The 72,089-nt window shown below is 38.6% G+C and overlaps 1 protein-coding gene across 2 annotated transcripts; it reads right to left on the bottom strand.

The window, feature by feature from the left end:
• Window positions 1–15,627: 15,627 nt before the first annotated feature.
• Window positions 15,628–53,503, bottom strand: LOC576285 (transient receptor potential cation channel subfamily A member 1 homolog). 2 transcript variants are annotated; one of them, XM_030997022.1, is made up of 25 exons: window positions 53,381–53,503; window positions 50,664–50,931; window positions 50,153–50,330; window positions 47,737–47,813; window positions 46,939–47,109; window positions 46,022–46,243; window positions 45,606–45,699; window positions 44,991–45,237; window positions 42,533–42,728; window positions 41,758–41,855; window positions 40,778–40,927; window positions 39,671–39,785; window positions 34,250–34,395; window positions 33,622–33,737; window positions 32,984–33,130; window positions 32,179–32,288; window positions 31,196–31,297; window positions 30,393–30,713; window positions 29,106–29,258; window positions 22,615–22,723; window positions 21,718–21,809; window positions 20,523–20,735; window positions 19,927–19,995; window positions 19,445–19,630; window positions 15,628–17,989 (listed from the first exon to the last, which is right to left on the bottom strand). In XM_030997022.1, exons 2-25 carry the CDS (start codon window positions 50,910–50,912, stop codon window positions 17,846–17,848), a joined length of 3,705 nt encoding a protein of 1,234 aa, XP_030852882.1. In that variant the 5' UTR covers window positions 50,913–50,931; window positions 53,381–53,503; the 3' UTR covers window positions 15,628–17,845. The 2 variants fall into 2 exon arrangements, with proteins under 2 accessions (XP_030852882.1, XP_030852883.1); XM_030997023.1 differs by having other exon boundaries at window positions 50,664–50,920; window positions 53,381–53,490.
• Window positions 53,504–72,089: the final 18,586 nt, after the last annotated feature.

Below are 72,089 nucleotides of genomic sequence, written 5' to 3' on the forward strand. Positions count from 1 at the left end.
AAGTATACATAAATGTTCAGATATATAAAAAATGCAAAGTAAGACAAAATTAACAAACACTAATATTAAGTGAAAAAATAGCGACCAAAATCGAATGTCCATAAACACAGAACAACTAAATACATGCAGATATAAAAACAAAATAAAAACATGTAGGGGGGGGGGGGAACCAGCAAAGGCCAGGAGCCTATCGAGGCTAATCGCCAGTACAATAATATATATTTTTGATATTTTATATATAAAAAATATAAAAAACCACAACAATATGACAGTAATAAAAGCGACGTACAGTACATGACAAAAGAAAATCAAGTTGGCAAATTAAACAGGCAAACAAAGTGATAACTTGTTTGAATGGATCCAGTTTATAACAGAATTCGTGGTTTATTGTATTCAAAATAATTTGGGGATTTTTATTTCAAAGGAAAATGTTCTATTCATCAGCAAAAAAAAAGGAAGGAAAGATTTTCAGAACTATTCTGGAAGTCGTTGATATAAAGAAAAAAACTAACAACGGGCCAAGTAAATTCCTCTTGATAGGAGATGTTTTATCATCTGCGACGGATAACCCAATGATCAATATTCTTGCCCCTAATTATATAAACAGATTAATTTCTTACAGACCAATCTTTTATCCTATGAGGTATGCGGCAAATATAGAGCACTCTCTGTGTTCTAATACATGAGGGATTAGTGTAATTCTTAATATCAAGTTAATGATCTTTATCAGACTGCCTATCGTCTCTAAACATGTGTACATAAATTGGGAACAATCCAAGAGTCTGATATTTCACTTTAACCCTCTGTGGTGTTTGTTGCTTCCAATAAATGTACATGCCTAAAATAATTGTATATTCAAGATGTGATCGAAAGTCCACTCCTAGTTTCTAATTTTAATCTACATTTTATTATTGTTTTGTTTTGTTACGTATTCTAATATTTAGTTTTTGTTTAATTTGTATCTTGTTTTAGATTGTATTGACATGTTATCATGTAATACAGGTCTCTCTTGCAAAGCAGTTTTTATATACTGAAGAGACCACCCTGTATATGAAACACATAATACATAAACGAATGAACGGATACAGATATATTTATATATTTCTAGATGTAATAGACATTAGTATCCACTGTCAATATTCCATGATAGCTATTCAGATCTTTACTTGACCTTTAGTACCTATACATGACATGAAAGTACGAAATAAACATCACGAGTGAATTCTACTCCCTTCAGAAGCTGAGAATACACCTATGGAACATTGGGCTCAAAGTTTTATGCAATTTATGAAAATTGCCAAGCATTGCCCGAATATAAAAAATGCTAGCTAACGACATGAGATCACGAATCATCACCATGATTCTCATCAACAACATCAAATCTTCAACGGAAAGACTTTTTTTAGGTTCATTAAATGCAAAGTCCACTATCCTATCGGGGATCTTTTGGGCAAACGCTGCGAACAAGATGATGTTTTACACGTTACCAGAGCCCAAATGCCTTATCCTTGCCCAGGTATAGCCTTAAACAACCTAAGACATGCTAATGTGGGTATATTTCACCTTCTCATCTGTAATGATAATAATAATAATCAGGGGTGTCGATTTGTATCCGTGGTTGGGGGGGGGGGGGGGGATGATAGATGCCAAGATATTTTCGGCAATCGATCAAAGCAACCAAGAGGTAAAAGCGTGTGGCAGGTTGCACCCCCTCCCTTTCAAGTTATTAACTTTTTCAAGTCACCCTAAAAAAAGATAACATTTCAGAGAATATAAGAGTGGTAATAAAATTAATAACATGCTAAATTTTAGTCCTGACTCTTACCTGCAGTGTAGGCCACGAAATTTAGACATTACCCCCCCAAAAAAAATCCAATGGTGAGGGATATCAACTTGTGAAAGTAATATGTTACCAGTGGGCAAATGCATTAATAAGCGACCAGGAAAGGTTCATGTAGACAGAAAATTCTTTATTTCCTGGTGATAGAAACATACATTTTATGAATATTGATGTCTCCAAACAACATTCATTGTGAAAAACCCATTCCAATATTCTGTGTAAGGAGATCTCAAAAAAACATTGTTCTCATTAGTAAACGAAAAACATATTGCTCTTGGTTCTTCATTGGACTCTCTTCTTTCTTTAATTAAACCAACTGAATCCTCTCTGCGCGAAAATCAATTCAATGAAACAGAATATCACTGATGCAAAATTTGGTTCTCAAAATGACAGAATATTTCCATTCCTGATCTCATACAAACTGTTCGTTTCTTAAAAACATAAAATGAAATTTACGTTCCAACTACCAAACAACAAATTTCTATTATCTCCTTCTTCACCCAGATATACTTATCATACCAGATACGCTCTAAAATATAAGCACAATATTCCCCTAAGGCCCTGACCAGAGCACTATTTTTTTCTTCAAAAACTATAACCAGTCTTTAATAGAAGGTGAATTATTATTGGAAGGGTGTTATAAACAAAACTTCAAACTTAATAACATTCTAACCTTCAAAAACACCTTAACTATCTTATGCCTGTAACGTTTGAATACAATACATAGGCCTACATCAGCTTTTCAATAAAACAAAAATAAGTTGTGACATAATAATCTTTCTCCAAAATATCGAACTGGAGTATTCTTTTGTATCGCTTGTTTATGTACATACAAGGAGCTTATTTTCAAGAGGCACTAGATCCATGCGTGTAACTTAAGAAAGAACTCTTTGTTTACCCGATTTTGTTCAGGTGTCAATTGAATATTGTTATTAAAAGATGCATGTGTTCATACTTTCCCTCGTAATTTAGGTTAATAATTTTGTTCAAGGTAATTAGAGGAAAATGTATATCATTATCTCCATTTGCTATCAAAAGATTTTGCTCCTTTCGGAAAATAGCTCTTCAAATGTTTTACATTTGGAGATATAAATAAAAAAAAAGAAATGGATGAAATCAATAAAATAAAATAGATACCGAGTATGAATCAGGGAACAAACTGAAAGTTTCGTCTCCTACATGCTGCCATTTGGACAAAACCGTCTTTCTCTTGTCTTTCTTCCTTTTCTCTTCCCCCTTCCTTTTTTCTTCTGCCCGTTTCTTCCCCTTTTTTCTTTTCCCCAGGTAGCAAGCCCATATGGGGCCCAAATGGGGATGCTCTGGGTCACTTGTGCCATCTGGGCTAAATGGACCCCATATATGTATCCCATATGGGGCCAATATTTAGTAACCCATATGGGATCTATCTGAGCCAGCCCTTATGGGTCCCAGATGGGATTAAGCTGGACATACCCATTTGGGCCCTATTTGGTATGGGTCCCATCTGGGTCCCATCTGTCTGATATGGGTTTACCCATATGGGTCCCATTTGCTTCTTGGGTACAGATGCCTTAAGGGCCCCAGATGGTTTTTCATATGGGGCCCATGTTTCAGATAATATGGGACCCATGTGGGTCCCACATGGGCTTCCTACCTGGGTTTTTATCCTCCCTGTCTCTCATTATCTCTCTCTCTCCCACTCTCTACTTCTTTTTTTGTACTTTTGCGCTTCGCGCTTAACAATTAGCTCGTTGCATTTAACGCTGCGGCTTTGCATTTGGCGCACTGCATTTCTATGATGCTGTTGATTGAATAAATTGAATCATCAATTCCTGATGAAGCCGCATGAGCGAGAATTCAATTTGTTGTTGTCTCATATACGGATGTCTCATTTACTTCGTCTTCTATTTTTACATGTATTATGAAAATGAGATAGCAAAATGTGTATATTGATGGTCATCTTGCGAGTATTGACCATTAACAACTCTCATCGGGCTCTCATAATTTTTTTGGTGAAATATTGGGGGGGGGGGGGATGATTGTACAGGCCACCCCCACCCCCACCTGAAATATTGGGCGTCTGCATCGACACCCATGATAATAATAATAATAATAGGCATTTCTATAGCGCCGCCTATCCAGAAATTCTACTCTGAGGCGCACTAATTTTCACTAATTCTCACCATACTACTTACACTTAGTCAAATTGTTTTTGATGTTTACTAAGGATTAGGGTTTCTGCAATCCAATTCAATTCAATTCAATTCAATTTTATTTCATTCATTTTAAAAAGACAACATTTCATATAACAACCAGCTATATAACATAAAATACACATTAAGAACATATTTGACATTTGGACATAAAATAAACTAAATAGGTTGCAACCTAAAAGGAAAAAAATAATCCTTATATAAAGGTTGACCCTCTTTTATAATAAAAAAATATGAAATATATCCGTTACTAAACATTATACTATACACAAATCAAGACAACAAACATACATACAACAAACAAATAAAAAATATATACATGGATTGTAAGTAACTATATTCCAAAGGGCTTATTATAATGGCTATTGCTTGGATCCACACAATTTAGAGGTCACGAGTCAAATATGAAATATTATACTCACCGTTTGCCTAGAGCCTGCCAAATGCGAAATGAATCTTGGAATGAGGCGCCGAGTCCTCTCCTCAGAAATAGTAATTCACTTATAGAGCTAAAATGATTCACACATAATCTTACACAATTCAAATAAAAGTAACAGGCAACAAGTAACATAAGAGGTCTCTTCTAGAACATGTTTTAAATACGTTTATCTCTTTCGCAGGATAAGAGGAGAGTTTGTCTCTGGGTCATGACAGACACCAAAACATGCAGTGTGTCAACAAAAATGATCTAGAAATCAATCTAATGCAGATTCCTTTTGCACAAATCTGCTTCGCTCCATCATATTTGTATGTGGAAGCGACGGGCAACCCGTATGAAATGAAAGAATGGGCTGCGTGTGGCGACATGGTCTAAAAGTGTAACATGGTGCTATACGCTCCTGAAAAGTTAGTCGATGCGTGTGAACGGACGCACAGTGCGTTGAAATTGCATAAATCTGACTGTACGTTGTTCTATTCGCTCGAGCCAGCTACCTGCTATGTTTTATGAATGGAAGAAATAAATAATATCGGAAAAGGAAACTAAGGTATACAGAAACGGATGAAAATATTTAAAAGAAATAAATAAATTGAAAGATAAAAAAAATATGAAGAATGAAAGGAAAACGATATAAAAATGGAAATGAGCAGGATTCCATATTATTTCTTTTTCTTGTATCTACCTCACGTTTTTCTATACCATTTTCTTTGTTTCTTTCCTTTCTCTTTTTCCTCTTCTATTTTTTCCCCCTCTTATTTTCTCTCTAATTTTACAACTTCTCTTCGGTTTCTTTCTTTATAGTAAAAGAGGGGGCTGTGGTGATTTTCAAATTTAAATTTTCTAAATTATTTCCCGTTTGTTTCTTTTTTGTGTATTTGTGTGTTTATATTGTGTTTATTGCTGTCTTTTGTGATATCTTTAACTATTGTATACTCAGTACTACAAACTATTATATTCTGGGGAACTTTTTCAAAACAAGGCAACCATTTCATTTGAAGTTATCGTATTTAAAGCGACTAAAAGCAACCTTTTCTTTAATTTCCTCCAAAGCTCACTCGTTACGCTCGCTCGCAGTTATTGTTGATGTAATTATGTTACTCATTTGAGATATTTCAGTATGGTATTGTTGGTGCCCCCATTTAAGAAAACGCTTAGCTCCTCCCCCCCCCCACACACTCCCTGAATATATTGATTAATATATAAATTCGGCGAAACATGCTGAAGCTAGCTAATTAGTTCTAGCGACTAAGTTCTCCGGAGGATTGTAAACTATAAACTCCTTAAGATGTCTAGCTTCCTCTTAAGGCTTATATTACTTTAGCTTTAAAACAACGTTTATGGACTAAAATCGACCGATTTGATATTCACGTCTGGAAATTATATATCAGAACTGCATATTCTGAGATTTTCATGGTCGAAGCCATCATGGAATGGCCTTATAACTAGAGCTAACCAACCAAACAAAAGAATGCATGTCTGTCGCTCAGTGAGTCGGTGGGCATTGTGATGCAATTAATAAAGTGGCCTGGGACGGCCCTGGGTATCTTCCTCAGCAAGTGGAAATTTTAGTCTGCTGATCCCAGACAGAAAATAAACTACTATACGTGATGTTTGGGGGGGGGGAGGGGAGAGGGAGGGGGAGGGGGAGGGGGAGGGAACTCTAATATATATCAAATGCCAGTGCATCTTAATATTCTTCCCACAATTCAATCATTTAAATCTACTACACTACATAATCTAGAAAATTTCAAATCTTTTGTTGCAAATGTAATTATGTTTACGTCCCTACGACATTCTTTTCAAAATGGAAATTCCTGCAAGACTCATTATTACATCATGTAGGAGGGAGGTTCTCTATGTTAAATTAAAAACAAAATCATCTCCCGACATTTGACGATTCTACAAGTAACCTTGCTCGCAGCCTAACGAATTTTTCGTCTCCAAAGAAAAAAACATTGTTTCGTGGAACTGAGTGTGCATGTGGTGTTTTTTATTCTCCTTCTTACTTAGACCCCGTTCTCACTCACTTTGAAAGTGGTCTTAGTTAGACCGCTCCAGAGGAACGGGTCTTGGGGAACGGTTTGCGAGCGTTCACACTCCGAGCAGTTTTTTATGGCTCAAACCGCTCCACGAGTCAAAGTGGTCTTGTTGCTATGGCAGCTCAGGTCAGCAGGTCAATTTTTTCGCGCGCGGAATACAAACCGTATGTACCGTACTACATGTTTCGCACGGAACGTCACTAGCTCACTTCCGGTCAAAGTACGCTTCCGTTCACATTGCACGTTATTAATAAGACCCGTTCCTCAAGGAGCGGTCCAGAAGTCCACTTCCTGGACCACTTTGACCCCGTTCTCATTCACTTCGTTGGAGCGGTCTAACTAAGACCCGTTCCTCAGGAGCGGTTCTTAGGTGAGTGAGAACGGTCAAAGTGGTCCAGGAAGTGGACTTCTGGAGGTGGTCTTGAGGAACGGGTCTTATTAAGAGCGGTTTAGACCGCTCTAACGTGCAATGTGAACGGAAGCGTACTTTGAGCGGAAGTGAGCTAGTGACATTCCGTGCGAAACATGTAGTACGGTACGTACGGTTTGTATTCCGCGCGCGAAAAAATTGACCTGCTGAACTGAGCTGCCATAGCAACAAGACCACTTTGACTCGTGGAGCGGTTTGAGCCATAAAAAACTGCTCGGAGTGTGAACGCTCGCAAACCGTTCCTCAAGACCCGTTCCTCTGGAGCGGTCTAAGTAAGACCACTTTCAAAGTGAGTGAGAACGGGGTCTTTGACCGTTCTCACTCACCTAAGAACTGCTCCTGAGGAACGGGTCTTAGTTAGACCGCTCCAACGAAGTGAATGAGAACGGGGTCTTAGTTTATATCATGCGAACGATATGGGTTTACACAAAGAGAGAGAGAGAGAGAGAGAGAGAGAGAGAGAGAAAGAGAGAGAGAGAGAGAGAGAGAGAGAGAGAAAGAGAGCAAGAGAGAAAAGGGAGAAAAGAGTGACTTTGCCTGGAAACCACACAAATCTATATCCGATCCCTATTAGTCATAACATGATTTACGGACCGGCACACTCTTTATATCACGTCGCATTATCGTAGGTGAATAAGATATTTCATACGGATGTGCTTGTAACAAGGGTAACCGGTAACAGAAGAAAGAAAAATACATTTGAAAGAAACATTCTGAAAGGAAACGTACCTTGGTTGAAATCTTTTGTAATGATGTTCACGCTGTTAGTTTTACATAAAAAATCATCCTATGATCACTGATTGTAACCGTGGGAGCGTGGTTGGAAAACTATTTGACGTGTAAGCATGTCCAAATTTGGGTATTACTTCGTTCTGCTTTGATACAAACATTCCTCGATACAATAATAAACATTGTTCGAGAAAACTCAGACAGACATATGACGGAAGTGGAAAATGGAAACAATATTTCTGTTTATGACACTTTACTTAATAGTCAGGTCCAGATTTCAGGTTTGTATGTATGTATATGTATATGTATATATATATGTATCATAATGTAATTTAGGAAATATGTGAAAAATCCTAAAATGTAAATACCGAACTACAGAGTGAGTCAGAAAAAATGTTCCACTTTTTAAAAGTTGTATTGTTTGAAAATGAATATTTAATCATAGGTTTCATGATATTTCTTGATAAAGTTATCCTCCCAGTAAATTTAGGTATAATTTTCATTTGAATCTCTGCATGCATGACTGAACATCAGACAATCTTTACAAGACTGCCAGTTCTAATTTGCGCAAAGTTACTGGGCGAGTAATAAAACAGTGCATTGAACAAAGACAGTCAGACAAACAGACACAGGCACACAGAAAAATGTTGTTAATTATTATTATTATTATTATTATGTTTAAGTGGCATCACCCTGACAATCTTTCCCTTTAGTACATATTCACTACCACCATCCTCATTGTCATCATCTTAATCTTCATCATTATCATCATTATCATCATCATCATCATCATGAAGCACAACATCCGCCAATACGCACCAAGAGGACAGCGACCACTCAACTTTTCGTACGAGAAGAAGAATTCCCGACAAAAAGTAACAGTTTGGGTGAGCCTTGTCGGGAATGGAACGCTCATTTGTGGGCGAGTGCATGTGCGTGTGCGTGTGTTTGCACATGTGTGTATGCGTGGGTGCGTGTGTGTGTGTGTGTTTGTCTGTCTGGCTGTCTTTGATCAAAACACTGTTTTATTCCTCACCCAGCAACTTGGCGCGAGTAAGATCTGGCAGTCTTCTATAGATTGTTTGATGTTCAGTGATGCATGCAGAGATTCAAATGAAAATGGTACCTAAATGTACTGGGAGGATAACTCTATCACGACATATCATGAAACCCATTATTAAATATTCATACTTCAAACAAAACAACTTTTAAAAGGTGGGACATTTTTTCTGACTCACTCTGTACATTGATGCATTTAGCTATTGTATGCTCTACTTGAACCTAAGAGGGCTTGTAATCGTTAAGCTGATGTTGAATACATTGAGGAAAACAGAATTATACAGAATTTTTTTATTTGCAGTGCTTAACAATGGTAAAAGAATATCAGAACTATACAAAGTACATTTAGGCATATATATCATGTGTAAGGTGAAAAACACACGGGTTCGTCTTTCAATACTTCAGTTGTTGACAATTCATATTATCACATTAGATTCCTCGGTCCCCGGTACAAAATATTACAGATATATGTACTTTTATCAATTTTTATGAAATTCATTTATTCTCTGGCATACTCTAATATCAGTTCAGTTCAGTTCAGTTTATTGAATTCCATCTTTAAAAACAATTTTACAAAGTAAAAACATGCAATTTCATGTCACCGACGGAAACCCAGTACATGAAATACAACATTGTAGGATGCAAAAGTCAGAAGATAGCAAAGGGGAAATGTGAGGGAAAGAAAGAAAGAAAGAGAGAGAGAGAGAGAGAGAGAAGATAACAAACTGGATAAAAACATTCAGTGATAGTCTTGCGCAATTAAAAAACTTTTGAGATTACGTTTAAAACTGTTGTAAAATGAGATTGAAGTTTTATTAGTTGGAGGCAAGTTCCAAATTTCAGGTGCATGATGTCTGCAAAAATATGATGCAAAATTTGATGCAAACGACATTTAAGCTATGTAACATATTCATTCCCTAACATATAGGACGATTGTTTTACTGATAAACGATGATGTTACGAATTTGGTAAAGGTTGGTGTAGAAAACAAGAAAATTTGTTTATTTTGAAACACCAAATTATTACAAAATCACTAGATATTGCTTTGTATTACAAATATGTTCGAGAATTGCCCGCCTCCCCCCAAATAGGCTTAGTTTTCTGAAGTCTGCGTACCCGAAGAATTAAGGGAGTCGTGATCGATATAATTCAAGAAAAACGTTATAAAATTATATGGATATTATGATGCCTCTCTACTCTACTACTCTATCAGGATGTCTTTTTTTCATGAACTATGCTTTTAAATTATTATCCCAAATAACACCTGCCGACGAATATCGCAAGGTCTATTTGTTTTTAAAAACATCTTTCAATCACACTTCGGCCTGTTTTTGCCATAAATTGAATTGTTTATGACACTACAGTATACATAATGTCAAGTACAAAATATCAGAAATATTGATATTACGTGGGTCTCATTACTACGACTCTTCATTCTGTTAAAACGTGTTCTCTGACTTAACTATTCAACAAATTTCTTTCTTCGAATGACAACAGAATCCCCTTCTCAACCAAACACACTGACTTGGGGCATTTTTCATTCCATATTTGAATATTTCAAAAATGTCAAAATGATTTGAACACATTTCAATGAGAAAGGAACAATAAACCTTTCCTTGAACGATAAACCAAAATGAACCTACCTCTTGTTTAATAGGGAATGGCTAGTTGGTCTAGTGTTCATGTCCATGTTACCTGTTAGCCTACAAACTGACTTTTATCGGACCCAGGATTGAAACTTGAGTCTGTCCTTCATGTAAATCATCATATCTCATTGATATACGTCTATATAAAAACATATAAAAACACGCAAGCACACACAAACACCCGCAAGCGCACGCAAATACACGCACGCGCGCACACTCAAACACACGCACGCTTACGTAGATGAATAAAACAATTACCGTGTTTACACAGTGATCCGCCTCGAGGGTTGAAGCCGCGAGGTGTGTTGAACCCGGCAATGTTATATCATGTAAACGGGATCCCAGTGCCGGGTCCAACACGCATCGCGGCTTCAACCTGGCTTCAACCCTCGAGGCGGATCACTGTGTAAACACGGTAATTATTCAGTGCGTATACAAAAAAAAAAGTATAATTATATTTATAACCTGTGTAACCATCAATTATATTTCATTTTAAAGAGTAAGTTATTTAAATAATAAATCTGCTGCCACGGATGACAGAGTAGCAGTCTATCGAAAAAGTGTTGTAAAAAATCTCCTGTACCAATTTAGTGATGCAATGAATTTGGGTCAAAAGCCTTTTAATACCCATTGTTATTTAGTCCGAAAACAATTGTTAACATTTTCGCATTGATTTTGTGCCTAAGAATAGAAAAGGTAATAACGTCAACTCAGACTCGAGCTAAGGCTTATTAACCAGCGAAATTAATGATATTCGTTTTGCTTTCATGACACAATCTTGGCTTCTCTCGCATCGTTTGTTTAAAGGGACTTGGTAACATTGTTAAGTTGAGAGAAATGGTGCTAAGGTAGTGACTTCAATGCTAGATGTACAGTTAAAAATGATCTGAAAGTTTGAGTGGAAACTGACCATTATTAATGGAAAAATGATCCGATCGATTTCCTTAATTCTCCCAGCTATTTGATTACAATTTAAGTACATTTTAGGTGAATGTAAATCGTCACAAAGCAATGAATTGGCTCTGTAAACAATTCCAGACATTTCAGTGTTGAAAGATTTTTAAAAGCCTTATTTTCATGGAAAAACGGTTGGGAAAAATTCAAAAAAGTTTGGGAGAATTTACTGTTTAATCAGTGTTAGAGAGTGTTGCACAATAACGCCTTCAGAGAAAACCATGAATATATTTGTGGTTTGAGAATTTTTTCAGGACTTTTTGCCTGTTTTAGGTTTAGTACACTAGAAGGAATAAAATATGTAACATTTCACACACAAATTACACATTTTTTCATCAACCTTCAACAATGTTACTGAGTCACGTCTTGGCAAATTGGACAAAGATTACTTGTATAGATGGACCACTGGCGTACTGATGGGGGGGGGGGGGGGGGGGCTTGGGGGCAGTCGAACCCAAAAAAAGAAAATCAAACGTGGTTTATTTCTAATTCGATTCCAGCGACATACAAAATGGTGCTGAAATGACATGATTTTCCAGGTTTTTTTCCCTCACTTTTGCCCATTATGCCATTATGCCGATTATATTCATCCCATACAAATCATGTTCAGATTGCTAAATAAGTTATTGTAATGCTCGCCCATTTCAAACTTTGTTGGACAAGGATATTGAATTTGCCTTAGGTTGGTTTTGAAAGTCGTTTGAGTGATTTTGTCACGTGTTATTTTAATCTTTGTTTTGTTCTTGTTTTGTTTCAAAAAGTATTCTAATATTTGGCTATTGTTTAATTTGTATATTGTTTTACTCGACTTTTATCTGAGCTTATCTTTATGCGTTTACGCAAGAAAGCCATTCACAAACATTTAACAAACGTATCTGTAAGACATTTAATCAAGGCATTTCTTCTAAAAAAAAATGAGCATGTATATCATTACATTAACAATAATATATCGACTAAAATAATGATCTGTTTTGATGTTATATATTCTTGTATGTAGAAGCGAAGCGTGTCTCCAGGAATTTACGGGGCACGGATGGGAGAGGGTGAAATTGCCTCCCTCTTTGCGTTTCTTTCTTTCTTTCTTTCTTCTTTTCTATCGTTTCTACAATTCCATTAGTGGGGAGGGGGCGGAGCACGTGCCCCTATGCGCCAAAGAGGCTACGCCATTCCTTGTTTGATTCACTAAGGTTATAACGGAAAGCAAAACATGGACTTTCGCTGTAAGCCGCTACATCAAAGCATAACAGGAACAGAAAAATTATAAACATGCTTCAAATTTAGTAGAACGAAAAGAATTTAAACGGTTTAAATAAACAAATATTGATAAACACTTGTACATCAATTTATCAGAAAAGATGTGCTAGTGACGAGCCATATACGCAAAGAAAACAGAAATTACATTGAAATAATTGCCAATAGTCATTTATTAATATCTCTCACCTCAATCCACCCAACAGTTAGTACATGCTTTTGTTACTTCGCACCTTGATAATTGCAATTCATTACTCTTTCGACTACCAGCCAACCAAATTAACCGATTGCAAAAAGTTCAGAATGCTGCTGCTCGCCTTGTAACTAACTCTAGAAGATTATCACATATCACTCCTATCTTGAAATCTCTGCACTGGCTCCCTGTTCAACAGCGTGTGATCTATAAAGTTCTACTCTTAATCTATCGTGCACTAAATGATCTAGCTCCTGAATATATTTCATCCCTTCTATCGCCCCACTCCGCAGGTCGTTCTGGTTTACGTTCATCACATAATATTAGGCTTAAAGAAATACGTACTAAAAGAAATTGGGGGGGGGGGTAAAGTATTTGCATCAGCAGCTCCTTTGTGGAATAAGTTACCTTTCTCTATTCAAACAGCCAACACTCTTTCTACTTTCAAAACTGGGCTTAAAACTCACCTGATGCTCAATGCATATGTTTAAATGTCAATGTTCTTTTTATACAATGCATACAAAACAAACAATCACACTGTGCCGCATTGTATGTACCTTGGCACCATAAAGTTGTGTTATCTAATGGAAGTTAACATTTAATATTTCTTTAATCTTAAGTATGTTGAATATTAATTTGAATTATTTGTATGCGCCTTGAGCATATCTAGAGATGGATATGTTGCGCTTTATAAATATTGTTATTATTATTATTATTACATACAGAGATACACATTCATATCAAATAATCGCCTATGACATGTGGGTAGGCCTTAAATTTTTTTTTTTCACTGAAATATTGTAATTTCAATTAATCGTAGCTACTGTGCGAGTGATTACATCTACGAGAGTGCTGCTTAAACATGGTATAGTGATTCAATAAGAAAACATCTTTGTACTTCAAACTTATTAAACATAATTATACCTCATCATTTAGGGATTTCCCGTGTAACTGGGATCCACGCACACTTATCCGAGTGCACGGGGGTACTGGTGCGTCGACTAGGCTTCTCATTAGTCACCTTTATGTATATTGAGAGTGTATTGAAATTAGCAATATCTCTTTACGGAAATAACATTGGAAGCTCATATTATGCATAGAGAATCTCGGCATGGAACCATTGATACAGAGAACAAAATATTTTCTGGATTATTCCGCTTTAACTTTATATGGGCACAACATTGTTGTTACTGAATCTTTTTTCACATGAAAGAGAAAGTTGAGTCCCGGTATTTATGAAATATAATTTGTGGGCTTTCTCATTTTTTTTTATGTCAGTTTGGAAAAAATATCATAGAAGAAAATAGAAATGCTCCAAGCATTGCCTTTCGTATGCTTTCATGTTCAAAATATCACGAGAAATAGATTAAAGGTAAAGACCAGTTATGGTCATGCGATTGCATTGTGAAAGAAACGTTGTGGAATCGATCAGAAAAGGTTGATCATCTAGCATCTAGCATCTGCAAGGTTCTGGAATCATCAAAATGATAAGAAATTTGGCCCATTCTTCGTAAAGTTACAAGCACTATACACAGAAAGATGTATATGGGACTATATCTCTCACAGTCCATGAGAGAAACAAATTTACCAAATATATGAATTAGTAGGCGGTTTCCCAGCAATTTTTTTATCATCATATAGTCAAAACATATTCTTTCACATGATTGGTAATGAGAGCTTCCATTTCATTTTTTGAAATTGGGGCGTTTCCAATACTGGTCTTTACCTTTAAATGTTCGGCCCAAACTGTTATGCCACATGTACGTGTAGTGCCATGTACACATTCTTGCGTGCGGTGTATGTGTTTCCAGCAAAATTTAGCAAATTTCTTCCGATTCTTATCATTCTAAAACTTTTGTTTGCATTTATTAATTTTATTTCTCAAGACTCCAATTCTAGTTCGTACATAGCAAGGTACATAGCAAACGTGGTTTATTTCCAATTCGATTCCAGCGACATACAAAATGGTGGTGAAATGACATGATTTTCCAGGTTTGTTTCTCTCACTTTTGCCCATTATGCCATTATGCCGATTGTATTCATCCCATAGAAATCATGTTCAGATTGCTAAATAAGTTATTGCAATGTTCGCCCATTTCAAACGTTGGTGGACAAGGATATTGAATTTGCCTTAGGTTGGTTTTCAAAGTCGTTTTTGAGTGATTTTGTCACGTGTTATTTTAATCTTTGTTTTGTTCTTGTTTTGTTTCAAAAAGTATTCTAATATTTGGCTATTGTTTAATTTGTATATTGTTTTACTCGACTTTTATTTGAGCTTATCTTTATGCGTTTACGCAAGAAAGCCATTCACCAACATTTAACAAACGTATCTGTAAGACATTTAATCAAGGCATTTCTTCTAAAAAAAATGAGCATGTATATCATTACATTAACAATAATATATCGAATAAAATAATGATCTGTTATGATGTTGTATATTCTTGTATGTAGAAGCGAAGCGTGTCTCCAGGCATTTACGGGGCACGGATGGGAGAGGGTGAAATTGCCTCCCTCTTTGCGTTTTTTTTCTTTCTTCTTTTCTATCGTTTCTACAATTCCATTAGTGGGGAGGGGACGGAGCATGTGCCCCTATGCGCCAAAGAGGCTACGCCATTCCTTGTTTGATTCACTAAGGTTATAACGGAAAGCAAAACATGGACTTTCGCTGTAAGCCGCTACATGAAGGCATAACAGGAACAGAAAAATTATAAACATGCTTCACATTTAGTAGAACGAACAAGAATTTAAATGGTTTAAATAAAACAAATATTGATAAACACTTGTACATTAATTTATCAGAAAAGATGTGCTAGTGACGGGCCATATACGCAAAGAAAACAGAAATTACATTGAAATAATTGCCAATAGTCATTTATTAATATCTCTCACCTCAATCCACCCAACAGTTAGTACATGCTTTTGTTACTTCGCACCTTGATAATTGCAATTCATTACTCTTTCGACTACCAGCCAACCAAATTAACCGATTGCAAAAAGTTCAGAATGCTGCTGCTCGCCATGTAACTAACTCTAGAAGATCATCACATAATCACTCCTATCTTGAAATCTCTGCACTGGCTCCCTGTTCAACAGCGTGTGATCTATAAAATTCTACTCTTAACCTATCGTGCACTAAATGATCTAGCTCCTGAATATATTTCATCCCTTCTATCGCCCCACTCCGCAGGTAGTTCTGGTTTACGTTCATCACATATTATTAGGCTTAAAGAAATACGTACTAAAAGAAATTTGGGGGGGGGGGGTAAAGTATTTGCATCAGCAGCTCCTTCTTTGTGGAATAAGTTACCTTTCTCTCTTCAAACGGCCAACACTCCTTCTACTTTCAAAACTGGCTTAAAACTCACCTGATGCTCAATGCATATTGTTAAATTTCAATATTCTTTTCATACAATGCATGCAAAACAAAAAAAGTCACACTGTGCCGCATTGTATGTACCTTGGCACCATAAAGTTGTGTTATCTAATGGAAGTTAACATTTAATATTTCTTTAATCTTAAGTATGTTGAATATTAATTTGAATTATTTGTATGCGCCTTGAGCATATCTAGAGATGGATATGTTGCGCTTCATAAATATTGTTATTATTATTATTATTACATACAGAGATACACATTCATATCAAATAATCGCCTATGACATGTGGGTAGGCCTTAATTTTTTTTTCTTTCACTGAAATATTGTAATTTCAATTCATCGTAGCTACTGTGCGAGTGATTACATCTACGAGAGTGCTGCTTAAACATGGTATAGTGATTTAATAAGAAAACATCTTTGTACTTCAAACTTATCATACATAATTATACCTCATCATTTAGGGATTTCCCGTGTAACTGGGATCCACGCACACCTATCCGAGTGCACGGGGGTACTGGTGCGTCGACTATAGGCTTCTCATTAGTCACCTTTATGTATATTGAGAGTGTATTGAAATTAGCAATATCTCTTTACGGAAATAACATTGGAAGCTCATATTATGCATAGAGAATCTCGGCATGGAATAATTGATACAGAGAACAAAATATTCTCTGGATTAGTCCGCTTTAACTTTATATGGGCACAACATTGTTGTTACTGAATCTTTTTTCACATGAAAGAGAAAGTTGAGTCCCGGTATTTATGAAATATAATTTGTGGGCTTTCTCATTATTTTTTTATGTCAGTTTGGAAATATGACGAGAAATAGATTAAAGGTTCGGCCCAAATTGTTATGCCACATGTGCGTGTAGTGCCATGTACACATTCTTGCGTGCGGTGTATGTGTTTCCAGCAAAATTTAGCAAATTTCTTCCGATTCTTATCATTCTAAAACTTTTGTTTGCATTTATTGATTTTATTTCTCAAGACTCCAATTCTAGTTCGTACATAGCATGAAAACAAAACATTTTCCATAGTCCTAGTTTATACAAAACTGCAACATAATTATAACTAATGTCTTTATCATTTGATAGACAAACATAAATACAACATGATTCATTGTTCATTATTTCACAATGTATAGGACCAAAATATATCACAATTACATAATAGGCAAATATTAACGCACTACACAGTTATTTCAACGCAAAAACTAGGACAATCATTCCTTTTTTCTTCTTCAGAATGAGACATATAACATATTATTATACAGAATTGAAATTATGAGTTTTACTTTAATTAATACACTATCTACCCAAAACCCCTCTCCCTTCACTTAACGGGGTACATCGATTCTTATGTACTGCATATTCAAATTGTACGCACTCTTTTTAAACAAGGTTATTCTTGACAACCTTAAATGTTGTTCGAAGCATAGCAACATATAATGTATGCAGACTGGATTCCAAGTATTGTAGTTCCTTCATTAATATCAGGGTAATGGAATTGGTCGTCACTAGGTCCCAAGGATAGAAACATCAATGATCAGTAAACCGGTCTATTGCTTCAGGACAGTTACTTTCAAAATGCAATCGAATGATCAGAACTCATCTGTTATCTTTAAACTGTATCTGAGCACAATAATTCTTGCTTTTTATCTTTTTGTGAGATAAAACCATTCAGTTCTTGGATACTGGTCACTGCTTCATGCTGAGCTGGGTCTTGATATCGATGACATTCTCTGACAGTCCCATCAACTTTCTGCTGATGTCATTCATTTCCTCTGCCATGTCCTCTATCATCATTTCAGTTGTCTTGATGAACTCAACACTCTCATCTTCCTGGAAACGAAAGATTCGGACAATGTTAAGTCACGAGATCGGACGCTCAATAGCCCGACAGCCCACGTAACCGACAATGTCGGTCTTGTAAGCCCTTTGACAACGTTTTTTAATAGTTTCACTAGACTGACGGCACAAGAGACTGACAGCCCTGTCACGGAATGACTCTTTTTTTGTTCTAAAAGTTATGTTTAAGACTTGTGACGAGACTAGAAGAAATAGTTCGGAGAAGAAGGGGAAGACGAGAGTTGTTATCTACGTAATGGCAGTTCGCCAACAGCGACGACAGTCGCTAACAGTTTAGCAGTTTGCTTGCAGTTCCAGCATTTCTATGTTGAGATGGGAACTCTTTAGATAATCCTTAAGGTATGTTTATTCATTGATTTATATATTTTATAATAGAGTGCTGTAAAATGCCACTGAAAGTAGTTGCAAGTTGTAGAGATTACAGTCGCACTATGGAAGCGATGGCCTATATGAATGTGTGTAGTGACGTGAAACGAATCGCGAACATGGATTCGTTGAAAGTTTGATTGATAGTTTAGGCGGTCTGTTTTGAAGACCTTTTCCTTTGTGAAAGATAAAGTAGTTTAAAATTGATGGTTGTCAGGAAGATGATATGTGAATTTAACTTAGTTATGAGCATGAGTATAGACTTCGAATAAGTTAAGACCAAACTATGTTGACTTGCGTATGTACGTGTGAAGGTATCTTAGTTACGACAACCTCTTCACGCACGATTTAATGTGCGGATGAATATCATTTTAGAGATAACGTGATAAGTTCATGATAGTCTCGTTTTAGCGCTTGAGAAAGTTTCTTGTTTATGTTATTGATTATTCTGTTGTCTATGGTTATGCATTTATGCTTCTTTAAAGATTCGTGGTTTATCGAAAGTTGGCATATTATTATAACTATAAAATTTAGATTTACTGACACAAGAATGGAACTTGAGTATATGTGGAAATTGGATTCCCAAGTGTTAAACGTATTGCAAGAACATGTATTTAGTGTTTTCATTTGTTGTATTTTGCAGGAATTATCCCACACAGTTGTTGAATTTCTCTTCACTTTCCAATGATGATCCACGACAGCGTCACAATAAAGGAACCAACATGAGTTAAACGGATGTCTCCTTTGTTTCATCATTGAATTGCAACAACGTGTTTAAAGCTAGAACTCACATAAATCCTTTGAGTCCGTGTTCCATCACAAGCCCCCTAGACCAATAGCCTTTTAGCCATGTTGAGAGGGATCACTATTGTGTTGGTCTCGCGGGTCTAGGTCTAGTGGACCTTTCAAGAGTATCTCCTTTTAATCCAATTTATTATTATAAGCATGCATTTATTTGTTTTGTCGGTCTCATCGAATGTTGGTCTACTGGAGTGACCCCAACAGAAGAATTTAAAATCAAGAAGAAAAGGGAAAACAAACAAACAAAGTGTCAGAATTTACCGTCCTCTCGAGTTCCTCAAGAAAGACGACCAACTGATCATGAGTTTCCCTGTAGCCAGTCAATTTGTAGAGGAGCTTGGACCAAGGCGAGATCCTGGTCCAGACCGGTATTACCTGGGACTTGATAATGCTGCTCTTCCACAAAAACATGAACCTGTTGTCTTGAAGGTCTAGGATCGCCTCAGCCTACAAGTATGGGTCATTGAAGTAGAAATGATGAAGAGAAAGGTTGAGTTCTGGAAAAGGTAAAACTTTTTTTCTTTCTTTTGACATGTTTGATGTCAGTTTGGACAAAAATGTAAGAGTAGAAATGTTACATGAAAAGGATCTATCTTAAATTTCCTCAGATAAAAAAGATTAGTGATATATATGTCAAAACTGCGGACCACATTTTGATACCACACGAGTGTCCCTTTTACTCATATTTGAGCAGTGTACATTATTATGTGAGTGATTTTCAGCAAGCAGATTGGTCGACTTACCTCCAGAGTACGTTTATACATCTTCGCCTTCGTCTGAATTACTTCGATATCGTAAACTGCTAAACCGGTCTGTAATATAAAGATTCGTAATTTAGTACGGACAATACAAACACATTAAAAACGATCACAAAGACTTTCAAGAAATAGACTCATAGGTCTGAATTCACAAAGGAGGTTTAGATTTAACCGATGGTTTAAACCAGGCGCGGATCCAGGATTTCTTAGGGGAGGGGGCCCGACTTTTTGTTTTCTTTTGCTCCCGAAAATTTGAAAATCGCGCCGGCCGAAAAGTCGCTCAGTTGGGGGGGGGGGGGGGGGGGGGAGAGGAGAGGTAGTGAGTACATTTTTGTTTTGGCCCTTGGGTTATGTAAATGAAGGTTGAAACCATGGGTTAAATGTAAACCTCCTTTGTGAATTCGGGCCAAAGGCAATGTCAATGTCTATCAAATTATTTACGCATCAGTTTGAGTTTGAGTGACAACCAATAAATATTTTAAAAAAAACAGACGGCCGTAACAAAGGTTGTGGTTTAACTTTGAGGTACATTTATGAGAAGTCAAACATGAAAGAGAGAGTACTTTATCACGAAGACTTACCAAGAGATTCATGATGAGGATGGGCATGAAGATGATGAAGATGACAAATATGATATGCGTGGAGATCGGAAAGAAGACCATACTTGTGAAGTCTTCAGATGGAACCGGCTTGTATAGGTAGTCAAGGTTGTGGAAAACGCCACTATATTCGATCTCTCCAGTCATCATTGCTAGGGTTTTGCCTAAGGAGTCCGCCAGGGTGTGGAAAGGTACCTATATAAAATATATCAAGAATTATCATCATCGTTTAGCTTCCATTTTTCCTTGCTGTAGGTTGGACTTTTCATTTGCCTTATAGCCTAGTGACCCTCCTCCGGTATTCAGCATCCGCCTGGGTGAGGTCAAAATGATCACTGTCGTCAAATTTTCAAGAATACTGAATTATATTTCCTTTGTCAATTTATAGATTTATTATAAGTAGTCATATACGACGAGAAGGATCAGAGAGAGGAAGCTGCCCTGCGGGACTCCATACGATACTGATAGCACGCTAATATTATTAAAACTGACAGGTACAAAATCTATGAAAAGGGAATACATATACCCACACAACCAGATAAACAATTGTTTTAGTATGAAAGGCTGTAAGTGATGTATATTTATAGTTTCACTCTAAAACGATTGACACTTTTAAAACTTAAACTGTATTTTTTTGTATTACTCTCATTGTATCATATCCGGACACATACCCCCTGGACATCCATCCCTTGGACATCCACCCCCGGATAACCACCCAAGTCCACTACCCCCTAGACAACTACCCCTAGGGCAACCACCCCTAGGGCAACCACCCTCTAGGACGATTACCCCCCGGCACAACTACCCCCCGACTACTACCGCCAGACAACTACCCCCTAGGACAACTACCCCCGGACAAAAACACCCTAGACAATGCCCCCCTAGGACAACTACCCCCGGACAACTAACCCCTAGGATAGTTGTCCGGAGGTAGTTGTCCTAGAGGTTGGTTGTCGTAGGAGTAGTTGTCTGAGGGGTAGTTGTCCGGGTGATAGTTGTACGGGGGTAATTGTCCTAAGGGGTAGTTGTCCTAGGGGGTAGTTGTCTGGCGGTAGTAGTCGGGGGGTAGTTGTGCCGGGGGGTAATCGTCCTAGAGGGTGAATGCCCTAGGGGGTGGATGTCCAGGGGTAGGTGTCCTAGAACCCTCATTGTATATTTAAAGATAATGTCGGAATACCTGATTTGAGAGTAAAATGCAGAAGACAACTGCAAAAGACAAAATGAATATGCCGGCAACCAAGATGAAGTTTAGAAGAGTAGATAGTACTTCTGTGGAAGAGAAATGATATACCACGAAAATATGTGTTCAGTAACTCGGTCAGGGCGATCGCTGAGGTTATTCGCAGGCCACGGAGCCGAGACTGGAATGGCATTTTTATTTTTTTATTCTGATAGAATGAATAATAAACGACTGCGGGAATTTTTAATGACCCCCCCCCCCCCCCCACCACAACCATTAAGAGTGCACCATGATACATCCTCATATAATTACTTGATGTATATCGATTCCGATTTTTGTAATGGGTCAAAATAACCATTTCCCAAATACTGGGTTGTTACAAAGGAGCCGTTGTGACACGAAGATCCCTTTTGTATTGTTTGTGGAACCTCTATTGATATTTTTTGGACACAATTAATAAAGAACCGTTTTCTTCCAAGAGTGTACGTGCTTTGGGAAAGGCTACAGCCTACAAGACCTAAGTTTTCTATCTTCCTTTTCGAACGAATTCTTTTATTTATCAGTCTTAGGAGCTGTAGGTCGCGCACGCCGTATGTTTCTTGGATCTCGTGGAATTGTCTTCTTTTCTATATTTTGTTAAGGTATTTTCTGTGTTTGTCCGTCTCCTTAAACTCGTAGCACACAGCCTAGCAATTGGTTGAACGATTGAATTTTGCGATTGATTGCACACAGTGATCAAAACAATCCATCGTACGATCAATTGCTAAGCTTTGTTTTACGAGACCGGCAACTGGGGTGACCCCAAAGGGTGTGAGCAAAAATTAGAAGTGGTCGCCCTTCCCTGTGGATCCTTTACATGTATTGGTGACTGGTAGTGATATATTTTGTATTTACCTAAGAACATGAGGACGTATATTCCGAGGAATGGGATGGTCTGGAGAGAGAGGATAAAGTTGAACCATGCCAGGAACACTGCAAATGCACCCAGTTGCCATTGCCATTCCTAAAAATAAACAGAAACCACAAGTTGTGTCCATTTATAGGAAAATGAAACCCAACATCACTATTTCAATCAAAATGACAGCTCCCATGTGAAAATGGCTATCAAGGAAACTGAAAACTTCGGAGAGATTGCTTTCCTTGCTATTTAATCAAACAGGGGTAATTTCAAGAATTTTTTTAACTGGCGGACAGATTCTAATAAGATGATCAGCTCATGTTTGTTGGGTTTCACTCTTCTCGAATATATATATACTGACAAGGTTGAGTTCTGGGTAAACAAATATTTTTGAGCTCTCTCATTCGTTTTATGTTAGTTTGTAAGAATAAGTAAAAGATTTGCCCCTGAAAAGGTGTACTCCAGAAGTGCCCCCATATTCGAAATATGTCGAAAATAAGCTTTGAATAAGGTTTGAACCAAATATTCATACCACTTGTGTGTGTAGTCCCAGGCGCGGATCCAGGGGGGGGGGGCGAGCGGGCCTTGGCCCCCCCCCCCCCCCACCCGCAAAAAAAAAAGAGAGAAAAAAGGAAAAGGGAAAGGGAAAGAGAAGGGAAAGAAAGAAGAGAAGGGAAAGAAAGAAGAGGAAGAAAGAAAGAAGAGGAAGAAAAAAAGAAAAGGGGGAAGAAGGAGATAGGGGGGCCGAAAGGGCCTTGCCTCCTAGGCTGTTAACCCCCCCCCCCCCCCCCAAATCAAAAAAATAAGAGAGAAGGAAGGAAAGGGAAAGAAATGACATAATTTCCGAGATTTTTCCTCACTTTTTAGTAAATACGTTTGTATGTGTTTGTTGGAGAATGACAAATTACTAAATTTACAGCCAGGCAAGAAATATGATTCTTGAGATTCCTACATGTCAGGCCCGAGGTGGGGCGGGGATTGGGAGCCTCGAGCTCCTTCCCCCCCCCCCCCCCCACTTTTTTGAAAAAGTATATTAAAGAGAAATAAAATAGAATGAGAGCAAGGAAGAAAAAATAGTTAACTGCCAGTGTTAAAAATGAATGAGGCATCTAAATATGCTCATCTGACCGTGATTAAATGCCTAAAACCCCTAAGCACCCGGGGGCTCTGCCCCTGGATTCCACCTAGGACCCTACGGCGGGCCCTTAGATGCTCATGTGACGGTAATTTAATGCCTAAAACCCCTGATTTTTTGGGGCTCCGCCCCCTGGAACCCACGCCAAATAGTGACCTGCCAGTGTCATAAAATATTAAGGTATACAAAAAAATGCTCATCTGACCTTAAAGGTAATACAAAGTTTTGGGAAATTTTGAAAATTGGGTGGATAGTGAATCTTTACAATTTTGATATATTTGGATGCCCCTGTGGATGTATTATAAGCACTAAACAAATTAGCCCCTAAAACACTTCTGTTTTCGAGAAAAATTGAATATAAAAATTTACCGGTGCTCCCGGTAAATTTTGATAAATTTCAAATAGCGCCTATGACCGTACAATGATAGCTGCGACCATGAAAATCTCAGAATATGTAGTTGGGATATATAATTTCCAAACGGGAATAGCTAATCGGTTTATTTTAGTCAAGAAACATTGTTTCATAGCTAAATTAATATCTTGACCTTGAGAGGGAGCTATACAACATAAAGAGTTTATTATTTATAATATCGTAACTTTAGACTCGATTTCAACCGCGTCAACGATCAATGTATATTGTAGGAACGCATATGCTTCCAATATGTTAATTTGAACCAAATTCATGACCCAATACTAAAACTTTGTAATACCTTTAATTAAAGGCCTTAAACCCCTGAGCTTGCGGGGTCGGACAAGGTATCAAAATGTGTTTATCTGACCGCAGGCGCGTAGCCAGGGGGGGGGGGGGGGGGGCGGTCCCCCCAAATCGGAAGAGGACGTAGGAAGAAAAAGGAGCAGACAAAGAACACCTTTGAAAAAAGGATTAAGATAGAGAACGGTACAACGCATCATCTTCTTTCTCTAATAATTTAATGAAACGTAAAAGCTTCGCTCAGGAGGGGAGAGGGGGGGGGGGGGGAAACTGAATTCAGACGAGGATTAAGAGTCGAGAACTGTACAGCCAATCGTCTTCTTTCTCTCATAATATTATGAAACTTAAAAGCTTCCCCGCTTCGCTCAGGAAGGGGGGGGGGACCTGAATTTGGACGAGGATTAAGAGTCGAGAACTGTACAACGAATCGTCTTCTTTCGAATGATTTAATGAAACGTAAAAGCTTCCGCGCTTCGCGCGAGGGGGGGGGGGGGAGGGGATCTGAATTCAGACGAGGATTAAGAGTCGAGAGCTCTCCAAAGAATCGTAATAATTTAATAAATCGTAACATTTTCTTGTGAAACGTCAAAGCTTCCGCGCAAAGCGCGGAAGGGGGGGGGGGACCTGAATTCAGACGAGGATTCAGAGGCGAGAAATGTTATACGAATCTTTAATGATTTAATGTTACCTTCCGCGCTTCGCGCGGGATGTAGGGGGAACTAAATTCCGACGAGGATTATTTTCGAGAACGTTATAACGAATCGTCTTCTTTCTCTAATGATTTAATGAATCGTAAAAGCTTCCACGCTTCGCGCGGAGGGGGGATACTGATTTCAGACGAGGATAAGTGTCGAAAACGGTACAACGAATCGTCTTCTTTCTCTAATGATTAAAGGAAACTTAAAAAGCTTCCGCGCGAAGCGCGGGAGGGGGGAACCTGAATTCAGACGAGGATTAAGAGTCGAGAACTCTCCAAAGAATCGTAATAACTTAATAAATCGTAAAAATTTTCTGCGCTTCGCGCGGGAGGGGAAAAACTAAATTCAGACGAGAATTATTTTTGAGAAGGGTACAACGAATCGTCTTCTTTCTCTAATAATTTAATGAAACGTCAAAACTTCCGCGTTCGCGGAGGAGGGAGGGAGAAACTCCCACCCCCCTCCGCATTACGTCACTGTTGGTCACCATGGGTGGTATTCTCATAAGTTAAGCCGGGACTAAGTCCAGACTAAACAAGAATTTTAGTTCACACTTCTATGGAATGCTAGGTTTCATCTTCCTCCTTCAATATTCATGACAAGGATAATCTACGAAAGATTTTGTTGAAATTCAGTTCATACTCATATTATCTTTTTCTTCCCATTTCATTGCAAAATTAATTTTTTGGACGCTTTTCATTGAAGGATTAAAATAATCTGTTCAGGGTAAATTAGTTCACAACAGGCACTCCATAAAAGTGTGAACTAACTAAGCACGCGCTAACTTAGTACGCGCTACCGGAATACCACCCCATTACGTACCAATATTTGGCTCGCATAATTTGAAATTTGGGCCCCCCCCCCCACCCACCCACCCTAAGAAATCCTGGATCCGCGCTTGTGTAGTCCCATACACACTTCTGTGGGCAGTGCGCTCAACTTCCAGCAAGATTGAGTCAATTCCGTACCATTCAAAGATGATTAAAACAGATCGCACAGTACACGGATTCATATTGTACAACATAATCAACAATGCCCAATGGCTCTCAGACAGTTCTATTCCTACACAATATAGGCCTAATTATTTGACCGGTGCTCAACTTAATCTTTAAATTGAACGTTCGCACTGATTATATCTGATATTAATTTGGTTTTGATGAGAGAAAACATGAGGAAAGTGAACCAATCACCTAAATAAAAATAATGTGTGTGCAGCTGGAAGGTATAAACCAACCACAAAGAATTCATGCAGCCTTTTATGGACTAACCATAGACATAATTGCATGGACTAACCGATGAGGAGAACAGATGAAATAAAGAATGGAATAAATGCTGCGCACAGGAAACCCAAGGGTTTCCATGATTTGGCCCCTATTTTATGCAAGCGTTATTTTAATTCTGGGGCGGTATTCTGAACCCTGTGTTATCTCTAATATTGTTGTATCTTTGAAGATAAGATAAAGTTGGTATTCTGAACATTGTTGTAACTTTTGTGTTATCTTTTGTTGTATCTTTTCTCTCATCTTATTGGCCGCGCCTGCGCTCATACTTTGGTGCGCTTGTAATTGTGCGTATTATTAATAAAGTGGCATTTAATTCTCATTTGCATATGCGCACGGGAGATAATATGTCGAGATAATTGGTATTCTGAAAGTTGTTGTATCTTTTATCTTATCTTATCTTGCATAGTATTTACAACAATATTTACAACAGGTAGGGGGTTGTTGTATCTTTCGTGGTGATATAATGGCGGCAATATTTTTTGCCCAGAACCAACTTCGTGCCAATAGACGAGTTAGAAGAAGATTGTGTGTTGACCGGAAACATCAGATGAGAACTTTCTAAGATATTACATGCTAGGATAGAACTATTTTCATGCTCTCATCTTAACCAATATAGTGAAAGCGTGATTTGTCTTCATGATCCACAATCAACAGCGCATAATGATGACGCGCGTAATAAGTGCTCAAATAACTAATTACGCCCAAGATTAGTATGCGCTAGGCGCATCTTCAGATATGGCATAAAGTATTCCTATTGGTTGATCTACTTATCATGCTTATATAAAATAGATTTTGATCGGTAGGGTCCATACAAATGGGCGTGTCATCAATGGTCAAAGATAAGATAGAGGCGGTCCTTCAAGAGATAACACCGTCCTTGTTTTCACGAAGTGACGGTAGTGAGGAAAATCGTCACGCAAAGTGAATGCAATTTTTTTTCACTACCGTCACTTCGTGAAAACCACAGGGATAAAACAATGTTCAGAATACCAACTTACAACAATATTAGCGCTGTGTTATCTCTGGAAGATACAACAAAAGATAACACAAAACTTACAACAATGTTCAGAATACCACCCCTGGACCCTATATTGACTTTTGTTATTCGCCTACTATAAGCGTTAAGCCGAGTGATGGCGCGATTCTTAGTGACTGCGCGATCCCACAGAACTCTGTGCGCGATCCCCACAAACCGCCGGCTGTTTGTGGGGATCGCGCAGTCACTAAAGGCCCGGTCACACAGCCTTTCGCGTCTGTATCGCGGGTAAAATTTCGCGATTTTGTTTTGCCCGCGTTTGCCCGTGGTGGAAAAATGTGCAAAATTGGCTTACCCGCGGTTTACCCGTGGTATGCCCGCGGAACAGACGTCGGCGACTGTTCCGCGTCCTTATCGCGGGTGAAGCGCGGCGGTACCGCGGCCTACCACGCTTACACGCGGTACACACGCTAATGCACGTGATAACAACACGGTACAGACGCGGAACAAACGTGCTATGACCGTGCTCCACCCGCGATTACCCGCTAAAATTTCGCGTCCAATTCCGCGTGTAACCACGTCTTAACCGCGGCCGTAGCACGTCCTAGCACGTTCGTTCCGCGTCTGTACCGCGTCTTTACCGCGTGTGTACCACGTGTACCGCCCGCGATTACCCGCGGTCTAAATTTTTGGGCAGCCCAAAACTTTTTCGCGCGGCCAACCGCGTGTGAATTTCTTACCGCGTGTAACGACGGGTAAAGTACGGCTGTATCGCGTCTTTATCGCGACCTCAAAGCGTCCAACAGCGTCTGCTTCACGGGCAGAAATTTTTGGCCGTGATTCGGCCGCGATACGCCCGTGGAGGGCTGTGTGACCGGGCCTTAAGGATCGCGCTATCACTCGGCTTTACGTTTATAGTCGGCGAATAACAAAAATCAATATATGGTCCAGAACTAGACTATGCAAGCGTGTACGGATGCATGGAGTACTAGAAGTCTATTCCATAGACATTTTAATTAGGTCTACTCACACGATTGAGGGTGTCTTTAAAGGTACTATGTCCCATTTGCAGCCAACCTTAACACTCATGTCACGTATGTCCTATCTGTGAAATTTAAACGTTCGCATCGTCCTATAATTCAAATTATGCAAGGAAACCCGTTTACTTTCGAGACTTCGCTGTCAGGCACTATCGAGTGACTGACTGACTTCTTTTTTTTTCATTTGGTAATAGCATACATAAAATGAGCTGTAATGGTATATGAGCATTTGTCTACATCAATAACACACTTCTTGTAATGGCCAAAATTAAACTGATTGAACCTTCGCGCAGCACAAAGCGTACGACCATTTGGTACAAGGGTCTGAATTGATTTGATTGTAATCACTAAAGTCGATTTGACAACTAATGCATGTTATTTTTTCCACTAAAAGACAATTTCAAGCCATTTCGTTTTGAGGGAAGGACCAAATTAGTACTATCTTTCAAATGACGTTGGAATTTAACCTTTCTATTTTGTTGGTTTGCAAATTGGACATAGTAGGAAAATCTCTTTACAGAAGTGCTATTTGCGGGAGCTCATATTTTTAATATAGTGTTACGCCATGGAACTTCTAACAAACGAAGCTAAACATTGTTTGGTGATTGGTTCACTTTCATATCAATATAGAGAATATACTCACGGCCTTTAGTGTGACGTCATGATACTTTTGATCACTAAATCCGGGGAGGATGAAGAGAATAGTTGATACCTGAATGCCAATCTCACGCAAGATACTAAGAAGACCCCGGATAGAGCTTAGTGTTGAGAGTCTGTACACCCACACGCGATAAAGCTGATCAAGAGAAAGTAAACAAGGATAACAAACCCTGAAATAAATTTTTCACCTGCAAAATTTATACAAAATCATATTTGATAGTGGTTTTCGTAGAGTTTCTGTACATCTATATATACGCTTTTTCAGAGATAAATATTCTATGAAACATGATTAAAGAACCATTTCCCCCTACAAAAATCCTACAAACACTCATGATTAGCTTTATTTTTTAAAAACTGTTATTGAAAAAGGATATCAAACTTGAAGCAAGTATTTGTTTAAACAAAATAAAAACAGAACATTAAAATCACAAAGAATATGAAGTAATGATCATTTCAGAGTCAAATATTACTTTCTTTGAGATCAAACTAATGGCTTGCCTCATGACCGAGGTACATCGCCAACCGACCTCAAAGAAATCCGACAGATTATTCGGTATTCTGTGTATAATTCTTCCCCAAAACGAAATGGTTGAACTCCCCCTCAATTTTTGTTCATGTGTGTTATTATTATTGGTGTGCACGCTGCCGCCCCATATCTGATGGAGCTAGAGGCGATCGCGCAAGGACCGAAACATGGAGCAGTTTTTCGTTGTGAAAAGCGTGAATCCTCTGAAATCTGGTGATTCCAAAAGATCAGCAACTATTTTAACCTCGACCAGTAAATCAATATTGAGAAGAAGAGGAAGACCAAAGATAATGTGGAAGGATGGTAAAGACTAAAAAAAGAATGTAAATAAGGTTGCTCTAAATGATGAGGAGGAAATATTGTGCATAACGGGAAGAAACGAGGAGAATGTCAACACGGGATGAAAGTCAGTAACCCCTATGTAACGTGTAAGTTTGTCAGAGGGAAAATGCCGACTTAAATAAATGATAATGATAAAATAGCAAAGAGTATATGAATATCATGGGAACCAATTTGATAGAAATTTGTATTTAAAAAAAGCCCCCGTCAGTACTAAAAGAACCCCCGTGAGAAGACTCTCGGGGCTCTTTTGTTGTTGGAAGAGCCCCAGTGGACAAAAAATTAATTTGAGCCCTGACAGGGACGAAAAAGGAACAATGGTCCTACGCGCGTTCTCACTTATCTGTAGGCCTATATTAAAAATTTAAAAAAATAGCAGTTTGCGGCAGCCTTGTCTTTTCTTACAAATAGCATGAAGTAGATGACAGTCAGGGTGAGGATGATCCAGGTGCCAACTTTCCCAAAGAGGAACAAAGCGATCGGATCCAAGTTGTCCTGCCACTTGGTGTGACCATCGGCCAACCAGGTGTAGTTGCTGCCGTCCCCAGCGGCCTGGACGTAGAAGGGTGGAGGGATGAAGAGACTGTGGCCCGTGACGAGGATTAGGAGGGTGGGGATGATGAAGAAATTGACCCAGTATATCAGGCGAGTGGCTTTCTGTTTGTGTCTTAAGAGCAAGCGCACTACAGGGTGATTCAACAATTCCTTACTCTCGTCCGTTTTGATCTGGAATAACATGTAAATAGAGTTTTAGCCAACAGCATCCATGTAAGAATACAAAAAGTACTGGGTGGTTAAACAAAATCCTTAGGCTCTTGTCTGATTTGATCTGGAATGACAAACATGTGAATTGATCAAGCCAACAACAGTGCGTAAATACAACAAAAATTTAAAAATGAGAGTACAGGTTCATTGCAGGCGAGTGGCTTTCCGTCTGAACATCAAGCGGACGACAGACCAGGATGATTCAACAATGCCTTACTCTGTCCGTTCTGATCTACAGTGGAAACTCGTTACATTGGACCATGAAATTACCTTGTTATACATGTATCAGGTATCCTGTTATATGAGAGCTCTTCAAAACGAATTTCTACTGTATCACACATCAATACTTGGTAACGGATGGGACACCAAATTGACCAAAATACCTCCGACTTGCCCATTTATCAAACCACAACAAAATCACATTTAAGTCCAAATTATGATACCATGAGTCGTAAAGGATGGTAAAGTGCGCGGTATACGGCGTCTGTCACGTTGATCCTTGCACTATCTTTCAGCGTTCCATCGTCTTGGAAATTGGTGGACCCCTATGAGAATAGCAATACAAGCATGGAATTAAAGTAAACTCCGGATGTTCGTAATTCTGCAGTTTTATCATACTCCAAAAATCATAATTCAGAAACTACAATAGGGTTTTGTTTCGTAGTTATTATACCCGTTTCATTTTTGACCCTTCCGAATATCGAAGCTTGCGGGTTTATGGACCTTAGGATCAATGAAAAGTTTGATCCATGAACTTTCGGCATTATGACTCTTCGGATAACTACAAGTAACCTCGAAATCAGAAAACGACAACATTGAAGTCATAACGCCGATTACGTATTATTTCAAAAATTGCATAAGATGATTACTTCTTTTTTTTAGACATAGATATTCAACCACACCTTGTAGAAGAAGATTGGCATACAAAAGGTTTAAGAAAAAGCTACAGTTATTGTACCACTATTTTTGTTTTAGTCGTTTTCACGAACACAATAATTTGATAGAGGGTTCCTGGTAAATTCTCAAAATGTATCATTTGATTAATTTCGGTGATATTTAGGAACGTAAACGTTGTGGTCTAGTGGATAATTCACCTGACTGTGAACCACAGGGTACGGGGTTCGAATCTCTGTCACGGCACCAACGTCCTTTGCCAAGAAATTAATCTACATTTGCCACACTTGACCCAGGTGAAGTAAAGGGGTACATGGCAGGAATAAATTCCTTTAAATGCTCAAGTGCCATAATGGCAGACATGCTTAAAGCCGGGGTAATAATAATGAAGCGCTAGGAGTGCAGTTTTACAGACATGAGAGCTATACAAGAACCCACTTTATCATTATTATCATTATTATTATTATTATTATTGCCATTTTTATTATCATCAAAAAGACAACTCACTAAAATATCTGTGAGATATGCTTACCTGTGTACCTATGCCACTACTCGTGTCGTCTGGGCCACCTTGGCTAAATGTATGTAATATCATCTCATACCCACTCGTTGCCATGGTATCTAGTGACATCCGGCCCCGAGCTGAAATATGAAGAGAAAGGTTGAGTTCCGTTATTAAATCCAAGAGTACATTACAATGTGAACCAAAACGGAAAGGGAATGCAGTCGAAGATTATAAAAAAGCACAAACCAAAGTGTGTAATTGACATGATAAAAAAAAGAGTATGCGGAGAAACAGATTGTAATATGATTATTGTACGCAGAAGATTATAACATCATAATATTAAAATATCTCATTACATCATAAAATTATATACACCTAAGAATTTGTAATCCACGTTCCATTTGGTAGGCCTCCCCCCCCCCACCCCACCCCCCCTCCTTTCCCCCCAATGTTTGTTAGCGACTCGGTAATTGATTGGTAGGGGTAGATCTTTTAGCATTTGTCATGTTTATATTAATGTCTCATTGGGGTTGATTACATGACAGTCTATTCGGTTTTTATGTTTGTTTGTTTTGTGTGTGTGTGTGGTGGGGGGGGGGGAGGGGCATAGACAGTCGTTTTCAAATCCCTTGCACCTTCTGCACGGTGTGAACATCCCAATAGTTTATATCCCCCAAGAGCTTTTATCGATATCTTTTACAATGTAACATTACTATGTTGCCAATGCGATTATTTTATTTTCATGAAATAAACTCGCGCCACTTTATGAATACTAAATAGCACATTGGCCTGAATTATGAAATTATGATATTATAATATTATCTATCATTACTATTCCAGAGCGAATCATCCTCCATCCAAGGTGAAAACCAGTCCTCCAGGAGCTCATAGTCGACCTTGATCTTACAAGTATCCTTGGAATCAGTACTGGTGTCACTCAGCCTCGTTATGCATTTGTCCAGGACAAACTTACCAACGCCTGAAAGGATAGAAAAGGGTCTGTTAAAATGCTGGCGGTGGTGGTGGCGGTGATGATGATTATAATGATGATGGTAATATCAGTAATAATAATTACAATTATAAAAATAATAATAATGATGATATTAATAGTTATAACAATAATACGTATTTTATATAGCGCATTAAGTGGATTCTCTAAAATGCTTTACAATGTTATGATTATCTCACCATCTTTACTCCTTTGGAGTATCTCTACCTTTTTGTACCGTTCATAGATATAGGGCAATGGCAATAGGAGTCACCCTTGCTTTCGGCTATCCTCACATATACCGATTTATATCCTGGATAGGGAGTGGCATTGTAGATTAATGTCTTATGAAAGGACGTTGGTGCCCCAGCTGAGACTCGAACCGTGAACAATGTGACTCACAGTTCGGTCATGTATCTACTAGACCTCGACACCACTACTACTCGACTACTACTTTACTACTCTACAATAAATTGATATACCTGGCATTGTCTCGATGAGTTTTCTCATAGGGGTGGTTCTGGTGTCTCCTTCTATTGTTGAATGAGTCAGAAGTTTGCGCCAATCTTCCTGGGATAACAACTTCACAGCTACCCTCCTATTGAAATACAATGTGAAAAGTTAGACAAACTGATTTGAGCTAGGCCTACATCATTCGTTTCATACTACGACGACTACTACTACTACTACTTATTGTACTACTACTACTACTACTACTACTACTATTACTACTACTACCACTACTGCAATGTACTACTATTGCAATTTACTACTACTACTACTACTTCTACTACTACTACTACTTGTACTACTACTTCTACTACTACTACTACTACTACTACTACTACTACTACTACTACTACTACTTCTTCAACTACTACTTCTACTACTACTACTACCACTACTGCAATGTACTACTATTGCAATTAACTACTACCACTACTACAACAGCTACTATTACTACTACTAATACTTCTACTACTTCTACTACTATTCTCTACTGTAATACTCAATTAACCTCTGACATAATAATAACGCACGTTTCAATAAGATGTCAGCGAAACGAGACAATTGGATTCTCCGTGAAACAATGCCGAGATAAAAACCTACTCGTGACCGTTGTTGATGGCGTGGTCGAGGCAATTCAAACCTTTGTCATCGTCGTCGAAGAACTTGATCTCATCTTGACTCTGTTTGAGAAGCAGGTCGACGTTGAACGGGTCTCCTCTTTGACACGCATACATAAGTGGAGTCACCTGGAACGATGGCAACATTATTAATAATATGATAATAATAATTATGGTAAACACAGCAACAAGTCAAAACAAAAACAACAAAAATAAGAATGATAATAATAATAATAATAATAATAATGACGACGATGATGATGATGATGATGATGACGATAATAATGATTTGGGTATACTACCCCGAATAAAGCTAGTGACTTCAGTGCTCACAGCATCAACAAATTTGCTTTTACCGGAACCCATTTAACACCTGGGTGGAGAGTGGCAAACATGACTTTGAACTTGAGCGGGCCTATACAAGTATCCTTTTGTATCTTAAGACGACAAACACGATCGGAGAAATCAACTAATGGTAATTTTAATACCCTTTTGTAGTGGTTCTCAAACTCTTTCTTTGACGGTCAAGCAGTGATTTCTATGAAAGCTGTAAGGCCCGAAAAACACTTGTACACTGTAGATGATGAGGTTTGTTTTTGGTTTATATCTGATCCAAATAGAATTGTTACAGTTAAAAAAAAAACAGAGCCGCTAGTGCTTCCACTCGTGTAGAGTTATCTGAAAAAGTACACCCAATTTCCTGGAATTTGAAGAAATTTTCTTTAAACTTTCAAAATGCCTTTTACGTGGATTTTTTATTAAAATGAATCGCTATGACGTTTGAATATATATATATATATATATATATATATATATATATATATATATATATATATATATGTATATATATATGTTTATATATTAATCATTGAGTGGGCTTACTTCGCTTTCTAATGGATCCATACAACATGGCAGAGCTTGAGGGGCCTGGCATAGCCTCTGCCGATGGTTAGGGGCGGAGCTGCAGGATGCTCTCGAGTTTATTTGACTTTCAAGAGAGAAATTGTCTTTAAGAGAGAAAAAGAGGTTTTTTCTAAAATAAAATGAAAGTGCTCTTGAAAGTCAAATAGCTCTTTCATTTCATTCTAGAAATAACCTCTCTTTCTCTCTTAAAGACAATTTTAGGTGATGGAATGTTCAATCTAAGGACTTTTTGTACTCTTTGAAAGGAGCACACAATGCGGGCAGTGCAATTTAAATTTCAAGGGAAAGATCAGAGTTTTTATCGCTCTTGAAAGTAAAATTGCCCTTTCATTTCATTTACGAAGTACACTCTAATCCATCCCTTGATATTTAAATTGCATTGCCCCTATTGTGTGTTCTTTTTAAGAGCACAAAAAACCCTCAGATTAGGCAGCAAGTAGCAGAACATGCCCTTAATACTAGACACAACATTCAATAGTATGATGCCCACATCATTGAGTTTGAAAGGCACTTCTGGTCAAGAAAGGTAGAAGAAGCATCTGCATAAAAAGGATGAATCCTTCACTGAACAGGGATTCTTGCTATACATTATTACCTTTCTTCGCTCCAGTGATCTCGAGGCAGCAGACAGCAAGAAATTGTGCGATTAATAAAAGGTCCACGGGAGTGGTTGTTAGAAGCTTTAAAGCTCATCAGTACTAGTGTAAAGGAGGGATTAGACCATCCTGAAAAGTCACTGGTCAGATGGTTATCTCATCAACTCAGCTCTCAAATAACATAAGAAAAAGAGGATCATGGGGGACCAATGGTCACCGATTAGGTATTTTTTGTTATATAGAGGGCGCAAGTAGCTACAAGTAGTGCACTGGGCCTTTAACTGTCTCACACTCTCTCTAATTTTATACAACAAAAGGTTGTCTTTGGAACCACTTCTATCTTTACGGATGGGCTGCAGGGGGAGAGCCTTTGCCGGGAGTCTTGGGGCGAAGCCCCAGGGAAGTTCTTGAATTTTTTTAAAATTAGGAAATTCAAAATAGTCGTCACGATCAATACAAATTGTAATTTCCTCCTTAAAAGTCACTAAGAAAAAACATCTCTTTCTCTCTTAAAACAATTTTCTAGAACTTTTGTTTTTGTATTATTGTACTCAGGCGCGCCGGAAGCAGTTTGGGATGGGGGGGGGGGCAAATATTCCAGGGGGCTAACATTCCAGGGGGCTCACCTTCCAGGGGCAGTGACGTAATGAAAACAAAAGTTCGGAAGGGGGGGGGGGCAGAAGAAAAATCTGCATCACCACCAGTCTTACACGTTACATGCAGGTCCCGCGGAACGTTTTTCAAAGTGGAGTATTATCGATAAGGTAGAGCGTAAATTGGCGTGGGTTCCAGGGCATGAGCCTCGGTAGGGGGGGGGGGTCAAGGGGCTGAGCCCCCGGAAGCTCAGGGGTTTTCGGTATTTAATTACGGTTAGATGAGCATCCAGGGGCCCTCTTTAAGGCCATAGACGTGTTCCAAGGGGGGGGGGGAGCCCCAGAAGCTCAGAGATTTTAATATTTAACTACGGTCAGATGAGCATCCAGGGGCTGCCTTAGGGCCCTTGGTTGGGTCCAGGGGGCAGAGCGCCCGGAAGCTCAGGGGTTTTAAGTATTTAATTACGGTCAGATGAGCATCCAGGGGCCCGCTTTAGGGCCCTTGGTGGGGTCCAGGGGACAGAGTCCCCGGAAGCTCAGGGGTTTTAGGTATTTAATTACGGTCAGATGAGCATCCAGGGGCCCGCCTTAGGGCCCTTGGTGGGGTCCAGGGGACAGAGCCCCCGGAAGCTCAGGGGTTTTAGGTATTTTATGACGGTCAGATGAGCATCCAGGGGCCCGCCTTAGAGCCCTTGGTGGGGTCCAAGGGGCAGAGCCCCTGGAAGCCCTAGGGTTTTAGGTATTTAATTACGATCAGATGAGCATCTAGGGGACCGCCTTAGGTCCCTTGGTGGGGTCCGGGGGAGAAGCCCCCGTAAGCTCTGGGGGTTTAAGCATTTAATTACAGTCAGATGAGCATTTTTTATACCTTATTTGTGACATTGGCAGGTCACTTATTTTTGTCTCTGTCTTTCTTTCTTTTTCTCTATAACATACTTTTTCAAAAAGGAGGGGGGGGGGGGGGCTCGAGCCCAGCCACTTTGCAGACCATGACATAAAGGCTTCTAAATAAGCGTATTTTCGCCTGAATGTAATTTGGGAATTTCTTTTTTTCTAACAAACGCATAAAAAGGTATGACTTACAAAAAAATGGAGAAAAAATGCCGGAAAATCATGTCACAACATCAACATTTGTGAATCACTTGTTTCGAATAAGAAATACACCCCCATCAGTACGCCAGCGTTCAATGTCTTCTCACTCCTATAATAAAAAAACGGATACGCTTTCCCATCCTCGCACAATATGTCCACGATATGCGCGTATCGCTATTATAGAGACCTCTATTGATAAATACCATATAGGTGGCATGCGCAATGTTTATGAAATTTAATTCCTGTGAACTTACCTTTTTCTTTGAATGGAATTGTATATGTGATTTAAAGATAAACTTGAGTTCTGGTAATGCGATTGCATTGTGAAGGAAAAGGTGTGGAATGGATCAGAAAAGTTGATCATATAGCATGTAAGTAATGGTGTGTAATGCAAGGTTCTGGAGTCATCAAAATCATCATAAATTTGGCAGAGTCTTGGTAAAGTAACAATCACTTACACAGAAAGATGAATATGGGACAACACACATGGTGTCGGGGCTAGTACTACCCTGATTTCCTTATCTTTCTATGCTCATTACTCAGCCAGTATACTCTTTCTTCCAAAATTGTTTGGCACATGACATTTATTTGTAATCTTGAACATTCAGTGTAAGTTTCGTTAGATTCTGTGAGAATTCATTTTCTTTTTTTACCAGAACTCAAGTTTATCTAATTCAGGTTTTTATTATTGTTACGTTCTTTTGGATTGAAAATACAAACCATGTTTACTCCTTTACTGTTTTTTTTTTTTTTTGGGGGGGGGGGGGAAATGCGTCTTGCCCCCCCCCACACTTTTTTGACTGGAGGGGGGGGGGCAACTGCCCCCCTGCCCCCTACTTTCGGCGCCTTTCGGCGCCTGATTGTACTTTCGTCCGCAGACTTCTTAGGCAAATTTGATTCAATTTTGATTTAATTTAGTTTCAACCATAAAAATACATATACAATAATTCATGGAAAAAGAAAAACATGGGGTTTGAGCCCCTAAAGAAGTTTGAATACAAACTTGTGGTTGGGGCCCCAACCTATGACATATATATCGAGAATTTGAAAAATCAACAAAAACAACATTAACGAGAAAACAAATATACACGAAAAAGATTATAAAGACCTATATGTGAGCATAAAACATTTACAGCAAAGCACCAGCCATGAGCGCACATGGACACGGCGTCAAGCGACACTGCGTCCCTAGCTATGCGCCCTAAGCCGGTGCTTTACAGTATTACAAAACATTACGAAACATTACAAAACATGTGGAGCAAATTATTGAATATTCAATCGGGCCAACTCGTCGGGAATGTAATCTGTAAGTGTAAATTTTAGTTTCATGTTCTTCCTTTTTTTCTTTCTCTCTTTCTCTCTCCTTTTCCTTCACCCTCTATTTTCTTCGCTTTTACATTATTCTCTCTTTCTCTTTTCATTTTTTCCTTCCATCGTTCTCTTTTTCCCATTTCCATCTTTTTAGGTCGCCCAATAAGGGAGGGCCGCTGCTGATTGGACCCCCCCCCCTCCGAATGTATACGTTGATGCAGGCAATACGCATTACTTGCGCTGTGATTTGGTTGGTAAATTATTATATCTATTTGGACTGGATAGATATCGCGCACGTGTAGCGCACGTTTCGCGTAGTCCCATACACATCTTTCTGTGTACAGTGCTTGTAACTTTACAAAGACTTGGCCAAATTTCTTATCATTTTGATGACTCCAGAACCTTGCAGTACACACCAATACTTGTATGCTAGATGATCAATCTTTTCTGATTGATTCCTCAAGGTTTCTTTCACAATGCAATCGCATGATCATAACTGGTCTTTATCTTTAAGAATCCTTTAGAATACCTTTACTCTATAAAAATTCGGTATTTTCTTTAAAAAATAGGAATTTATAGAGACTCTGCCCCAGGCGGTCCAGATTGGCATGCCCTGCGGTCCGGACTTTGAGAAGCCCTGCCCTATTGGATATAGACATCATGTTATACCTCATTGAAATGTTTGCACATTTCAGTAGGTGTTGGACGATGCTAAGGTTTTTTTTTGAAAGTCTCTGCAATCGTGTAAGTAACACACACGCACACACACACACACCACAAGAAACGAATTCACAAAAACAACAACAACAAAGATTTCTTTTCTGCGCAACAATAAAGTCAGTTATTGAATAACTTCAGAAAAACTGACCATTCAAAAAAGTCACTCACTTTAGAGTCATCCTTTTCTCCTGCCAATGACTTGTCACCTTTCAAGAAAAGTTTGGTCAATTCTCTATGACCTCCTTTGATCGCCAGGTGAAGTGGAGTTTGTCCCAACATATTCCTGGTCGAGAGAAGAAAGAAAAAAGAGTCAGGTTTGTATTTGGTGAAAGAAAAAGCCTGTGCAAGACTTGTTTCCAATTCCTCAAATTTTCCCCATTATATCATGAGCCTTTTAAAATGAAAACATATTAGTTTGCCAATGAGGCGAAAATATTGCATGCAAAATACTTTTGCTTATTTACCAAGCAGTGAATGATCAAGTCCCTATTGGTCTGAATTATCATCTTTTAAAGTGCGCATATTTTCACATAACTTACGAAGTACACAGACACGCTACTTTTAAAGATAAAGACCTGTTCTGGTCATGCCATTGTGTTAAAAGGTTGATCATCTAGCATATAAGTTTTGGTGTGTACTGCAAGGTTCTGGAATCATCAAAATAATAAGAAATTTGGCCCAGTCTTGGTAAAGTTACAAGCACTATATACAAAAAGATGTATATGGGACTACGCGACACGTGCGCGATATCTATCAGGTCCAATTAGATAATAGATAATAGATAAATTACCAAATATATCAATTAGTAGGCGGTTTCTCGGCAAAATTTGTATCATCACGTATTAGTCAAAACATATTCTTTCACATGAATGGTAATAAGAGCTTCCATTTCATTTTTGAGAGGGGGGTGTTTCCACAACTGGTCTTTACCAGCTGCTCTACTCTGTTGGAGCTTAGACTCCTGGAGATTATGCATTCATTTATTTCGCTCCAAATCTTTTGAACAGCCTCCCACTTGTAATTATGTAGACAACAACTGCATTAGTCGTGAGAGAGGATTTGAACCCTGTATCTGATGCTTCATAGTACATGGACTTATTCTCTAAACGACCTCTACCTAGACATCTTCAGAACGAACATACCCCTCTTTGAACACGGCATCGACCTTCTTGAGCCTAGTATTAGCCGTATCCAAATTATCGAAGATACTAGGACAGGGACCTTGTGCTTCAATGTCCATGGACTAGTCCATGGACACCTTCTGAACAAACTCACCCCTTTTTGAACTCGACATAGTCATTTTTCAGCATAGCTTTAGCAGTATCCAGATGACCTCCTTGCGCAATCAGGTGCATAATATTGTTATTTCGGTCGTCTTTGAAGAGGAAAGCAGCCTTGCGCCAAGCAACGAATTGTTGAAGACTCCTATAAGAGACAAGAGGTACAAGAGGTTGCAGGAACATGTAAATTCATGTTAGTTGATTCCAATTGATGATAAAGTAAGAATGACATAAATTGATAATTATGTATTAAAATTACAATATGAACATTTAGGTCTCCATGCTAGGTGTGGTTTAAAGGCCGTCGCCACTACTGGGCAAGAAGGGATTAGACCACACAGCGAGCCAGCGAGGTCACTGTGACAGGTGGCTATCTCATTAACTCAGCTCTCATTTAACATAAGAAAAAGAGGATCATGGGGGACCAACAGGCAACGATTGGGGAAGTTTTCTATATAGAGGGAGCAAGTAGCTACAAGTATGGCAGTGTGCCTTTAAACAACAATTCCTCCTGACAGATTTCTGACCAAGAAGAGAAAGGAAATGCAGCCAACTTAGTCATATTATTAGCTAAAAGTGAATAAGTGAACGATTGCAACCAGAAATGAAAGAAGTGAAGACACATTTCAGAAGCCCTGTCCATCCCCCTCCCCCACAAAATAAGTGCTATCCGTACTGGACTGTTTGAATCACAGTAGGCCTTTTTTTTGCTCCTCCTGCGGCCATGGTCTGAATTGCGCGCTAATGGTGGTTTCAACATGTCAAAGCTTATTAGTACTAGTTTACAGGAGGGATTAGACCGCCTTACAAGGTCACTGGACAGGTGGTTATCTCATCAACTCAGCTCTCAGTTAACATAAGAAAAAGAGGATCATGGGGGACCAATGGTCAACGATTAGGCATTGTTTAATATAGAGAGGGCGCAAGTAGCTACAAGTAGTGCAGTGGGCCTTTAAAAGTTTCCTTGAATCTTACTCTGTTTGTCCCTCAGCTGCACAAAGGAGTGTGATTCGTTCTATTTCGTCGTCATTGATGTTACCCATAGAGATATAGTCAAACTTGTTCAGGAACTCCTGAATGATAAGGGAGAAAAAAAAAGATTAAACGCATGTACATGCATGTACATTTTCTATGATTTAATATTGTGTCAGATCGTAATGATAAGATGTTACGTTGCATATGCATTCATCATAGCCATTGTTTCATCAGGTTTTTGATATTAAACATAAACTTGTAATACCGGGGCTATGGTCCCAGTCCGGACTTATTGCACGTCATATACAATTTTACAGCACAATATAATGTACACTAATTAACATTTATACTTCGAAGTAATTTCTTCTAATTATAACAGTCGCTTTCTGCTCCAGCAGAACAGTATTTAAAAAAAATAACAATGGTGATAATAGCTGCATTTGTATTGCGTACATATTTATCTAAGGGAATGCCTCAGGCACCTACAAAGTGCTATTTTACCCTGGCTTTATAGACCAGCTGCTCTAAAAGCATTCGTAGCATACTGCCAGTAACCATACCTATGTGGAAAGTGGCGAATGTAGATTAATGTCTTGCCAAACAAAGGGCATTAGTACCGTCCAAGCAAAAGTGCTGCGGCATCCTATTGAAACGGTGTGTTTTTATACACGCACTGCAATGTGATGTCAGAGAACTTGTACCTATAACAGTTTCATGAAACGATACCCTGTTTCTTTTATTTTAGCAACATGTTTAAAGGAAAATAGACACAAACCTTAAGGACTTTGGAAAGGTTCTTTTCGGCCGAGATCCACTCTAGGAGTTTCAGTATAGTGGATTGATCCTCCACATGCTTCAGCAGCACAACCAGACAATCACTCGACCCTCTCAAGGCTGTGTACTTAAGCAGCGAAGGGCTCCCATCTACTACATCACGATCATCTATACTTAGTGGCAATTCTCCGTCATGACTAAAAGAAAGAACGTGAATATTTGTCTTTTGACTCATCCAATTTATAATTAATTTGGAAAATATGCTAGGACTAAAGAGCAGCTAACGCAACCAAGAATGGCGATGAATTATCTTTTCACTTCATTCAATTTTATTTCATTCATTCAGTTCTGATTAGAAATTACAAGTACCACATTGCAGAGACTTTCGAAAACTACCTCACATGAAATTTCAATGCCATTATTTGTAGATACGATATCAAGTTTGGCAACAGTGTTTGCACATTTCAATGGGTGATGGATAAAGCTACTGAAATACACCAGTTTACGGTTGTATCAGTGCGCATGCGCAGACAGCTGACCTCGGGTCATTGGCTTTGAAACAAAACCAATGACCCGAGGTCAGTGGTATTTATGTGTAAATACACCAGTTTACAGTTGTATCAGTGCGCATGAGCAGACAGTTGACCTCGGGTCATTGGCCCCGGAACAGGGCCAAATTGGCCCTGTTCCGGGGCCAATAACCTCTGACCTCTGGTATTTATGCGTAAATTAAGATTGCGCCCATGCAAATGATGATATGCGCGCACAACGCAGCGCGCAGGCAGTGATATCATCATAATTTGCATGGGCGCAATCTTAATTTACGCATAAATACATGACTCCTAGGTCATTAGCTTTGTTTAAAATGGCGCACACAACTGTAAACTGGTGTATTAAGATTGCGCCCATGCAAATGATGATGTGCGCGCACAACGCAGCCGCGCGCAGGCAGTGATGTCATCATAATTTGCATGGGCGCAATCTTAATTTACGCATAAATACATGACCTCTAGCTAGGGCATTGGCTTTGTTTAAAATGGCGCAAACAACCGTAAACTGGTGTATTGCCTTTGGTTGATGTTTTCGAAAGTCTTTGCGATCGTCTTATATGGTACATGAAATCTATTCACAAAAAGCAAGACTTTTCTCAAGTGGAGCTTCAAGATAAGCATATGCTTCAGGCCTTGTGAGCCTTTTAATCACAAGCACAGCCAAGGGGTTGCTCGAATACAAAACAAAACAAAAAAAAAAAAAAAAAAAAAAAAATAGGGAGAAAATGGACAGACGGGAAACAGATATATATATATACATATTATATATAGAGAGGGAGAGAGAGAGAGTTAAAGATATAAAGAGTTCAGAAAAAATAGAACCTCGAGACTATGAACCTTCGGAATTAAAGTGCGGATTCATAGAAAATCACAAATATGGCAAATAGCGTATTACTAGAAACTGGTAAGCTAACAGATGGCCATCGTGCAAGTTTTAGTTCAACTACATATCGGGTGATTTATAAAAATACAAATAAAACAACCTCTATAGCATCTAGGATATGCGAGAGATTCGCCGGAAAAATAACGATGTTTTAATGCCGTCACAATATGAACCAACCCTGCCCAAGCAGACGACACCCCATAAAGAATGAACATAATTGCAATGCTTTTATTTCTCAAATTATAATGAGTTTAGTGTATATAAATGTGATGGAATTTTACATCATTTAAAAAGGCATATGACCCCCATTCTGAAAACTAAATTCTTTTGTTTGTAAATACACAGGATAGGGGGTAATGAACAATCAAAGAAACCACACTTTCAAATTAAAAAACCTCCGGAATGATAGCATGGACGTCATTTGTTCCCTCTTGAAACGCCGAACATGCCGCGGTGTATGCAGCTGAAAATATAATGGCGCCCTATTTTGTTTACAAGCGACAGATTCCTTCTCCTTCTTTTTTCCTTGCATTTTTCATCCAAATAATACCATGCACGGGGTTTAGAGTAAGGCAATAGATTAAACATTTCGCCTGAGGGTATTGAAGTAAGAGAAATAACTGAAGAAAAGATGAAAAAACAGGCAATGAAATTGTGTGAGATGTCATGGGACATCGTCTGCTTGTGCACATCATGTTCAACATGTGACGTCATATCTCAGCAGCGACCGGAGAGCTTTTCAGGTGCTATGTCTGGGCTGTATCTAAGCGTTTTGTAATTGTTAATAATCATTACTTTGAATGTTGTCTAAGCATTCGCTCTTGATAACCTTGGCCAATCAAAGTGTCACCTTTGCAATAATGACATTAAAGTTAGTTTTTTAAATCAATGAATCTTCTCTTTAAGAACCTTCTAAAAAACAGACCCATGGGATCAATGTACCTTCGGATTTATGAACCTGTGGGAGAATGACTGTCACATTACCCAAGGAGTTCAACTCCCTGCATAACCCCTGGAAAATTTACCTTTTTATCATTAAGCAGATCTCTTCGGCCAACTCTGGATAGTTCCCCCTGCATGCATAGTGAAGAGGTGTCAGTCCCTTAATAGTCTTCATGTCCAGGAGTTTGGGGCATAGTTCGTGGAACAAGATCGACAAGTTGAGGTGTCCTTTCATACATGCTGTATGCATCACATTGGTGTCATACCGGGCCATGAGACTTAGGAGATAGTCATGGTCTTCTGTTCCATCCACTTCATCGTCAGGAGCCACTGGAGGTCATCAAACACATATCAAAGGTGATACGTTGTATGCTCCAGACTTTCTTTTGTCATAGGGATAGGGTTGCAATTGGGATTTAGATTAGGTTGAGGGTTATGGTTAGGGTTAGAGTTTGGTATAGATTTAGGTCCAGGTTTGAAGTTAGGAACTGAGGAGGAAATTGCTGAGGAGCATTTGTTGCTGGAGCATAAATCGGGGGGGGGGGGGGGGGCTATAAGGGTACTAAGGAAGAGCATAATTCACAATGCTTAACCACACTGGTTGAACAAGACTATGATATTAAATGACTGTTTTTATAATATTGGTACCAGTTATTAGTATTAATGTGTTTAAATTTGTGATAAGATGTTATACTTACAAAAATCAAGGCAGTATTTGACAAGCGTCTCGTGTCCTATTTTGATGGCTTCATGGAGCGCTGTTCTTCCGTACACGTTCTTCACCGACAGGATCTGCGTGTATGTAATCAAAAAGTATGTAATAATAATATCACTATACTACTACTACTACTACTAATAATAATAATAATATTAAGAAGAAAAAGTGGAAATAGATGATGTCGAATTTTCTTTTCTTATACGTTGTTAGGTAGCTAAAAGCATACTTCATATATATTTTGGTAAGATTGATGAAGAGAAGGGTGGTGTACTTTTATTATTTTATTTTTGGGTGTGTTACTTGTTGTGTCTAGGTTTGGGCCCCCGCCGCCCCCTTTCTTTCAAAATCGGGGACCCACCCCTAGTTACCTGGATTCTGCGAATAAAGTCCCCTTACCTGTCGCATGTTGTACCCCTTTTTCTTGCATGTTGTAAGGAATTGTAGGGCATACTTCACATTCCTTTTGGTGAGGATGATGAAGAGAGGGGTGTCCTTGGACCCATCGCCTGCCAGGGGATTGGCTCCGTGGTCGAGGAGAAGTAGAGCCGTTTTAAAATGATTATTATGGCATGCAATGTTGAGAAGCGTTGAGTTAACTCCGCCGACCTTAACAGATTCCTGTGAAATTAAACAGTGGTAAAGTGAACGAATGATGGTTGTGGTAATACATAAAAATGGTAATAATTATACTGAAAATGGTAATACAAATGATAATCATAAAGATAATAATAACAATAATAATAACAATAATAATAATAGCTATAATAATATTAAAAATAATGATAATGATAACAAAGCCACAAAGCCTCTTATTATCCACTACAGCACAACACATCTATTATTACTACTGTGCAGACACCTACATCTACAGACCATTTCAAGAATCTTCTGCAGCCCCATAACATTTGCTAGAGATCGTGGATTGTACTGGCTCGACTCGTCTCTATGAATTATATACATATGAATATGTTCAATGCGTATAAAAAGGTGGGTGCATAATGTTTTGTCTTGTCGGGAAGGAATCAGTCAGTTTATGTTCATGGTAACATTTCTGAAATGAATTACATAACATTAGGTATACCCCAAATGATAATTAAGACCCACCCTTCAAATAAAATGAATTTATTGCGCGTAGATAATATTTAACTCACCCTTTATGCCATTAATTAACACGAAAATAAAAACAAAACAAAAACTAAAAAGCGAAAACAAACAGAACGAAACAAAAGCGAAACAAAACTAAATGATTAAACAACAATAACAACAAAATCACCGAAACTAGGCTTAAGGAACAAATAAATATTGATACATACGTCAACTTTAATATCTGAAAGCGATAGGAGAGCTCGGATCACCATCTTTTGTCCCCTGAATTTAGAATGATTACAAGCCAGCTGGAGAGGTGTTTGGCCTAGATCGTCCTTTTCATTAACAAGAACACCTTTCGATGCCAAGAGCTCTATCATTTTGACTTTGTCCTGTGCCTGTAAATGGGAGAACGAAATTTTTTACATTTCCGTTAAAGGTTAGGAGGGCGGGTAAAACCATTGACAACTACTCCCAATAGTTCGATCAGTTTGATTTTACTTTTCAAATTTCATTATTTCCAATATTGGGAGGGGAATCCGGGGAAAACCATTTTATATAAGTGTTCCCTTCGATACCAAAAGCTTGATCCTGTGCCAGAGAATGAAAAACATTTTATTCCTCAATTTTTTTTCTTCTCCGAAGTTTGGAAGGGTGAATCCTAGAGTGAGCCATTAACAAAGTACCCCCTTGAAAATAAATTTTCAAGGTTGGAGGGGACAAACATTTCAAATTTAACATTTTCCCAAGATGGGAGGGGGTGAATCTCCAGGGAAACCATTGCAAAAATGTCTTCTTCGATGCCAAACGTGTGACCAGTTTGACTTTTTCCTGCGCCTGTCATCATCGTTCTTGTAAAAAGACAATGCACGTCTGACATATAATTCTATCACGTTAACAAATATACTGGAGCTTGGCTTTGACCAATTATCAATAAAAATAAAACTTTTTTGGTAAGGCTTATTAAATCTTTGGGTGAGATATGAGCAAATGATCAAATACCTAGTACTTCCCCTTAAACTCACCTGTGTTTCGCTTCTTGCTTTGTCACTGACTACAAGATGTATTGGCATTCTACCGCCTGCTCCCTTTACCTCAACGTCTATAACAAAAGATAAAGTGGAATACTGGGCCCCATCTTATGAACACTTGCGATTAATCGTAACTTATTTGCGATTGATATCAACTGTTTACGTAAGATATAGGAGATTACAAACGTGCGATTGATCAGATGAGTTGCGATTGATTCGGATCAATCGCAACTCTTTATAAGACGGGGCCTTGGTCATGAGATAACAATGTGATCGAAACTGTCTGGAAGTGCGTAGAATGACGTGAGCTTTGGAAAAGAAATGTATAAAAACTTGCTGAAAATTATATACACTGCACACAGAGATGGATCTAAATGACTATGAACTAGGTTTGATCCAATCTTTTCAGGGCGTCATATCATTAGGAACCTTTGGAAAGTTGAAACCTTTTCCAGTTTCGAAATTTTGAACCACCCGATATTGCAAATAATGTTTCGTAATTATGAACCTTCGGAGTTTATACGAATCTCTTGAAGAAAAAAAAACAAGAGCTACCCCCCCCCCCCCCCCAAAAAAAAAAAAAAATAAAAAAAAAATAAATAAATTAAAAAAAAAAATAATAATAATAATCGCATGAAACGTTTACCATTGAAATATGAAACTTCGGAAAAGACAAGAGCCCGCCCCCCACGACCCCCCACCCCCCCCCGAAAAAATGAAAATATTATGTACATGTGTATACATATATATATATGGGCAATTCCACGGTAACGGAAGGACACTCGGACAAGATTTTTGAACTTCAGGTTCATACTAAAAGAAATGTTTTATTAGTATGTATTAAACTATGGGGAACAAAATGTGTTTCAGTCAAGTGGAAAGCTTCATCAACTTCACAAAGTTTGGATAAACACTAATTAACTGGAAAAACCATGTCCATTTTTATGTCCTTCCGTTACCGAGATAATTAATATGCACATTCTTAAACTACTTAACTATAATGACAATTTTTTGGGGGAGAATTAAAGGCACTTATATAGGTATTATATCTGTACTGTTTCACATCTTATACTAATAAAACAATTCTTTTAGTATGAACCTGAAGTTCAAAAATCTTGTCTGAGTGTCCTTCCGTTACCGTGGAATTGCCCATATATGTTTCCCTTACAGCGTCATTAGAAGGACAAATGTAGTTACAAATGAGTCATTAAGTAGACACGGTCATTAACAGGACATGTTCATGCCCTGTTAACGATTGATCAATAAAATGACTGCCCTCGACGTATTTTTTTGCAGGCAGAGGAAACTGATAGGCATCCCAAGAAACAATAGGTTTATTCATTAGTTTAATTAGTTATAAAGTGCGTCCCAGAAAAAACGAAACCGAGAAGTATCGATGTTCTATCATAACTTAATCACAACTATAATTAATGAATGATACATATTTGGAAAGCGTAGAGTCTCCTCTTTCATGTGAGGCTACTCAGATGATGCATATTTCACGCATGAGTGATTAAAAGCAATTTGAAGGAAGGAAACCAAAAAGACATTTGGCGGGCGGTATCTGAATTTCGAAGAAAAATTCACATTTCTAGAAAGTTGAGTTTCTGCCCTTTCATGTGACACCTCAATCAAGAAAAATGAGCGAGGAATGACAAAGTTCTGTTTGTTTAAAGTAGTGCTTGCATTTCCATAATTTTATTAAACGGATTCGTTTTCACTGGCTGCCCGCCGTATCAATAAACGAAATAAACAAAAGACTTAACTCCGTTTCGTTGACAATCAGCCGTAGACGAGAGTCTTCATGCATGGCTGATTGTCAACGAAACGGAGTTAAGTCTTTTGTCAAATCTGCTTTTTGCTACGGCAGGCACCCAGTGAAAACGAATTCGTTTGTTAAAATTATTAAAATGTAAGGGCTACTTTAAACAAACAGAAATTTGTTATTCCTCGCTCATTTTTCCTGATTGAGGTGTTATATGAAAGGGCAGAAACTCAACTTTCTAGAAATGTGAATTTTTCTTCGAAATTCAGATACCGCCCGCCAAATGTCTTTTTGGTTTCCTTCCTTCAAATTGCTTTTAGTCACTCATGCGTGAAATATGCATCATCTGAGTAGCATCAACTGAAAGAGGAGACTCTAAGCTTTCCAAATATGTATCATTCATTAATTATGGTTGTGATTAAGTTATGATAAAACATCGATACTTCTCGGTTTCGTTTTTTCTAGGACGCACTGTATATATATATATATATTAGTTATATATAAGGGTTGGGGTAATTTGTATACCAGTTTTTATGATGTCCTGTTTAACATTTGGGGTTAAATATAGATGTCCTGTTAATGTGCCCTGTGAGGTTATATATATATATATCATAAGACGTTTGCAATGCAAGTTAAGTTACTTACCTCCACCTTTTTCTATGATAAGTTCAAGCCATGGAACCAGTGCTTTGATACATGCATAGTGGATGGCACTGTTGCCTTTGCTATCTTTGGCACTAAGCTCCCCGGCGATGCCATCTGGTGTCAGATCACTGAGAAGGTTCCTTGCGTTATCTACGTCAGGACGTCTCGAGCTCACCATCTGCAAAGGAGATTGCCAATGAAAATGATACTTTTGATCTCAATGCAAAAATCTTCACCTACGAAATGTTCAGCTGTTCAGCAACAACCTTTGTCAGTCGTGTGAACCTTGACTTTTCTGACGTCATGGCCAAGAGCCGGATCATAGAACTATTTTCCCCACTTTGGAGGTCATCAAATTCAGGAATGTTCTTCCTTCAAAAAAATTGAATCCGCCCCTGTGGATTACGTAATATGTCAATATAACGTTCGCCCATTTCAAAAGGTGATGCGCTGGACTATTGAAATTGCCTTACGTCAATTACTTTCAAGTCTTTCTGAACGTGTTTGTTACCTTTAGCAATGAAATGTGACCGAGTGTTTTCATCCGGATCCCAAAACGTCCCCGCGCAGTAATTACTTCCGGTTCAGGTTCAGATTGTGAAGTGGTGTCTCCCTCGGTACTGGAGCTATCGTCCGAGTAGCGGGCTGACCGTCCCTTGCTGGACTCATCAGAGCTTGAATCATCGTCATCCGAGGAGGATGGGTGAGCAGGAGTCTGCCTCAAGTACGCAGGACTTCGGTTCGGACGTCGCTTCACCATGCTTCAAACTGCGAGAGGACTGGGGTAGATAGAGAGGGGGAGAGAGATAGAGAGGGGGAGAGAGAGAGAGAGATAGAGAGGGGGAGAGAGAGAGAGAGAGATAGAGAGGGGAGAGAGAGAGAGAGAGAGAGGGGGAGAGAGAGAGAGGGAGAGGGGGAGGGGGAGAGAGAGAGAGAGAGAGAGGGAGAGGGGGAGAGAGAGAGAGAGCAAGAGAAGCGAGAAAACCAAATCACAACACTTGTGGACCGAACACTATAGGATGCGTTCAATCGAATTTTCGATGCTAGAATCACAAACATGAATCACAAATCAAAACGCCGTTACAAAAAGCAAGGTCACTGCGGTTAGCGTTCAAGCGATCATCAACGCTGATTCTAGCTCATTTCGAGCCCAGCCACTGCGCCTCACACTGCGCAGTTTGATCCAGGAACTTCGGCGCGCGCTTTCTGGAATTGTTTACGGCCGACTGTCGACTGCTGTATTGAGCATAGATCGCAATAATAAAACAAAGAAAGAGAAGGCGATAGAAAGAAGGACACAAAAAATAACATAAAGACAGAAAGAGAAAGTCGATAGAATGATTAAAACAAAGAATAACATAAGAGAAGGTGAAAGAAGGAAGAATCGAAGAATAACATAAGGAAAGATAGAAGGAGAAAGTGATAGAATGATGAAAACTAAGAATAACATAAGAGAAGATGATAGAAGGAAGAAACAAAGAATAACATAACGAAAGACAGACAGAGAAAGTGATAAGAATGCTTAAAACAAAGAATTACATAAGAAAAGGCGATAGAAGGAAAAACAAAGAATAACATAAGAATAGAAGGAAGAAACAAAAAATAACAAAAGAGAAAGTGATATATAAAAACAAAGAATAACATATTAAGAGAAGTTGATATAAGGAAAAAACAAAGAATAACATAAGAATAGAAGGAAGAAACAAAGAATAACATAACGAAAGACAGACAGAGAAAGTGATAGAATGCTTAAAAAAAAAATTACAAAAGAAAAGGCGATAGAAGGAAAAACAAAGAATAACATAAGAATAGAAGGAAGAAACAAAGAATAACAAAAGAGAAAGTGATATATAAAAACAAAGAATAACATAAGAGAAGTTGATATAAGGAAAAAAACAAAGAATAACATAAGAATAGAAGGAAGAAACAAAGAATAACATAAGGAAAGACAGAAAGAGAAAATAATAGAAGGAAAACAAGTAATAACATAACAGAACAACGCAAATTGCATAAAAAGCAGGCGCGCGTTTTTTGCCCAAACCGGAGCAGGCCACGATAATGACGCCATAGAATCATGATTGAGACGTTCGTTCAATCGAATTTTAGCGATCGTGATTCTGCAGAATTATGATATAAAACGCAACTTTTTTTTGCAGCGTTTCATGTTTGTGTTTTTAAACACGTTTATTTTTTACCACCGACGAAAAAATCACGCATTGCGTTTTTTAAACGTCTTTAGAAACCGTGATTCTAGGGTGAAAAAGTGTCGATTAAACCAGGGAGGTGAAAGAAAAGGAGGCGAAACTCTTGTAATTTATTCAAACGCATTCTTGAGTTCTAAAGCGTAACAATGGGATGTGTAACATTCCACTTGGCTTTGAAGTTCCATGTTCCGAACCGCGCTTCCACTGCGGGGACTTTCGGAAGCCAGGCACCAGTTTTACATTTATTACAAAATATTAAATTACCGGCAAAATTTCAGTGTAAATCAAAAACTTTATATGGGAATTTTATTGGGAATAGTGCATGAAACAAATTTTCAAATTTAGAACTCCGTCCTTCCTTTAATTTGTGTGCCAGAGTTGGTAAAAGAAAAATTACATCCTGTCAAAAACTCAATATTTTAGGATGATGCGCTAATTTGTGCATGCTTTAATGTCCCGTTATTTGATCCATGACTTACAATCTTCAATAACATTAAGTTTGCTAATGCGTGTTTTCGCGTGTTTTTTGTATTTTTCAAGTTTAAAAAAGGATGAAAGTACACAAGTTTGTGTTCGCTTGTTCTACTCTTTACACATTCAACAATGGATGAGAAATCATTAGAAGGGACAGCGAACAGTTGCAGTGATACCATTTTCTGATGTAGGAATTCTAACTCCTGAAATTTCATGCGCTCTTTTATCTCACCACCTGGTCAACAGTTGCAGATTAGCGCATAACTTTTCGGCGGCTTGGAGCATGGGGTCAAAGGAGAGCGGCTTGATTCCAGTCCTTCTCTATCACGTCCCTGATTAAACGCACCCTATATCTAACCCTAAGCCTTGCATAACCCGGAGCGAGTGCCGCTGAAGCCTCAGTCGGACCACTGAATGGAGTATTCATCATGATGGCGCATAGGATATTCCATTTTCTTTAAACATGATATTTACAAACCCTTTTAGAACAGCTACGTTACATTTATAGAAATTCTCTGAACAGAAGAGGTGATTACGAACACTAACTTACCCCGGCAGAATGAAGTTGAAGAGTATATACAGATCTCTGCTTTCTGAAATGTTAACCTATGTCTTGCCTTCTTACGAGACGATATGAGAATGAGAGCTGAAGGCGGAGGAGAGGGGTTTCTTTGTTTCCAGTCACACCAAACCGACATGATACAGTTGGATGCCTCTATTCACCTATTTACGATGCCCAAGTACCAATAGAGAATAGCTTAATCGCTCTGAGAAAGACCCAGACTCCTACATTAGCCCGAATAGCCGGAGTTTGGGGCGGGATGGCGTCGGCTAATTGGCGGTGTGATTGAGGTATAAGATTTGACAACGTAAAGTTATGTAGATGCTAGCGCTTTTATGGCAGGCTCTTTTACGAGATTCCCAAACCTATGACGTAACATGACCATTTGAAGATCATTTTTTGGTGGACCTTTATAAAACGTCTTTCAAGTAAAGCTATTCTTTCACTTGTCGTATTGTGGTCAAGATCGATAGGCCTATATCAGGAAGACGTAAACACTCATATATACCTTTTTGTTGAAGGCCTACATAATATCCTTGATTCCCATAATATAATTGCATTTCATTTCATTTCGTTTTTTTACGTTTCATCTCCTCTCATTTAATTTTCATTCATTTCACTTCTCTTCATTTCGTTTCATTAGATTTCATTTTGTTTACAATTTTATTTCATGTCATTTTCTTTCATTTTATTTCATGTCATGATATTTCATCTCACTTCATACCATTCCATTTCTTGTTGTAACGTGTGAGCGTCCTTCTCAGACTAATAGGGACTTTTAGATTGAGTGGACGAGAACACGACGAACGCCGACTGATCATGCGTGTCAACGTACTTAACTGCCCATGTTGACTACAATTAAAAATCTTTTACATTGCACTCGACGATATACATGCATGCAGGAAGTGACACTATGAACATCACGGACAAAGAAAGAGGACAAAATATACAGTTCCTCATTCTACCCTCAACAAAAGAACATTCCTTCAATGCTATTATGTAAAAATGTGTAGAACAGGTGAATATGCATGTGACACCTGTTCTACACATTTTTTACATAATAGCAGGGAAGGGATGTTCCTTTGGCTACCTGAGGAACTGAATACTTCATGCGCACGCGGCATACTAGTACCTTGAGCATGTAAAGGCGCTATATAGATATCAATATGTATGTATGTATGTACTAGATTTAGGAAAATCAAGGTTGACGCATTCTCGATCGCCGACTGAGACGACGCAACGCATGCGCAGTGCCTTAAAATGACGTCACACGTTGCAGTCAAAGCTGTCGACGTGCAAATCTAAAAGTCCCTAATATCAAGAGAGGGCAGCAAATAGGATAGGCCACCGAGAGAGCTATACACAGTTGTAACAAGCGCAAGCCAACGCGGTTAGTGGTGAGTGAATTAACCATGGACCTACTACACAAAGAAACCATGGACATTCATATAGTTCATTGAACTTCACTCCGCTAGCTAGATCCTTCATAGAGATACTACGTATACACCCAACGTGATAATTGTACATCAAAACACAATATGTACCATGAAACCTTTTCGCATATACTTATTTATGATTCTAGTACTTAAAACAAAAACACCGTCTACTTTCCTAACAGTGACAGTTGAAATACATTTTCAAAAGCAAATTCATAGAGGTACAAACAAGAAGGGAACCATGTGGGTTAAATGCAATTACTGGCCAATCAAGAGAAACTTCTGGTGACGTCACTATTTGTCCCAAAGCTAGCAATGACATAGCCCTGGTCAAACTGAACATGTTCCAATGTATCATATATTTATTTATTTTTTAATGCAATTTGTAGCAAGCCTCTCAATAAAATAGAATTAAATTAAATGATTTTTTTTTTTTTGGTTTTTAATCAAGGAAAAAATGCATTCATTCACGCACGGGGACCTACCCCAGCCCGAAGGCAGTTCTACTTTAAATCCGCGCACGCTCTTTATGCTGTAGTTGATAGTCAGTATTTGTAACTAAATATGTATATATATATATATTTACAAGCACAGGTTTTGGCCTATTTTGTATTTTGTATTTAATGATTTGTGCTTTTGTATCATGCAAAATAAATTGAATTAAATTGAATGGAAATGTGTATCGTAAATTAAAAACACAGTCTCAAAGACTTTCTAGATATCAACTTAAAGACATATTTCATGTTCTTAAATGTCAATAGGTGACGTACAATGCAAATTGACATTTTGGAGATTATTTTAGTCTTCGCAATAAAATAAAAAAGGAATAAATCAAAATGAAAATAGAGTATTTGAAGGGAAAATTAATGTATTGAAGAAGAAAAAAACAAACACAAGAGAATGATATAAGTTGATATGTTTTTAGGGCTTTTGGAAGATAAATAAATCAACAGATAGATATAGGCCTACAAGCAATAAACCGGTTTACTAACATATTCAATTGTTTGCATACTTCTTACTTGCCCGAGACTTGCCCGACATAATGATATTAACGAATAATATACGCAGACTGGATTCCGAATATTATAGCTCATAAAAGGGTAATGGATAAACCGTCACTAGGTCCCCAGGAAAGAAACATCCATAAATTTAATCATGTAAGTAAACCGGTCTATTGAAGAAAATAGGCTGAATATGTTACATAATGCAGGGAAGGAGAACAGGGGGGGGGGGGGCGTTTCATGAAACAATATCATGTTCAGCGACAATTTAGTCAGCGCTGACTAGATTTTACCAATCACAGGCCTGGAAGATAGTCGGTGACAAAAGAATTGTCGGTGAACATGATATTAGTTGGTGAAAACCACCGACTAATTGTTTCATGAAACGCGCCCAGAACGTCAGGAAGAAACGGCATGTAATGACTGTTACTGTAGAGGGCGCTAAACAAATTTGCCAAACAGTATGCCCCAAAATTTCTAAAAGAATATGATAAAAAAGAAGATTTTTGAATTCATAAAATTTACGTTGATGAGATAACCATTTACGTATGTGTTATGTTGTAAACTTGTCACTCTTCGATGCTCTTTGCACTGCTATCGACTCAAGCTTCCTTGCTTATGATAGTTGGCCTCTGCATTTATCTTGATTATTTTTACTTACCTCCATACTTTCAAGCTTTCAATTATGCATTTTTTTAAATATTTTATTTTGTGTGTATTAAGTTGTCACTCTTGATGTAAATCAGTTATATTATATACTATTATTGTTATTTGAATGTTTTATATTTGATTTATCAATAAATGCAGAAACATCTGCTAAAAAAAAAAATAAAAAAAAAATATGATCCGACATAATATTATGACGCCAATGTTATTTCGGGCTTTATTTCGTTAAGGATATAGGGCTGGGATTACGACGATGTGTAGTGATTGGTTGAGGATTAAAGACTGAAATTAGGAGTTCGCGTAGTTTAGGAAATTGACTGTGGAGCGATTGTCGCAGGAGCAGGGGTCGAAGGGGCGTACTCCTGAAATAGAGAGGAGGAGTAGGAAAGGGGCGTGTCGGGGATCAAACTCACAGACAGGTTAGTTTCGTAGTTCACAGAAAATAAGAAGGAAAACAAGTCAAAATAAAATCAATGCATATACAAATTTACCCCCCATTTCGAAATGTCTACAAATTCAATGACCTCAAATATGACACAGGCATAGGCGAAGTTGGAGGGGGGGGGGAATAAGATTGCCGTACCCCTTGTTCATGCTGTTCGCCTGCTTTAAAAACTTTTTAAAAAGGGTAATGCATGGAACAATGTGGACCTATAATTTTGTGTGTCACCACCCACCCCTCCCCCCTCCACCCCCTCTCCCCGCCACGTCCAGCAAGTCTGACTATACCAGTGGACACAGATAATGCAGAAGGGTCTACGCTTTATCAAGTTATAGCGTTAAACGAAATGTGGGGCCAGTTGAATATTACTTCCTTCAAATTTTAACTCTACATTTCTTGCAAATGTAACAAATCCTTGACATGCTTGATAGCATTGACTAATGTGTTCAGAGGTAGGACAATATTGGTAATGGATAAAATTTGGAGCAGTTGCTTCCTGACATGCAACTTATGTCATAATTTGAGCATTTTCCAATCAAAATCAGTATAAATATCCCGCCCATTATACCCTGGTAACGTACGCATGTCATACCACCTTAATGTTCAGTAATGGTTCCATTGTTAAAACTCGATCACTATAGCCCTGATCCTACCCAATCGGTACAAATAACTTACTCTAGGATTGAAATACATACTACAATAGTCTCCACATAATATGGTTACATGTACTCATTTCAATTGGGTAGGATTATAATAAACACGTCTTATTTGTGTCATAGAAACTTTCCCCATTTAATCAAGGAAATTAGGATTTGTTTTTCAATCGATGTAACGAATTTGGTTATTCTATGACGTACCTTTCGAAAATTGCATTCATTTCAAATTACTCGTTATTTAATGAAGAAATAAATAAATTACATCATAGAGTGGTGTAAAACCATATGTGCCATGATCTAAGTGCATGCATAGTAATTAAAAAAAAATATATATATCAAAAATTGATTTCTTTTAGTAAAGATCAGATAGGGGAGATGCTAAAAAGTGAAAAGGTGCAACATACAGTTGCCAATTTATGTTAGGGGGTGACTTTTTTTTTAAATCGTCACTTTTTCATATGTCATCGGATGTTCCTCAACATTTCAAAATGTGAGCCTGTGTTTCTACTTTTATCAAAACCAACTTAATATCAGCATGATCAGGGTTGATTTCTAATTGAAATCAACTTTTCATTTCATAATGTTGGCTGTTTTCTCGTTGATTAATGAGAATTAATTTTGGGATCAGTGGGGCATGATTTCATATAATGTGTAAATAAGGGTCGAGTACATAGAAGTATCGTTGTCGAGTGGTTTAAGCACTTGACTTGAAATTCAAAGGTCGTGGTTCAATCCCCGATACGGCACTAATGTCCTTTGGCAAGGCATTAATCTACATTTGCCACACTCGACCCAGGTGAGGTAAATGGGTACATGGCAGGAATTAATCCCTTGAAATACTAGAGCCCTGTATTAATGGCAGCCAGGCTAAAGCCGGGTAATAATTAATGCACCTCGGAATAGAATTTCTAGATAGACTTACATAGACGGAGCTACAGAAATGCCTATTATTATTATTATCATTATTATATTTATACTTTGCAAAGATTAGTTACAGTTATCGTTGTCTGGTAGTTGAGACAGGGCCTTAAAGCTTATCTGCCATAGTTTATAGGAGGGATTAAACCGCCCTGCAAGGTCACTGGACAGATGGTTATCTCACCAACTCAGCTCTCAGTTAAGATAAGAAAAAGAGGATCATGGGGGACCAATGGTCACCGATTAGGCATTGGTTGTCATATAGAGGGCGCAAGTAGCTACAAGTAGTGCAGTGGGCCTTTAATGCATTCCATTCTTGAACAGGAAGAAACCGAGGTCAACAAAGATTAAATTATCGATTCGGTCTGAATAGTCCTGCTTGTTATTATCTTTTGGGTCGTTTGGGTGAATATTCTGCTTCTTAATATTTAGGTCGCTTAGGTGAATGTTCTTGTAAAAAGTTGAAGGAGGGGAAAATGGTAATGATACAGTAAGAGGTTTGATTTGATTCCAAAAGTGCATATACACTAATGATAGCATTTCTTTCATGACTTTTTGCTTGTATTCAAGAAATCATATATTACCTAATACTTGTATACAACTGAAGCCCCACCCGCTCTCTCTCTCTCTCTCTCTCTCTCTCTCTCTCTCTCTCTCTCTCTCTCTCTCTCACTCACACTCTCTCTCCCCTTCTCCTCCATTAAAGGCCCACTGCACTACTTATTGCTACTTGCGCCCTCTTACAACAAAAAATGCCTTATCGGTGACAATTGGTCCCCCATGATCCTCTTTTTCTTATGTTAACTGAGAGCTGAGTTGATGAGATAACCACCTGTCCAGTGACCTTGCAGGGCGCTCTAATCCCTCCTGTAAACTATGGCAGATAAGCTTTAAAGTCTTCTCTGCCAATCGTTATGTCTCTGTCACACCATCTCTTTCTCTCACCTCTCTTTTTTCTCCCTCTTAGCTACTTAGGCTCATTTCCTCTCTTCCTCTCTACTTTCTGCTTTTTGCCATTTTTGTCTTCAATACATTGTCATTCTCTTCTATAATTCGTCCTTGTTTTCACGAAGTGACGGTAGTGAGGAAAATCGTAACGCAAAGTGAATGCAATTTTTTTCCACTACCGTCACTTCGTGAAAACAGCGACGAATTGTTTGATCTCTCGAAGTTACTCTAGCTCCCTTTTCTGTACATCAATGTATGTTAGTCTCCTCTCTCCATGATTTCTGTTCCTTTGCCATTTTCCCTTCTCTTTTCATTTACCTCTACATTCTCTATTAGGATTCCTTTTAACTGTTATTTTCCAGTTTTGTTTTACCACCAACTCTCACTCTCTCATCCTTTTGTCTCTCACCCACTTGCAATATCTTTTTATCTATATTTATCACTCTTTATGTATCTATCTTTCTCCGTCCCTCTGTCTCTCTCTATCTCCATTTCTGTCTCTGTCTCTGTCTCTCTCTCTCTCTCTCTCTCTCTCCCTCTCTCTCCTACTCTCTCTCTCTCTCTCTCTATCTCTCTCTTCTGCTATTCTCACGGAGTCTTTCCACGTTGAAAGCAGAGATTGGTGAGTGAATATAATAAAATGCGTGTATGGACTCCAATTCTTGGCTGCCCTCTGTTTTGATGAAAAGACTCTCTTTTTGGTATTTTCTACCTTTTCAATCCACCAATTCATGTATGAATGGGTTATGAGGCAGAAAAGGCCATTCGTGTCACAGGGGCACAATAGCGCCTTTGAAAAGGCTCAATCGCTTCACCTTCCAACAACAAAAAATGCTTTAATTTCCCCCACATTCCACGCCAAAACCACATTTCCAGCTATTCTTTAGCTTCTAAGGCTACCTGTAGGCTCCCACCCTCCCCCTCTCTCCCTCTCTCTCTCTCTCTTCATCTTCATTTGTGTCTCGTACGAATCGATTTGACTTCATTACACTCCAACATGTACTTAAACTTATGGATTCCTATTCAAATGGAGTTTATTGTATCTTTAGATCATAATGACATGATTTTATGAACGTGTATGACCCTAGTTCATACATTTTACAGGGTAAAGCTCTAACCCTTGGGCGAAAGATGTCGGGGAAGCGGGGGAATTTTATGAATTCAAAATCAAAGGATGATATACTAATAAGGCATTGTGCCTATAATTATCTTCTTACGGATACAACCCTTTTCCTGTAAAAGGGACTTGGTAAGATTGTTCAGATAAGAGAAAATGGTGCTAAGGAAGTGACTTCAATGCTGGATGTACAATTAAAGATGATCTGAAAGTTTGAGTGAAAACAAACTATTATACAAACTATATTAATGATAAAAAATTGGGAAAAACTGATCTGATCGATTCCTGAATTCTCCTAACTATATTATTATAATTTGATTAAATTTTAGATGAATGTTAATCGTCACAAAGCAATGAATTGGCTCTATATACCATTCCAAAAGTGTTGAAATGTTTTTAAAAGCATGTTTTATGTGTTATTTTCATGGAAAAACGGTTCAAAATCCAAAAATTGGTCGGGAGAATTTACTTTTAAAGGATGTTGCACAGTGACCATATAATCTCTGTGGCTTGAGAATTGTTTGCATGTTAGAGGTTAATACAGAAGGAATATAAAAAATTACATTTCTATTTTCATACAAAAAGTACGCAGTATTTTCATCAACCTTCAACAATGTACCGGTTCACTTTAAAGTGATAAATTCTACTTAAGTCTGTCACAAGTTATTTTTTGAAACCCTGCCCCTAGCTTAACTTTTCCTTTAGGAAACCGTTGTTATTTCGATGTTTTTGTATATCTTACCGACCCGTCGCATTCTGTGTCTCGTTTTCTCGTTATCTCCTCCCCGAGGTCTTTCTTTCTTTCTTTCTCCGCTTCATTTCTCTCTTAATTAGATCCCCCTCACGAATTAATTTCTATTATATAGCCCCATCTCCTTCACCATCTCCCACTCTCCCTATCGCCCAGAACTTACCTTTGCTTAGGCAAGTGTTTATAACCACCCCCCCCCTTCGCACCCTACATCAACCCTCTCCCCCCCCCCCTCTCTCTCTCTCTCTCTCTCTCTCTCTCTCGCCCTCTCTCTCTCTCTCTCTCTCTCACTCACTCACTCGCCCTCTATCGCTCTCTTTATCTCACATTTCTTCTGTCTCTCTGTCTCTCTCTCTCTCTCTCCTCTCTTTTGCGCTGAAGAATAGCTCTGGGCTGTTTGTATAAACGGACTAAGAATACAATACAAACGGGTCCCTTATTACACTTCAAGAACACCTTTACCAAACGTTTAACGCGTTAACAATCTCACACCCTCCTTGGCTCAGGAAAAACATGCCCCCGTCGCCGACGTCTATGGCTTTTTGAAAGATGCAAGTCATAACAGAATTTGTAAAGAGTTCATTAAATAAAATTAAACCAAAATAAAATAAAAACAACCGATCTTGCATTATATTATAAACTTCAAGTGGATAAGGCTATTGACATGATTGACTGGTTTGAGAGATCGCTGCTAACAAAAAGTTGTTTGCTCAATCGTCACTTACTAAAAAAAAAAGAACAAAACGCCGTGTAATGGGCCTAAAAGTCGGTCGGACACATAGGCCTAATTACCCTCATTTGTTGAACTTTATTACCTAATATTGTCTACAGTTGCTCACCAACACTTGTCTCTCTCGACACAGGTGTATCAAATGGATAACTGACGATGCCATGGTGATAGGGAAATAATACTTACAAGGCTCTAAGAAAGAGGCGCGTCTTCATCATCTCGAGATTGCCAAATAGCCCGCTATTTCTGATTTGGGAAATAATCCCGAAATGATTCGACCTCGAAACTTGAAACTCGACCTTGAGAAATTAGCTCCAGATAGTTTGCAAAATCCCAAGATATCTTGGGATGACAATCCCGACCAAATATCCCGCTAATTGCTACTTCGGTCTGATGAAGACGCAAATTAGCTGGATAGTTTGTGATCGGGATAGTTCAAATAGCTGGATATTTGGCAATCTCGAGATAGTGAAGATCAATACTACCCTGGGTAAAAGAAGATTTCATATCACCCTGGTAAACAAATTATCATTATGAAACTTGACCCTAATGGAGAAAAATGTAACCACTGACATGATTAAATGTGAAACCTCAACGAATCGAAATCAACCTCTTTGATGAAATGTGAGTAAATTAGTTTTGCCCTGTTTTCGCTAATTTAGCATTTCAAATTGAGATTCCTTGATTTCTTGTTGTCGCGGGCAGCGTTGCCTGCGAGTATTCGTGAAACACACAGAAACATAACAAATGCAGATATCGATTTTTATGAACTTTCTTATAATAGAGGAAAATGAAAAGACTCTGCCCAAACGCTTCAAAAGTTCATGAGAAATTTTTGAAACAAAACCATCATGAGAAATTTGCTTCCTACACATTTCCTTGCATGGGGGAAAAAAAAACAATATCTCACAAAATGATGCAATTTTAAAGAATATTTCTACCAGTATTTGTTTTACCGGTCGATATCCCAAACTGTGGATGAATATCTTGTCCTTGGCAAAAGTTTTTAATAAACTTGATTTTTCCCCGATATCAACCAGCCTTCAACTCGCATTGGGGGAGTTAACAAATAGTATAGCTATGTGTATCAATCAAATACAGATAGATATCTCAAAATCAATATCTTTCTTCCGTTCTCACATGCATATATCATCAGTGTTATCTCTTGTTTGCGAAAGATAACAAATATATTCGGGGGAAAATAGAATATTAGAGGAAACTCTTGAATGACATTTTTGTTTATTAATGGCACAAAAATGTTTTTGAAATCTAACTAGTATTAGTAACTGGAGGGGAGGGAAAAGTACAGAATATATTCTGCTCGTTAGACCTACTATGCGTACAATGAATATGGCCGCCTTTAGGCAGACCAATGCACTGATAGCAAGGTTCACGTAAAGGGCATTATGCGAATAAACGCTTTTGGAATTCCAATATAAATATAGTTCAGATGGAAGAAACTGCCACTCCCCCTTTCTCCTCCGCCTTCTTTTTCCCCCCCCCCCCCTCTCTCTCTCTCTCTCTCTCTCTCTCTCCCTCTCTCTGTCTCCTTCTCTCTGTCTTACTGTAGCTCTGTATGCATGTATATGTCTGTATGTCTGTCTGTCTGTCTGTCTGTCTGTATGTCTGTCTGTCTCCATAGGAAAGGCGTAGGAAAAGGGCACGATAGTTACCCAAGCTCTCTCTCTCGCTCTTTGTGTGTGTGTGTGTGTGTGTGTGTGTGTGTATGTCTCTCTCTGTCTCTCCCTCCCTGTCTCTCTCTCCATCTCTCCCTCTCTCTCTCTCTCTCTCTCTCCCACCCTCTCTCCCCTCCTTTCTCACTTTCTCTCCACCAGGGATATGGTTCGAATGAGGAGAAGAAGACGAGCAGGTGTCTATATTGTTGAGATGGTTTAGGGTCCTAATCACCCCATGATGATAGACCCGTTAATGCGATCTTCACCGGTTACCATGGTAATACTGTCCCGTCGTGTTCCTCTGGTTAATGTGCCGCAATTTGGGTTTATGGATTCTCCTTCGTTTTCACTCTTTTCAAGGATGTCCACTTTTTGGACCAGGGAAAAGGGCGTCGTTTAAAGGGCGATTTTACCTTTTCATTGGTGTCGGCATACGAATCTCTCAGATGCAAACATGCTCGTTGATCCTAGCGCTTAGAGACTTCGGTGGTAAGCGCTTTATAAGTAACGTTTTTATTATTATTATCATTATTATCCAATGAACGTGTTGTTGTCCAGACAAGTGTCCCGGACAACAACACACGGACAACTACCACCGGACAGCTATGCCAAGGGTCAATTCCCCCCTTTCAAAATCTCCCCAGCGCGATTGCCTAGTTGTCCGAGTGCTTAGCAGGGGTAATTGTCCGAGAGGACATCTTCCTCTTTTATATCCACCGTTGCCCATAAGGCAAACACCTAGCACCACCAAAGTGGTGTGGGGTCTGAATTATTGCAAGATTAGGCAGTGGCGTAGCGGGGGTACAGTGTTTCGACGTTTTCAACGTTTAATACGTCAAAATAGAATTTATTTTGCTCGGTCGCTACGCTCAGTCGCAAAATATTTGATATAAGCGTATGATTTAACGAGCTTCATTATGCAAACAATTCGACCCCCTCCCACTAAACAAATTATGTTTACGCCGCTATTTCTCTTTTTCTTCTCCATTCGACGGGGAGGGGGGGAGGGGGGAGTGCCCTGTTAAACGCCTCTGAGAGGAGAGGAAAGGCGATTTTATTCCCCACGTAGGCCCGTCGAGGAAGAAGGGTTTTCTCTAGCTAAACGTTCTGAATAGTGTTTATACAGGGAAATCATCGCTCTTGCTACTGGTTTTCTGTTTCTCTCTTTAACTTTGTTTTGACACCACCTTGTAAGTGGCTATGTAGTAACCAGATGTGGTCAACTGCAGGAAAATCAATGAAATAAAGTTGATCGCACTTTATGTTGTACTGTTTGGTCACTGGTATGACGCTAGAAGAGAAGAGCCTCTCCTTTTGCAATCTCTTGTCAAATCGGATATAGAATACACAACTAATGAAAGTTGCTCATAAAAGATTGACAGTTGCGAAAAGTCCAAAAGAGTCGGAATAACAGGACTCGGTCTCATACCCCAGTCACACCACCGAGACCGACACCAGACCGACACCAGAACGACTCTAGACCTACACAGACTGACACCAGAACGACACCAGAACGATACCAGACCGACACTAGACCGACACCAGACCGACACTAGACCGACACCAGAACGACACCAGAACGATACCAGACCGACACCAGACTGACACCAGACCGACACTAGACCGACACCAGAACGACACCAGACTGACACCAGAACAATACCAGACCGACACCAGAACGACTCTAGACCAACACAGAACGACACCAGAACGATACCAGACGGACACCAGAACGACTCTAGACCAACACAGACTGACACCAGAACGATACCAGACCTACACCAGAACGACTCTAGACCAACACAGACTGACACCAGAACGATACCAGACCGACACCAGAACGACTCTAGACCAACTCAGACTGACTGTGAAATGTTAAAAAAAAAAAAACAATCTTTAAGAAATATCTGTTTAATTTAGCTTATAATTGATTACCATTACCTTTCCTATCTGTTCCTTTCCTATTGCACTTGTGTATATATTTATTATGTATTTCATCTTTTGCACAAGCTGCGCCTTGAGCATTTGATTGTCAAGTGGATTTGGCGCCATACAAATCTTATGAATTATTATTATTATTATTAATTCACAAGGTATTGTAATCGTCAAAATACAGTTAAACCTTGCTTAGCGGCCATCTCTCTATAAAAGCCCCTCTCTATAGTGTGTCCCTCTAGGGATAAATGAGTGTGTAGGACCTGTCTAAATTGGCCACCTCTCTACAGTGGCTTGTTTTTTTCTCGTTTCTCTTTATGGAAAGGAAATATGAAGAAAAAATCCTGTATAAACCACATTGCTTTTATGAATACCATTTCCACCTTTAATTTCAGGCCCATCCCGCTCCCTCCTATATAAATATCATGAGATCGTCGTCGTCTCTCTCTCTCTCTCTCTTTTCCCGCCGATTTATTCTGTACAAACCATGAAAAAATAAAGGTCAGTGGCAAGGGCACAGAGAGGATCTATTTATTTTCACTGTGGTTCACCGATGTAAAGAATGGCTGAAAAGAAGAAGAACAAGGAAAGAATTCCTGGCATAACTAGTGACAGCCCATCATTCTCTCGTTTCCGTTGACATAGCCGCTTTCAACAGACGTGTCTTTTTGTAGATCACTAGGAAAATATGAACGTTGAATTGATCACGAGATGAGTAAAGTGCACGATTGTGTTTGAGGGTTGTATCTTGACTTTGTCTTTTAGAATTAAAAAAATGTTATTCTTCCTAAAGAAATGTCCAGAACTAGAACAAATTATGTAATATGTTCAAACATGATGTAATTCAAAGAGATTTTGTCAGAACTCTGCGATTTTATGCAATACGATTACTAAACCACTCCTGCAATCCAGAAGGTTAACATCATATATAATATAATAATATATCTGTTTAGCGCTTAGAGACATCGTCGATGTATTAAGCGCAATACAAACGCAGAATATTATTATTATTTACCTTTTCATGTGCTCCCCAAATATGCTCGATATTACATTAACCATGTACAGTAATATACAAATAACCAAAAGAGAAAGAGAAACACGGAAGCGGAAGCTCCAATACAGTTCCAGAAGAAAAAAAAACCGCTCTGGGCCCGTCGCATTAAAACTTACCATTGATGGTAACTTTGTCTTTAATAGTAATTTCATTGGAAATCTTGATTTGATTGGCTGATGTTGCATGGTAGTTAAGATGGATGGCAAAGTTACCACCAGTGGTAAGTTTTATGTAATGGGGCCCTGAAAACAATAAGACATATAAAATGTTTCTTTCGAGAATGATGTATTCTACATTTATAAGAAGACTGGTCGGTTGGTGTGATTGTTTTACTTGACAGCTAAGAAAGAATGTGCATACCAGGGGACCGACGGATTAAAGTCCTCTCCGAGGGACGTGGTGATGACTTGTAATGCCTAATACCAAGGGGCACTGGCGCAACGATTTTGTTTCGAGACTACATGCTCTACCACTGAGCCATCGCGCTTGCTGCGACCAGGGATATCCCTGCTGCGACATCCAGTTTTTAACTTTGTCATGATTTAAAACTTTATTTGCTTGATGTAAGCAATCGTTGGTATGATAGGGCGACAAGTGGTAACAAATAAACATCTTCAACCAATTTATCTGTAACCTGCGGCTCTCACGTTCCTGGGTTATCTTCATTGTTCTCTCTATTGTTAAAGAGAAGGTTGAGTTCTTATAAAGATGGAAATTATTTGTGAGTTTTTCATTCTTTCCCTGTCAGTTTAAAAGACTACCATAAAATATTGCTCTTTAAAGATACTATGTCCTTTTTGCAGCCAACATCAATTTATGTAGAACTTTGCAGGAATTATGAATATGTCATGTATGTCCTATCTGTGAAATTTAAACGTTAGCAGTGTCCTAATATTCAAATTATGCAAGGAAACCCGGTTACTGGCTAGACTTCACTGTCAGACACTATTGAGTGACTGACTGCCTTTTTTCTTCTTTGGTAATAACATACAAAGGGTACATGAGCATTTGTCTACATCGACCCACTTCTTGTGATGGCCAAAATTAAACTGATTGAATCTTTGCGCAGCATAAAACGTATGACCATTCGGTACAGTGGTCTGAAACTTAAGACTATTACTTATTGGCTCTGTAGCTCCTAAGTCGATTTGACAACTAATAGTCGTTATTTTCCCACATTTTCAAGCCCCACCCTTTTTAGGGAAGTTCTAAACTAGTATTATCTTTCAAATGCCGTTGGAATTTAATCTTTTCATTGTTTTGGCCAGCAAATGGGACATAGTACCTTTAAAGAGAAGGTTGAGTTCTTATAAGGATGAAAATAATTTGTGAGTTTTTCATTCTTTCCATGTCAGTTTGGAAGAATACCATAGTAGATATGTCCCATATATCGCTCTTAAATACCCTCATATTAGACAGATGACGAGATATTGCTTCAAAGATTGAACCAAGCTTTCATGCGACTTGTACGTGTAGACCCAGAGAAACAATGCAGATAAAATACCTTGCTTAAGAATAATTATAATTACTGCCTCGAGGGCTGAATTATATCTTTTGCTTTGTATTTCAATTTATATCCAATACATTGAATTAAAAACCTCTCGTAACAGACATTACAAAATCTTTTTGATTAACCCGAGATCTTTTTAAACGATGAAATGATGCTGGGTGAATCATTTCACAACTTTAATCTTACACCTGAGGGAGTGCGGCAAATGTAGATTGAAAAAATGTCCTGGAATTATTGTCGTTACCGTGCTGTGATTTGAACCCTGAAACTTTGGCTTGAGAGTCCAGTGAATTAAGCACCTACACCACGACATCTACACAGTAATGTACCTTCCCTGAAAATTAATCGCATTTCCTTAATAATTAAATTGTAGGCGAAATTAAGTCTTTACATTAAAAAGCAGATGCGATTAATTCTTTGTTAAAGCCACACTGTCCTACTTGCTCCCTCTATATAGACAACAATGTATAATCGGTGACCATTGGTCCACCATGATCTTCTTTTTCTTATGTTAATTGAGAGCTGAGTTGATGAGATAACCACCTGTCCAGTGACCTTGAATGGTGGTCTAATCCCTCCTATAAACTAGTACAGATAAGCTTTAAATACCTAAAGGCATCGTTTAACAATGTTAAATCTGAGATGCACGGCCCTACGTGTTATCAGTGCCTGTGATATGGTGTCATATTGAAGCCCTAAAAAAAGCGCTTCAAAATGATCGAGAAGTGCCTCAAAAAAGTAAAAATCTTTGAGTGACCGGTTTTACCATACTCGTTTCCCCCAATAGACTGTAGTATTGTTTTCAAAATTTGTAATTCCAATCATAAATATCTTGATGATCAGACGAACGATCGGCTTGTAAAAGTCATGGGGTTACTGACTGACCAGGGACTTGTTAGTTGATAATTATCATTGCAGCATGAGCTAAATCCAGGATTTTGTTTCAGAATCTGAGACAAAGTTACCGGATCCCTTAGATAGACACAATGCATGGTGAGATATACAATATATTACAGCAATATCGGACATACAATAGATTTTTACAATAGAGTTTAACAGGATATGTATATGTTACGGAGCCCATGAGAAATAAAAGAAGGTGTGAACACAGCCCCCTTCCCGCCTATGTATTCTCATGGAGGCTAAGCGTGCAAAGTACATGTGTGAAGTTCCTCACCTATACGACTTCAACATGATAATATTGACAAAGGAGCTCATTGATAACGACTCCTCGTCTCCTTACGAGCAAAGATTATCCATCACTCTATTTGTTTGATCGCCGATAACACTGATCTTACCCATCGTTATTAAAGAGTCGGTCCAATATCACCGATTATTATAACTATAACCATTACCCCACCCCCCCCCCCAAAAAAAAAACCCTAAACATAGGTAAATTTACAAAGTGCTGACAATATCATGTTGAGTTATGAAGTGAATTTCTCCAAGGATACGAAGCACCTACTACTATTATCACCAGGAATAGAGGGAGGGGGACGGGTGGATTTATCTGACTTGTGACCCCACCCCCCCCCCCCCTCTCCCTCTGCCAGAGAATCCGGGCTCCTCGACGGCATATCCAAGCCTTTTGATATACCTTTCAAGCGTTCAATGAGTTTTGTGTAACTGGGTACTTACTCCATGAGAGTAGAAATATAGATTCATGTTTTGCCAAATAACCAAATGAATCTATAGAGCCATGGAAGGGATTTCAATTCCAACTCATATTTGTCCAACAGCCCGGGAACGTATGTATAGACTACGACATGAACTATTGGATCCGAGTAAATCCGAGAAAACACGAGGAAACCCGAAAAATCGGTACTCATTACATATACTTTTTCTACATAAAGTTCAGGCAACAGATTTATTAATTGTAGCTATCGAATCTGTTGACATATGAACGACCCCTCATATAAGATATGGTCTGCCGGAAATAATAAAATCAGGCGTTGAATAAAACGAGAATTGCATTACCGTCGATATTGCAGGGTTATCAGAGGCTGCATTTAATATCTTTCTAAAGTGTGTATTGAACTGATATCTTTTGTTGACATTTTGAAATGAGGAAGCGCTTGCGTGTAACCCCTTCATCAAACAATTCAGTTGATTAAAGCTTTGAACTGCTTCTCGTCATTATATAAAGCCAGATGGTTGTTAGCTCATATTCTTTTACATACGGTACTCGAATGCCCTTCTGCCCCTCACCGATGATATCATCCACGAATTTGCTACATTTTCATTACTGTGTCCAGGCGTGTACGCAGAGGGGGGGGGGGGGGGGGGGGGGGAGGCGTTTGGGGTTAACCCCCTTATAACAAATATTTTTAAAATTGTGCTAAAGGGTGAGAAAAGGAAGTGACCTTATCTTACCCCCCCCCCCCCCCCGCTTATTCAGCGGCTGGCTGAGTCGTCGCGAAATTTTCGGCGCGATTTTCACATTTTACCCCCCCCCCCTCGAAAAATCCTGCGTACGCTACTGACTGTGTCTATAATGATCAGTGGCGTAGCACATGCCCCCTCCCCCATAGTTAAGCCACTGATAACATTTATGAAGGACAATCCAAGAAAAGGTGATCATTGATGGTCGTTATTTTTTATTTTCGCAATATTCAATAAAACTCAAGGTTCATGAAGTTATAGGCTCCTGATACGGGGGAGGCACAACCGGCCCGAGCCTGAATCTGACCATGGACCTACAGGAAAACTATTTTTTTTAAATTATTATTATTAAAGATTAGTAGTCGGTAATTTGCCATCCTTTATGAAAATTACCTACATGTATGTCTGATTGTTATTGATCTTATTAAAGTTAAACATTTTTCCATCACTGGACGTTTACCCATTTTTCATAAATCAGATCAAAATACATATTAAAATCGGGTATGAACGCATTCAATTGAGTAGTCGGAACTCGATCAACCAGTTGAAATCTCTTTATCATGGCGATCATATATCTATTCAGCCGGATGATTCGGGTTCTATCCGGAGTACGTGAAAACCACAAACCAGTACACTTTTATCCGCGTATATTTGTTTTATTAAGAAAAAAACCATGGCACTTGCCATGGCGGTTGGGATATTAGCTTGCTCGGTTCAAGCTCTGTTATTAAAATCGTCCCTCAGGCAGTTACGGATAATCATCATGTCAAACATAATCAAAAGCTTTTAAAAAGCAAGACAAGGCATAAGAAAATGAGGAAATGATAAGATGATCTCAAACGTCGGGGTGTGCTCGGTCCAAATTTTCTGGCAGGTTAGCTGAAAAGAAAGAAGATAAAAAGGAAGAAATTGCATTTTGTCAAATTTGCCGACAAGCTATATCATCGGCCTGATCATAGAGAGATAATCAAGTCTATGAAATACATAATATCAGAATTATATCTGTAAAATACTTCATGACTTTTAATGTTTATGTTTTATAATTTTTTTAGAAGCGGCAATATATGAATGAACGAATGAATAAATTGATGAATAAAAGGAAGGGGGTGATGGAGGGGTATCACCATTTTCTTTACCACCTTCTTTTCTCGCTCAACTTACCCCTTCTAAACCAATCTCTCTGTTTGTTCTATCCATTCGATGCGACCGGCGGAAGAGGGGGGGGGGGGTATTCTGTGCCCCCCCCCCCCCAGTGTCCCCATATCTACACCACTGTACACAATGATTTTCTTTGATACTTAACGATAAAGTTGAGTTCTGGTCATGTGATTGCATTGTGAAAGAAACGGTATGGAATCGATCAGAAAAAATGATCATGTAGCATGTAAGTATTGGTGTGTACTGAAGGTTCTGGAATCATGAAAATGATAAGGAATTTGGTCCAGTCTTGGTAAAAGTAACACGCACTGTACACA

Source organism: Strongylocentrotus purpuratus, unplaced genomic scaffold (assembly GCF_000002235.5).
Source record: "Strongylocentrotus purpuratus isolate Spur 01 unplaced genomic scaffold, Spur_5.0 spur5_scaffold_4, whole genome shotgun sequence".
Classification (NCBI taxonomy): domain Eukaryota; kingdom Metazoa; phylum Echinodermata; class Echinoidea; order Camarodonta; family Strongylocentrotidae; genus Strongylocentrotus; species Strongylocentrotus purpuratus.

Coding starts and splice junctions, on each gene's coding strand:
- LOC576285 (XM_030997022.1), bottom strand. CDS start 50,912: ATGGTGAAGCGACGTCCGAACCGAAGTCCTGCGTACTTGAGGCAGACT. Junction 45,700..46,021: donor AGGGGTACAACATGCGACAG/GTAAGGGGACTT, acceptor ACATACACGCAG/ATCCTGTCGGTGAAGAACGT. Junction 40,928..41,757: donor GCAGCTGAGGGACAAACAGA/GTAAGATTCAAG, acceptor TGTCTCTTATAG/GAGTCTTCAACAATTCGTTG.